The sequence below is a fragment of the Bidens hawaiensis genome, unplaced genomic scaffold, assembly GCF_021521415.1.
Source record: "Bidens hawaiensis isolate Kalapana, Puna unplaced genomic scaffold, B.hawaiensis_p1.1 tig00005851_1, whole genome shotgun sequence".
NCBI classification, from domain to species: Eukaryota; Viridiplantae; Streptophyta; class Magnoliopsida; order Asterales; family Asteraceae; genus Bidens; species Bidens hawaiensis.
The window spans coordinates 1,284,191-1,345,397 of NW_027491385.1; the positions used below are offsets into that span (position 1 = coordinate 1,284,191).

The 61,207-nt window shown below is 37.1% G+C and overlaps 5 protein-coding genes and 1 pseudogene across 5 annotated transcripts; 4 read left to right on the top strand and 2 right to left on the bottom strand.

Annotated features, from left to right (window-relative positions):
- Positions 1-231: 231 nt before the first annotated feature.
- Positions 232-1,114, top strand: LOC143630927 (gamma conglutin 1-like). Its single transcript, XM_077099811.1, has 2 exons — positions 232-999; positions 1,097-1,114. Exons 1-2 carry the CDS (start codon positions 232-234, stop codon positions 1,112-1,114), a joined length of 786 nt encoding a protein of 261 aa, XP_076955926.1.
- A 17,136-nt stretch (positions 1,115-18,250) lies between these two features.
- Positions 18,251-19,592, top strand: LOC143630874 (chitinase CLP-like). The gene has a single exon (XM_077099770.1). The coding sequence runs from the start codon at positions 18,276-18,278 to the stop codon at positions 19,590-19,592; it is 1,317 nt and encodes a 438-aa protein (XP_076955885.1). The 5' UTR covers positions 18,251-18,275.
- A 6,803-nt stretch (positions 19,593-26,395) lies between these two features.
- Positions 26,396-27,925, bottom strand: LOC143630875 (chitinase CLP-like). The gene has a single exon (XM_077099771.1). The coding sequence runs from the start codon at positions 27,856-27,858 to the stop codon at positions 26,548-26,550; it is 1,311 nt and encodes a 436-aa protein (XP_076955886.1). The 5' UTR covers positions 27,859-27,925; the 3' UTR covers positions 26,396-26,547.
- A 7,527-nt stretch (positions 27,926-35,452) lies between these two features.
- On the bottom strand, positions 35,453-36,226 carry LOC143630928 (phospholipase A1-II 1-like; annotated as a pseudogene).
- Positions 36,227-40,941: 4,715 nt separating this feature from the next.
- LOC143630876 (putative aspartic proteinase GIP2) lies at positions 40,942-44,890 on the top strand. The gene is made up of 2 exons (XM_077099772.1): positions 40,942-40,960; positions 43,617-44,890. Exons 1-2 carry the CDS (start codon positions 40,942-40,944, stop codon positions 44,885-44,887), a joined length of 1,290 nt encoding a protein of 429 aa, XP_076955887.1. The 3' UTR covers positions 44,888-44,890.
- A 7,852-nt stretch (positions 44,891-52,742) lies between these two features.
- On the top strand, positions 52,743-57,116 carry LOC143630878 (gamma conglutin 1-like). The gene is made up of 2 exons (XM_077099774.1): positions 52,743-52,761; positions 55,837-57,116. Exons 1-2 carry the CDS (start codon positions 52,743-52,745, stop codon positions 57,111-57,113), a joined length of 1,296 nt encoding a protein of 431 aa, XP_076955889.1. The 3' UTR covers positions 57,114-57,116.
- Positions 57,117-61,207: the final 4,091 nt, after the last annotated feature.

Here is a 61,207-nt window from a genome sequence, read left to right on the forward strand (position 1 = left end):
AATATATTTATCTGTCCTTCCAAAATATATTATACATAATACAACTATAATATGGTAATTAGTTAATTAAGTTTATTCTTTGCAAATGATTTTAATTACTAATGCTTTATGTATTTGTTTTCTTTAAAGTATAAACGCAAAAATGAAAACCTAAAATAATATGGCAAGCACTTCCAAGTCTTCCTATATAAATATGTTGGATGCTCTTTCAAAACCTACAAAGATCCAAATATGCTTTTTCTTCTACAATTACTCATTATCATTCTAGCCATCATCTCGCATGAACATGAAGTTATTGCTGTTTATGTTCCACCATATATTTCTGTAGTTAACAAACATACGGATGCTGCTAAGCCTCTATATACTGTTCCAGTCGTGACATCCTATGTAGACATGCAATTCTTGCAAGAAAACTTCCTTATAGATATCGATGCTCCCTTCACCTGGCATGACTGCATCGTGCAATGGAACATATACCCATGCAGTTGTCCCCCGAACAAGATTTGTGTATCTCCTGTTTCCTGTAAAGAATTTGAATGCACGCAAGTGCGAGCTTCGTACTCCTATAAGAACCCGTCTTGCTCTCCAGAAACCAACAGTTCGACGTTACCTGGTTGGGGATTCTGTACATGCCCGGTCAATGTGGTAAACCCCATGACTAGTTCGTGTGATCAAGCCCTTCTCAACTATGACATTTTTTCATCCCCTATTTCGGCATGTGCTCCTTCTTCATCATTTGCATCGTTTCCTGTGAATGTTTCTGGTGTCATGGCATTTTCGTCCTCGATTTATGCCTTTCCAGCTTTCTTAGAACCAATTAAAAACACATTAGCTCTATGTTTACCTAGCAAGTCGTCCGCCCCTGGGGTTCTATTCAATGGAAATGGTCCTTATTACCTTCCACCGCAATCAAACGTCGATATCAGGAGTTACCTTTCTTATACTCCGTTGTTAAAGCATCAAGATTCTTTTGGATACTTTATCGAGGTCAATAGCATTGTAATAAAAAAGAGATCTTTCAATGTCCCAGCGAATACTATTATCAAATGGAATTCAAAAATTGTTTTTATTTTCTTGTGTTTGTTATGTTTACAAGGAAAAAGATACAAAATAAATACACAGACAAATCATATAATAATGGAAATACAATAAAAAAAGGTTGTGGATTCCTTAATCTTGGGCTGCAACGGTCCTTTGTTTGATGTCAAAAGGGTGTGATATCTCTTAATCAAGGAAATGATTATTATAACTTTATTTATTTTTTCTAACACTCCCCCTCAAGTTGAGTAGTAGGGTTTCCAATACTCACCTTGCCAAGACAATTACTAAATATTCTTCCATTGACAGCCTTTGTTAATATATCTGCTAATTGATCTTCTGATCGGACAAACAGTAACTGTATAATTCCACCTTCAATTTTTTCTTTGATAATGTTCCGGTTAACCTCTATGTGTTTTGTACGATCATGTTGGACATGATTCTCTAAAACTTGTATTGCAGCTTTGTTGTCACACATAATCTTACTTGCTTCGGTCGAAGGGAACCTGATCTCAGTCAAAAGTTTACGGATCCATATGACTTCTGCCACGCCTCGTGCAATCCCTCTGAATTCAGCTTCAGCGCTGGACAAAGCTACTACTTTTTGCTTTTTGCTTCTCCAAGTCACCAGGTTGTCACCAACCAGAGTGAAGTATCCTGATGTAGATCTTGAGTCGTCTTTATCTCCCGCCCAGTCTGCATCAGTATATAACTGGACCTTCAGATGTTTGTTTTGTTGAAAGAGAACTCCATAGCCTACTGTTCCTTTGAGGTATCTGATGATCCTCATTACTGCTTCCATGTGTGCTACTTGAGGTTGGTGCATAAACTTGCTAACCACTCCAACTGCATAAGCAATATCAGGACGAGTATGTGAAAGGTATATTAGTTTACCTACCAGGCGTTGGTATCTTTCTTTTTTTGTTAACCCAACTTCCTCTTCCATATGGAGTTTATGGTTCACCCTTATTGGTGTATCGGCGGGCTTGCAATCAATCATTCCTATCTCAGCAAGCAGGTCAAGAATGTATTTCTTCTGGCATATAAAGATACCTCGTTTTGATCTAAGTACCTCGATTCCAAGAAAGTATTTAAGCCTTCCCAAATCCTTCATTTCAAACTCTGTGAACAAGTTTGCTTTCAATTTCTTCATTTCTTCTTCATCGTTACCTGTAATGATCATATCATCAACATATATAATTAAACAAGTCACAAGTTTACCTTTTCGTTTGAGGAATAGCGTATGATCGGAGTTGCTTTGTTGGTATCCATATTTTGTCATTGCTCGAGTAAATCTCCCAAACCAAGCTCGAGGAGATTGTTTAAGTCCGTAAAGGGACTTCTTTAACCGACATACTTCTTTTTCTTTGAAATTTCCCGTGAATCCGGGTGGAGCTTCCATATAGACTTCTTCTTTTAAATCTCCATGTAGGAAGGCATTCTTAACATCAAATTGATGAAGAGGCCATCCTTCATTTGTGGCGATTGAGAAAAGGACTCGGATTGTGTCAAACTTGGCAACAGGGGAGAATGTTTCAGAGTAGTCAATCCCGTACGTTTGAGTGTAACCTTTAGCCACCAACCGTGCTTTATATCTTTCAATAGTCCCGTCTGGTTTGTGTTTAATTGTAAATAACCAGCGACATCCGACTGGTTTCTTTCCTTGAGGAAGATTACATTTTTCCCATGTGTTTTTTTTTATTAACACTTTCATTTCAGCATCCATTGCATCCTTCCAGTTATTTGATTTCAGGGCTTCCTCCATAGAAGTTGGAATTTGTTTAATGTAAAGGGAAGAGGTAAAGGCCTTGGCTTCTTTGGATAAGTTTCCTTCGGCTATGTTTGCAATGGGGTATTTGGAGGTTTTAGATTGTTTTTCTGGAGAGTATCGTTTTGCTGGAATTCCTCTGTTGACTCTTGAAGGGAGGACATATCTCTTGGTCGTCTCTTCTTGTCTTATTTCTTCTTGTATTGATTCCTCTTGTTCATCTTGCACTATTTGTTCCACATCTACCTCATGATCAATATTTTCTTGGTTTTCATGAGTTTCTTTAACGGCTATATTTTCAGATATCGAATTACTTACTTCGGGTGCTAGATCATGAGCATTTAGGTCTGGAATATTGATTGATATCCCACCGGATTGTTGTGAGGTCGGTGACTCATCTTGGGTATTATGATTAATTTCTTCGGACGATGACGCCCATTTTGGAACTCATTTTAACCAACTTAGTGTATCATGCTCTCTCTCCCCCTCACCACTGTGTTGGGAGGTGTAAAAGAATTCAGTTTCAAGGAAGTCACAATTCATGGTAGTGTATATGTGACGTTTTGTTGGGTTATAACACCGGTATCCCTTCTGGTTGTGTAACATCCTAAAATTTATAATGTTAAATAAAGAAAGTTACGTAGTGATTTCGCGTTATTAATTAATGTCGAGTAAAGAACGGATCATGGACTTAGATTAATTAAGATGGGTTAAATGAGAATGGGCCTTAGGTCCATGGGCTTTAAGGGATATAAATATCCCCTAAACCAACCTAAAACCCTAAACCCTCATTTCATTTCCATCTTATTCTCTAGCACACACCCAAAACACACACGACCCGAACCAAGATCCAAAGGCGAGGACCCGAGCTTGTTGGTGCTAAATCGTCGTGACGAACCAAAGCAACATCAAGACCAGCTCGTGTTCGTAGTTCGACTCGTTTACGGTACGTTTATATCGAGAACTTGTTCGTTTAGGTTTGGATTAGTATAGAAATGATAGATCTGTGTTTGTATGGTAAAAACGAATCCAACACAGCTAAACTTACTGAAAATGGTTATGATTTGATGGGTTAATCGATTGATAAAAAGAACCCGTAACCTATATGCCTAAATCGCACCCCTTAAACATCGATGTTAGGCCGATTTGATGGTTGGGGTTTGTAGGCGCTGGTCAGACGATTACGTGGATACCTAAATCGAGTTATTTGGTTAAGAAACGAAGATGATTAAGGACGAACAGTAGCTGCAGCCGACAACTTCGCCTGCAAGCTAAGTTCGCCTGATGAACTTCGCCTGCAAAGCTAAGTTCGCCTGATGACAACTTCGCTTAAAGCTAAGTTCGCCTAAGGTTTAACTTCGCTTAAAGCTAAGTTCGCCTGATGACAACTTCGCTTAAAGCTAAGTTCACCTAAGGTTTAACTTCGCTTAAAGCTAAGTTCGCCTGATAACAACTTCGCTTAAAGCTAAGTTTGCCTAAGGTTTAACTTCGCCTAAAGCTAAGTTCGCCTGATGACAACTTCGCCTAAAGCTAAGTTCGCCTGATGACAACTTCGCCTAAAGCTAAGTTCGCCTGATGACAACTTCACCTAAAGCTAAGTTCGCCTGAGGTTTAACTTCGCCTAAAGCTAAGTTCGCCTGATGACAACTTCGCCTAAAGCTAAGTTCGTCTGATGACAACTTCGCCTAAAGCTAAGTTCGCCTGATGACAACTTCGCCTAAAGCTAAGTTCGCCTGATGACAACTTCGCCTAAAGCTAAGTTCGCCTAAGGTTTAACTTCGCCTAAAGCCAAGTTCGAGTAGAAAATAGATTAAAAACGATAAGTAAAAGTAAGCTAATACTAGGCCACCAGATTAGATCAGGCGAGTATTGATACGTGTAACTTATACAGTCAGCCGAGCTCAGTTAAAGAAGGGATTTACAACTATCGGAGGAAGAAGCAGAGTTCAGGTGAGTTTCTAGCCCCATTCTTTGTTATGTTTTCGGGGCTGTGTGCATACTCGATGTGTTGTTAATACATTTATCCTAAGTGATAAGTGTATGCCATATGTGATATAAGTGATGGATATGAATGATTGCTTGTCGGTACGCGAACGATCTTCGGATATTGCGCGTACTGTCAGGTTAAAAATAACGGTACGAATATTATATATCGAAGACGTATGAACATTACAAATGAATACTTGTCGGGGCGTGAACGATCTTCGGATATTGCACGTATCGACAAGGGGTATGGTTGTTAAATGAATGATGTAAAGAACGCCTAGAGTGTTCTTATGCTATAATGTAATTATTGTATATGTGAAGTATGTGTATACAGGTACACGAATGGTATGTGAGTTCTACGTTCGACATAGTAAGTTAGGATGGCAAATCCCTATAGCTTCTGTCGGACATAGACTCGGCTGGTGGTAGCGTAGTTAAGGACTGCGGGCCTTATACGTAACGTAGATGATAGATGTAAACGTAGATAGGGACGGTGGGCCTTATACGTGTTACAGATAATAGACGACAACGTAGTTAAAGACTGCGGACCTTATACGTGTTATAGATAGGCATCAGCATAGGAAAGGACTGTGGACCTTATACGTGCTGTATTTGTAGCATAGGGGAGGATTGCGGACCTCGTACGTGCTATGAATTAGGTTGCAACATAGGGAAGGACTGTGGACCTTGGACGTGTTGTGGATGTAGGATGGTATAGGGAAGGACTGCGGACCTTGCACGTGCCATGAATGGTGAACATAGGTAAGGACTGCGGACCTTTTACGTGTTCACGACCTTGAGTACAGGTATAGACGGCGGACTATGAACGTACTCTCGGTGGACTGAGGTTAGGGATTGTAGATATGTATGTATGGTAGTAAGTATGTATGTAGAACAGAAGGGTAACTAGTTAAGTATGGATATATATCTTCGGATATGTATGTATGTGTATGTATTGTATGGCGTCCGATTAACTAGAACTCACTCAGCGTAGCTGACTTTTAGCATGCACGCAGGTGATCAGACCAAAGGACTAGCATGAGGATGGCACATGGCATGGATTGAACGGCTGGCATCTTAAGATGGAAGAAAAGATGTTTTAAATATAATGATTTGTTTTATAATATCAAAGAAGAGATTGAATGTTTTGTAACGAATGCTTCAAGTAAACGTTTCCGCGAAAGTTTTAATGAACTCTGATTTGTAAGAACTGTGTTTATGATTAAATCCGACGCTAAAGTAAGGCTACCGGGTTCGGGGCCTTACAGGTTGATACCATAGCCTACAAACACACATTTTTCTGTACATGGGTCAAGTTTGCTCCGATTGATTTTAGGTATGTGGACGAAAACAGAGCACCCAAATATACGTGGTTGTAATGTAAGGGGTGGTGGTAGTTTGGTGAATTCTGAAATGGTTTGAAGAGGAGTTTTTAGGTCAAGAGCTTTTGTTGGTAGCCGATTGATAAGGTATGTGGCGGTAGCAAGAGCTTCGGGCCAAAAGGATTTTGGAACTTGGGATTCGATCAAGAGGGCTCGAGTGAATTCTAAGAGAATACGATTTTTTCGTTCAACAGTGCCGTTTTGTTCGGGAGTGTGGGAACATGATGTTTGGTGAATTATTCCTTTTGTTTGACAAAACTGTCTCATGGAATCGTTTACAAATTCCCCACCATTATCTGATCGAAGAACTTGAATATCAATTTTAAATTGTGTTTGTATCATGGTATAAAACATTGAAAACTTATCAAAAACTTCATATTTATGTTTTAGAAAATAAATCCATGACATACGGGTGCAATCATCAACAAATATGACAAAAAAAAAACGAAAGTTTTGCCCTCCAATAACTTTTGATGGTCCCCATACGTCTGAGTGGATAAGTGAAAAAGGTGAATTAACTCTTGTGTTATTTGGTTTAAAAGTATGTCTATGGCTTTTGGCCAAGACACAAGTTTCACAATTTAATGTTTCATTTAAAGGAAATAATTTCGGAAACAAAATATGCAAATAGCTAAAAGATGGGTGTCCCAATCTCCTATGCATAACCAGGCTTCTCTATTTATGGTCCCATGGGCCAGCATCAGAGTACTATGACGTGTCACTTCTTCCACATAGTACAATCTCTGACGTTCAGTTCCACGCCCAATAATCGCTCCCGTCCTAATATCTTGTAAGATACAGAAGGTCGGGTACATTAATACTGTGCAGTTTAATTCTTTTGTCACATGGCTAATGGATAAAAGTTTATGTGACAAGGAAGGGACGTAAAAACAATTTGAAAATTTTAACGTGGGCAATATTTCAATAGTTCCCCCTCCTTTAACGGGAACTATTCCCCCATTGACAGTTTTAATATGATTAATTTTGGGCTTAGATTTTGAAATTATGTCAGACAGTTCAAAAGTCATGGTGTCGGTAGCACCACAGTCAAATATCCAAGATGTATCTAAATTTTCACATGTACTAGCCATATTAACTTGCCCAACGGGTTCTACTATTTCTTTTTCGGTTCTATGCCACCCCATATTATTATCATTTTTGTTACTATTTAGAAAAATAAAATCTGATGTTTTATGTTCAAAATTTTTTGAAGAAACAGATTCTTTATTTTTGAAACATTTATATGCATCTGATGTTTTAAAACTTTTATTAAAAGAAACAAAGTCTTTATAAACTTGGTTATTATCAAACTTGATTGGTTTTTGTGGGGGTTTATTCAAAACTTCTAGAACATGGGGGTCTAAAAAATTAGGATTGCAAAGTGAAGGGTTTGAGCTTAATAAGTCCTCAAAACTGTTACCTTTACCAATTGCAGAATGTTGGTCGGTGCAATCATCTTCTCCACCAGATGCAATTCCACCAAATCTGCCTCTTCTTTCTACTTTGTCCGGTCGGTCAAGTGTCCGAAGGCGGCATCCGCCTTTCCCTTGTTCTTGTTACCCTTTTTGTGGTCGCCATTCCACCATTCCGGAAGCATCGTTCCTTTGTGTGGTTTGGCATCCCGACTTATCTACCCGGGATGATGACCCAATCGTGGTCTGACCAACGATTTCGTTTTAATATTAACCCTAATCCTTCAGATTTGCTTGGTCCGGCCTCCATGCTCTGTGAATATGATTTAATTCAGTTGGGTTGAGACCACCTTTTAGGAGGTTTGCAATTTGGATCGCACTTGAATCGTCGTCGTTAGACATGACGATTTAGGTTTGGTAATGAACAGAAATTGGTAGATGATGGGTAACACGAACAATGAACAGATCCTTAGAATCGTTCACTGCTTTGATACCATATTATCAAATGGAATTCAAAAATTGTTTTTATTTTCTTGTGTTTGTTATGTTTACAAGGAAAAAGATACAAAATAAATACACAGACAAATCATCTAATAATGGAAATACAATAAAAAAAGGTTGTGGATTTCTTAATCTTGGGCTGCAACGGTCCTTTGTTTGATATCAAAAGGCTGTGATATCTCATAATCAAGGAAATGATTATTATAACTTTATTTATTTTTTCTAACAAATACTGCTACGAAGCTTAGTACACTAGACCCTTACACCACTTTTAGAACAGACATTTATCATGGTGTAATTAGGAGGTTTTCCATGGTTACAAAACATTACGTCCTGCGAAGCCAGTTGCCCCCTTTGGCCTTTGTTACAACGCCTCCGCCGCTGGTTTAAAAGTTTCCGTTATCATTTTCAACCTCCCCGATGGGAAAAGTGGATTGTAACTCCATTAAGCAAATAACAAATGACGTGGCGTGTCTAGCATTTGTTGACGGTGGTGCAACGAGTGAACCTGCAATCGTGATCGGGACGTTTCAGTTCGAGGACAACTTTCTAGAATTTAATTTAGAGAATTCGACCTTTGGGTCCAGTTCATCGTTGCTAAGTAAGCAAACTTCTTGTGCAAACTTCAACTTTACGCTTACCAAGAGTCCTTAAAGCTATAGGCAAATGTATTGCATAAGAATATGCTTTCTGCATAAAGAACTTTTTTTTAGATGTGATATCTGTGAATTCAATTAGTATTATAAGTTCTTGTTATATTTAATTACTATTGATGATAGAATTTTAGTAGCTAAGTTCTTAGTATACATATAAATATTAAAGGGAAAAATACCGAAATAGACGGTTTGAACAAAAAATGTTCCATACCGACATGATGTTATCTCTTAACCAGAATAGGTTATAAGGTATAACCAATCACGCCTTGACACATAAGTTGCTTGAGCATCACTAGGCATGAAGAAAGCCCATGCATAACATCATGTAATTTATGGCATATAACCCTTGAATCGAATTCTCCATGATGCACACATTTGGTTTCTTTTTGTCTTACTTTGCAATTATCAATTAATAAATGTGCATAAATTCTTGTTTAATTCCATTGATATAGACTTTTTTTTTCTCTTTTTAAGTTATTTTTTGCTAACTCGCACACCCTGTAAATTACCTCATAATTCAAAACGTTTATCTAGAACGGGACTAGGACACTAGCCACCACTTATGGAGGAACACCTCATTTTATATTTGTCTATTAATGTGACATTTAAATTCTTCACTTCCATAAATCTCTTCACCAGTTAACCGTCGCCTTGACTTCACATTCCCATCTAGTTTAAGTGTTGTCTTCTCTTATACCCTCCTATCATACAAACACGACTAATGACATGAGCTTCTTTGTCATCTTCGTTCTCTTCAAAATTGATGCATCTATTTTAAAGTATAAAACAAAGTTGTTGTGCTAATTAATTTCACCACAAACAATTTTTTGAGCATATTGTCATCGAGTTATTTATTTAACTAGCGTGGGGGATTAGATATGTCATCTAAGTAAGCCTTTGACCTAACAAAGTTGCGGTTCACAAGCAAACATGTGTGGAATTACTAAAGAGAAGGAAACGTTACTAGAAAATGAACCTTTAATGACACGCTTTTAATGACACGCCATGAATAAATGACGTGCAAAAAATGTGTGTCATAAAATAATGTTATCTATTAAAAAAGGTTTAGAAATAATGACATTTATTGTTGGCTGTCGTTAAATAATGTCATAAAAAGTTTAAAAAGGAGACACGGAAGACACTTTGATTTTGTATGTCATCTTCAGCTGTCACTTTATAATTTTTTTCGCGTTACTCATTAATAAACACAACAGTACATACTACAAACACACGGGTTTGAAGCGAAAACCCTAGAGATCTGATTGAAGTGAAGAACCCTAGAGATATGATCGAAGCGAAGATCCAATCGATTACGAGTTCAAAGCACGAAGAACAAGCTCTGATTCCTCGATTACTGCTCTCGATTATGAATTGAAGCTCTGATTCCTTTGGTTACTTCTCTCAAACGCCCAAAACACGAACAAAACTTACTTCAACGGAGCCTTCGATTCTGAAGACGCTGAATTCTGGAGAAAACAACGGCGTTAGATGCGTTAGCTTACCGATTTCTTTCTTCTTCCTCCTCTCTACTTGCCGACTCATCAAACAGCCATTCGTCGTCATCAGCACGTTTTTCTTCATTCGCTTTGATTAATCAATCAATCAGCTATTCAATTGTTAGTTTGTTACAGTTTTAGGTTTAATTTTTGTTATTTTTAATATACTTTAGGTGTTTCTAGTATTACAGCTTCTGCTAAGATGAAGGTTTGTGATATGATATTCATTAGCCACATGATCATCGTGTTTGTACTTGCTAATTAGGTTTGCTTGTGCGTTGTTATTAAGTTTTGGAATGTGAATTTTCTGATTGATTGTTAAATTATGTGTTTTTAGTACAATAGTGAGGTTTCTAATTGAGTTTTCAAGTGCTGGTCATTAGACTATTGTTAAATGTGTAAATATAATTAGTGTTCTGTTTGATGATTAAGGTTATGCTTTAGCATATTACTGTTATAGTTCATTTGAGCTTGATGCTTGTGTCGAATCATGAAATGAATCTTACCTGATCCATGACGATGTTTCCACGGATTTTGAGATGAACGAACCACGTCTTAATCTTCTTCTTCAGCTGCGCCTGTGACCTGCAATGGTTTTCGGGGGAGTGGAGGTGAATGCTAAGATATCCCGAGGATTTCTTGTTCACAGACACAAAAAGTGGTGGTGGCTCTTATTGAGCATGACCCCTTGATAAGGAGGTGGAGACCTCCTTATATAGAGTCTCATGGCCACCATCATGGTACCCTAATGGGCTTAGCCCAGTTAGGGTTACCTCCACAAAACCCCCTCAGCCCAATAACATTGTATTAGTCCATGTAATGAAATAAGCCAAACATAATAGATTTAGGGTCGTAGAACCGAGTTTTAGTACCATACCCCTACAAGCCCCCCAAGTCCAGTGTTGCTCCTGGGCGCGCAAGCGTCTAGGTGGAGCGCTGGACTTTATAAGGTGTGAGGCGGTTTTTTCCCTTTTCTTTGGCCTTGTCTTTATTGTCTGAGTTTTGGGAGGTTTTCCCCATGATGGTGACAAGCTGTAAAAATAATGAAGCCTGCGCGTGAGGCGGCTTACGAGCTATAATAATAGAGCCTGCGCGAGAGGCGATCTGCGAGCTATGAGAATAATAATGCCTGCGCGCGAGAGGCGACTTACGAGCTAAGAATAATAAAGCCTGCGCTCGAGAGGCGTCTTACGAGCTGAGAATGATATAGCCTGCGCGTGAGGCGCCTTACGAGCTATGAGAATAGTAAAGCTTGCGCGCGAGAGGCGTCTTATGAGCTTTGAGAATAATAATTAAGCTGGCGCGCGGGGCGACTTACGAGCTGAGAATAATAAATCCTGGCGCGAGGGGCGTCTTATGAGCTGTAGCATAATAAAGCCTGCGCGTGAGGCGTCTTACGAGCTAAGAATAATAAAGCCTGCGCGCGAGAGGCGTCTTATGAGCTTTGAGAATAATAATGCCTGCGCGCGAGAGGCGACTTACGAGCTAAGAATAATAAAGCCTGCGCGCGAAGGGCGTCTTACGAGCTGTAGCATAATAAAGCCTGCGCATGAGGCGTCTTACGAGCTAAGAATAATAAAGCCTGCGCGCGAGAGGCGTCTTATGAGCTTTGAGAATAATAATGCCTGCGCGCGAGAGGCGACTTACGAGCTAAGAATAATAAAGCCTGCGCGCGAGAGGCGTCTTACGAGCTGTAGCATAATAAAGCCTGCGCGTGAGGCGTCTTACGAGCTAAGAATAATAAAGCCTGCGCGCGAGAGGCGCCTTATGAGCTTTGAGAATAATAATTAAGCTGGCGCGCGGGGCGACTTATGAGCTGAGAATAATAAAGCCTGCGCGCGAAGGACGTCTTACGAGCTGTAATAATAGTGGAGCTTGCGCGTGAGGCGGCTTACGAGCTACTTTATGTCCCGCGCCACGTGCAGATGTTGCATGCGCGTGCGCGTAGACTTTGGTTTTGTGTTATGCGCCACGCGCAGGTGTTGCATGCACGTGCGCGTAGACAGTGATGTGTGAGTATGTGATGCGTAAGCATGTGTAATATGCGTGAGCATATGTGGTGCATGAGCATGTGCAATATACGTGAGCATATGTGATGCGTGAGCATATGGTATGAGGATTCCCGACCCTTAAGTTTGGCGCGTAGCCATATGGGATATTATGAGGATTCCCAACCTTGAAGTTTGGCGCGTAGCCATATGGGATATTATGAGGATTCCCATCCTTGGCGCGTAGCCATATGGGATATTATGAGGATTCCCAACCTTGGCGCGTAGCCATATGGGATATTATGAGGATTCCCATCCTTGGCGCGTAGCCATATGGGATATTATGAGGATTCCCAACCTTGGCGCGTAGCCATATCGGATATTATGAGGATTCCCAACCTTGGCGCGTAGCCATATGGGATATTATGAGGATTCCCATCCTTGGCGCCTAGCCATATGGGATATTATGAGGATTCCCAACCTTGGCGCGTAGCCATATGGAATATTATGAGGATTCCCAACCTTGAAGTTTGGCGCGTAGCCATATGGGATATTATGAGGATTCCCAACCTTGAAGTTTGGCGCGTAGCCATATGGGATATTATGAGGATTCCCATCCTTGGCGCGTGGCCATATGGGATATTATGAGGATTCCCATCCTTGGCGCGTGGCCATATGGGATATTATGAGGATTCCCATCCTTGGCGCGTAGCCATATGGGATATTATGAGGATTCCCAACCTTGGCGCTTGGCGCGAGGCCTGATGCGCACATGCACGGCGATGGAGTGGTGACTCGTTTGTGCTCGTGCATGGCGGAGGTCTCTTGCGCAAAGCCCAGATGATGGTTTCCGAGGCGGCACATGCACGGCTGTAGAGTGAGAATCCGCGGGCGCGCGTACATGGCGGCGGAAGTCTGGTACTTTCTGGATCTGCAATTTTAGAGTCAGATCTGCAACTTTAGACCTAAAATCCAGGTCTGTAATCTAGACCTAGATCTGTAAATCGGATCTGGACAGATTTGAAGCCCGGAGCAGATTTAAAACCATCAAAGACCCGGAGACCTGATCATTTGAATCAGGCCGTTTCTTCTTGCCCAGATCTGGAAGCCTCTTTTTGGATCTATGGATCTTTTTGAGCTTTAATAGAACAAGCCTTGAAGCCTTTTTCTGTAAACTTCCAGATCTGGGTTTTTCCTGAGAGAGATCCGACAGCCGAGATGAAGATCGAAGGGCAGTTCGTTGCCGTCCCACGGATGGCGCCAATGTCGAATCATGAAATGAATCTTACCTGATCCATGACGATGTTTCCACGGATTTTGAGATGAACGAACCACGTCTTAATCTTCTTCTTCAGCTGCGCCTGTGACCTGCAATGGTTTTTGGGGGAGTGGAGGTGACTGCTAAGATATCCCGAGGATTTCTTGTTCACAGACACAAAAAGTGGTGGTGGCTCTTATTGAGCATGACCCCTTGATAAGGAGGTGGAGACCTCCTTATATAGAGTCTCATGGCCACCATCATGGTACCCTAATGGGCTTAGCCCAGTTAGGGTTACCTCCACAAAACCCCCTCAGCCCAATAACATTGTATTAGTCCATGTAATGAAATAAGCCAAACATAATAGATTTAGGGTCGTAGAACCGGGTTTTAGTACCATACCCCTACAGCTTGGTTGTTATGTAGTTACAATTTTCTTTAAAAGCGAAAGTTGTTTAATCTATCTCATGGTTATAATTTTGAAACACGGTTTTTAAATTCAGTAATTTGAAGAGGAATGATAACCGCTAGTTCCATTAAAGGTGTTACCGAGTCTGTTAAGCAATTCAGGCCCTAATCAGTTTGTAACTATAAATGCTTTAAAACATTTTTAGTAAGGAGGGTTGAGTATTGGTGTGCTTTCTTAACTGACTCGTGCTACTCTTTATAGATACATAAGTTATATTGTTTCTTTATAGATACATAAGTTATATTGTTTAGGTATTTTGATCAAGTTATGCATGGATTTTCTTCTGTAAATTGTACTCACTTTATGTTCTACAGGATTTTATGGAAGGTCGAATTCAAGATCTTCCCAACAGTAGGAAACTCGAGAGTGGTATTTTTCATATACTTATTATTAAGTTTGCTGCTTTTGTTTTCAGTTTCTAGCATATATTACATTTCATTAATTGTTTTCTTAACTGACTCGTGCTACTCTTTATAGATACATAAGTTATATTGTTTCTTTATAGATACATAAGTTATATTGTTTAGGTATTTTGATCAAGTTATGCATGGATTTTCTTCTGTAAATTGTACTCACTTTATGTTCTACAGGATTTTATGGAAGGTCGAATTCAAGATCTTCCCAACAGTAGGAAACTCGAGAGTGGTATTTTTCATATACTTATTATTAAGTTTGCTGCTTTTGTTTTCAGTTTCTAGCATATATTACATTTCATTAATTGTTTTCTTAACTGACTCGTGCTACTCTTTATAGATACATAAGTTATATTGTTTCTTTATAGATACATAAGTTATATTGTTTAGGTATTTTGATCAAGTTATGCATGGATTTTCTTCTGTAAATTGTACTCACTTTATGTTCTACAGGATTTTATGGAAGGTCGAATTCAAGATCTTCCCAACAGTAGGAAACTCGAGAGTGGTATTTTTCATATACTTATTATTAAGTTTGCTGCTTTTGTTTTCAGTTTCTAGCATATATTACATTTCATTAATTGTTTTAAAATTTGTTATAACTGCCTATTCAGCTCCAAGGTTGCATCTTCTGTATGAAGCACAACTAGTAGCTGGGAAGTCTCATAATATTGGACCAATTATATGTCAGGAGCAATGAGATACTCCTGTTGAACTTTCTAGAATCAATTTTAGTAGGCAAAAACATGAGGCAGAATTGAAGAATGTTGAACTTTCTAGAATCTAGAATCAATTTTAGTAGGCAAAAACATGAGGCAGAATTGAAGAATCCTCAGAGAATACAAAGGCTGCTAGCAACACTAAGGTACCAAAACATATATAAAATTTTTATATTTTTATATGAATTATAAATTAGTTAACAGATATGGTGTTAACTTTTTTCATAAATCTTTTCGTGTTGCTTATAATCTCTTCATTAATGTTACTATCTAGGTCTAGAAAGACACGGCTGCCTCATACGCGTTACAACACAGGTCCCTGTCTCATCTTCAAGCTAGGGTTGTAATTTTCTAACTCAGCATGTACCTTACATAGAATTAATTGTTTGAGCTTTGTCTATCTGGTTTGGTTCAGTTTCAAATCGAACCCACAAACACATTTATTCTAAACAGGTCAGATCCGAGTTGTCATGTTTAGTTATATAATTACTAGTTTTTTTTAACGAGTTTTATGCCATAAATTAACGCTGACTTAGTATTATTTGCTAATAGTTTATATTATAAAAGAGAAATGTGAATCAAGTTTTATAGTTTAAATGTTTTAGATATGTTTGTAATTTTGGTTGTCTATTTGAAATTTGTAGGGCACTAATATGCAAAAAAAAGAAAAAAAAGAAAAAAAAAGAAAGAGAAGAAATAAAATCAGTTTAAACAGGTTGTGTTCATGTCACTCACTAAAATTCTTGTCGAGTTTGGGCGTGTGTTGGATTTGACCCGCAAACACGACCCGTTAACATCCCCTAATCATGTTGTGATCACAGTGGTTGATTTATTCAATTTTTTATTTATTTTTTATTTTTTGAAGTTGTTAACTAAATACTTGCTTGCTTTATTCATGCAGCCTCCTACTAACATGGAAGAAGGAAATGAGAAAGTTGTTTATGTAGACATAGAGAGAACTAACACCAAAAATAAAGACTGCATCTTTTGAGGTACAGTTTCATGCTTTTTGGTGTAGAATGAAATGGTTTGTTCAAAAAATTTGAACTTTTACCACCTAAACTACAACCTGTATAAGATCCAACTTGATAAACCCATTGTAGGCCAATACATAATCCAACCCATTTAGAATTCAAAATTTATCTGAACATCATCTTATGCGAGAATATGGGCCAATATGCATGTGTGCAGTTACATTTGTCAGTAGCTAAGCCGAATAGATAGACATTGTTTCAATGTTTATGTTAATTGGTTTGAACAATATTTGTCTGAATATATCTTGTGGATTTGTGGCTTAAAAATTAAATTAAAGTATTTTAGTTGCAATTAGGTTTTATTCATTTCTAGTCTAATCACTCTCATTGTCCAATTTTTTTTTCTCAGATTAAGGAAGGAAAGATGAATACACGAATCCTGATATTGATAGGAATTCGTGAAGAATGGTCGACTTTTGTGACAACCTTTATTTTCCGGTGTAATTTTGTATCGACATTAACGGAATGTTTGTAATTAGTATTTTATGAAATGTTGTATGAAATGGATTGTATTGCTATATATTTATTTTGTTTTGTATTATTAGACGTTAATTGTCATTTAACGTGAAAATTAGTAATTCTACAAAAAAAATGTTTTTTAAAACATCCAAAACCATGACACGCAAATGCGTGTCAAAATTGCATGTCATGAATGCGTGTTATAGATTGATGACACACAAATATGCGTCATCCTCATTTATGAGATGGCATTCCTTGACGCGCTTCTACGTGTCATCTACCCCCTTTGATGACACGCATTGTGCATCATTAAAGGTGTATTTTCTAGCAGTGAAATCAGGGGATTATGAAAAATGTTAGAAATTGGTTGTCTGTTCTTCTCATTTCTCATTTTCTCTTTCTTTGAATCTGTTTCTCATCTCCTTCTATGTTATTGTTTTGATTTCTCTTTGTAATCATTCCATTGAATCAATCGAATCACATAGTTACTTTATAGTTGATTATCTTTTCGTTGTGTCAATTTGAATACACAACAATTTCTGTTGAAACTCGGCCGCTAAGGTTGCTAAATTCATGATGCCGCAAAATTCGCTCTGAATTTCGCACTATGTAGTGAATTTATTTGTGAGATCCTGCATGTAATTTGATCGTAAGTTTCAAGTTATGTGACGCTAGTCATTTGCAGCCTGTGTATCAGCAACATCATTCTCATATTAAAAAATGAAATCCATTACAATATACCTGAATTAAATAATTTAGTCAATTAAATTAAAAATGACTAGTTGTAACTAAACAAAAAAAAAAGTTCCACCTTAAGTAACGGTGGCGATATACCAAGAACCATTTATTAAGCCGGTGCATATGGTCATGTTCGAAAGCCTACAAATCAAGAGTGGGTCATGTTCCATGGGTCGATGACTTTTATGATAAATTCATTGTTACAAGACTTCATGGTAATTAACACCTAAAACAAACTACTGAGCTTTCTATCTTGACAAAAGTGTCCCACCTTGACCACGTCTTGCAATATGAGAGATATATATACAATTGTCTCTGTCGTCTACAATAATGCCAAAAAAACTATTTGCGGTTTCAAAATTTGTTATACTAGCTTTTATCCCTCGTATTACGGGGTTTTTTTACATTATTCGTTTATAATATTTATATATTTTTTTGGATTTTAGTTTTATTTATTATAAGAAAGTTAATAATATACTTAAGATTTGATGATGAAAGGGTTTCACAAATAACCGAGATATTATAACCCGGTATAAAGAGTATCTGGATTTGATGAGACCCATGACCCGCTTATTTTTTTTTATTATAAAATTGTTTCTTAAATATTATCTTTTTTTTAAATATATATATCCTTATTTTATAGGATTTTCATGTCAAATATTTGGTGAGATTAATTCTTAATTTAATGAGATCGATGTTATAACTCGTTTAAGGGCTATTTGGGTTTGGTGAGACCAATACCCGTGAATTCGGGTCTAATGCATGAAAAACCTCTATTTACAAATAAAGCAATCTTAAATATATTTATATATATAACTCGTTTGCATATATTTAATTTAAGATACAATAAAACTATAATATAGTAAAATTAAGTTTATATTTTGCAATGTTCTTTATTAACTAGTTGACAACATTAATATATGGGCGTGCCTATATAAATATATTGCATGCTCTTTCAATGACTACATATCGAAAAATGCTTTTTCTTCTACAACTACTCGTTATCGTTCTAGCCATCATCTCACAAGAACATGAAGCTACTGCGGTTTATGTTCGACCATACACTTCCGTAGTAGCTGCTGTTAACAAACATACGGATGCTTTTAAGCCGGTGTATAGTGTTCAGATCATGACATCCTATGTAAACATGCAATACTGGCCTTCAAGCTTCCTTATAGACATCGATGCTCCCTTCACATGGTACGATTGCATCATGCAATGGAACATATATCCCGGCAGTTGCCCGTCCAACAAGCTTTGCAGAGGTCCTGCTTCCTGTGAAGAGTTTGAATGCACACAAGTGCGAGCTTCGTACTCCTATAAGAACCCATCCTGCTCTCCAGAAACCAATAGTTCGACGTTACCTGGTTGGGGGTTTTGTACATGCCCAGTCAATGTAGTAAGCCCCATTACCGGTTCGTGTGACCAAGCGCTTCTCAACTACGACGACTTCACAGTGATTACAAGCGACGGTAGACATCCTTTTGAAAGTTACTTAGGCGCATACCCTTTTGCGGCATGTGCTCCTTCTTCATCACTTGCATCATTTCCCGCAAATGTTTCTGGTGTCATGGCATTTTCTTCGTCGATTTACGCCTATCCGGCTTTCTTTGAACCTCTTAAAAACACATTAGCTCTATGTATTCCAAGTAAACCGTCCGACACTGGGGTTCTGTTCATTGGATCCGGTCCTTATTACTTGCTTCCCCAATCCAACGTCAATGTTAGGAGCTATCTTTCTTATACTCCGTTGTTAAAGCATAAAGACTCTTTCGGATACTTTATCAAGGTCAATAGCATTGTAATTAAAAAGAAATCTATCAACGCTCCAGCGAATACCACTACGAAGCTTAGTACAATGGACCCGTACACCACTCTTAGAACGGACATTTATAACGGTGTGGTTAGGAGGTTTTCAATGGTTACAAAACGATTACGTCCTGCAAAGCCAGTTGCCCCATTTAGTCTTTGTTTCAGAACCATCACCTCTGGTTTAGAAGTTCCTGATATCGATTTCAGCCTACCCGATGGGAAGAAGTGGACTGTAACCACAACTAATTCCATTAAGCAAGTAACAAAGGATGTGGCATGTCTAGCATTTGTTGACGGTGGTGCAAGGAGTGAACCTGCAATCGTGATTGGGACGTTTCAGTTCGAGGACAACTTTTTAGAATTTAATTTAGAGAATTCAACTTTTGGGTTCAGTTCATCGTTGCTAAGTAAGCAGACTTCTTGTGCAAACTTCAACTTTACTCTTACCCCGAGCCCTTACTAGCTATAACGAAATGTATTGCATAACAGTCTGCTTTCGGAATAAAGAATTCTTGTTTAGATGTGAAGTCTATGAATTCTAAAAACAAATAATCCTCCTTTTTACATTTGTTCTCTATGTATCTTATTTTGCTTGTATCAACTAAAGGTTATGTAAGTTCTTGTTTATTAAATTGCAATTGATGATAGAACAATTTTTAGGAGCCTTTGCCACAATTGTCCTGAGTCAATGAGCTTCGACCACGACCTAAGTGGTGTTTATTGCTTCCGCCTTTGTTGCGAGCCTGCCAGTCAGTTTGAGTTAACAATCTCGGTTAATTCAATTACCAAATCCCTTGTGTAGGGCCAATATTCTATATTGTTTTTAGGATTGTATATGTCGTTTTAGTTTGCTTTTAGTCGGTGTAGTACGTACTCGGTACGTTTAGTTTGTACGTTTATTTTGTAAGTTTTGGATAAATTGGGACCCTATAAAATGGCCACTTAACCCATTTATCCAACAAACTCCAACCCCTTTTCACAACTCTTGGAAATAAAGAAGTTTCTTTCTCTCATCCACTTCTCTCCTTTTCTCTCTTTCAAGCAAATAAACCAAACAAACTAAGATCCGAGATCCGAGTGTCGTTGGTGATTTCCGCTAACCAACAACACGGATTGATCCGAGTCAAGTCTTGAGATCCATCTAGAGGACCTATAGGTGGTATCAGAGCTTTCGGCTCGACTTTTTGTGGTTTTCGGGTCAAACTTTTCGGGTTTTGATCTTAGTTTTTGTTGGATTTGAGGTTGATTTCGTGTTACTCATCTCTTTTGGAGTCCCTTACACCTTGGAAATACACGAGAATCACTAAATCCAAGTTTTTAGTATTTTAAGTTTTTGTGTCTGAGCTCAGATTCGGCTTAAAACTTAGATCTTGGCCGATTTATTGATTTTTATACTAAAGTCTTTTTGACTTTTTGGAAGTTTGGGTGCTATATTCTTAAAAAATAAATAAATAAATAAATAAAACGCATCGGGTACTGTAGCAGTCGTTTCCGAGGTACTGTAGCAATCGCGCGCGCGCGCGGGGGGGGGGGGGGTACTGTAGCAAATCATTTCGCTTCGCAGGGGGGTACTGTAGCAACCGCTTCGCTTAGCACGGGTACTGTAGCAATCGCTTCGCATCGGGGGGGGGGGGGGGTACTGTAGCAACTCGTGCGAAACACTGTAGCGACTCGGTACTATAGCAACTTATGCGAAACACTGCAGCAACTCATGCGAAACACTGTAGCGACTCGGTACTGTAGCGACTCAGTACTGTAGCAAAAAAAAAATCTAATCGAGTTAAAAAAAATGTCTTACGAACCTAAGCTTGGAGGAAATCTGGATATGGGAGAAAGCCCAAAGGAAATATTGAAAAGAGAATTCGACATGTTTACACATATTAAAGGAGAAACGATTTCCTCTCTCATCAACAGATTTGAGTCACTCGTCACCAAAATGAGAAGTGTTGGTATCATCAATGGTTTGTTTCAGATCAACATGAAGCTGTTGAGTTCACTACTTTATACATGGAGCATCAATGTGGTTACCATCAAAAGAACCACAAATCTGTATACCATGACACTCTCAGAGTTGGCTTCTACCATCAAGTCTTTTGAAATAATGGAAGATAAGTTCCAAATGAACAAGCAGTTCAAAGAAAATAAAGTTGGGACAAGTAATAAAGTTGGGACAGGTGCTGCCGGTAAAAGTAGTCATGCATGTCCTATCATTCCCGACACATCACCAGCTGATGAGGTAAATCACAATCTTTGTTCTCAAGCATGCATCAACAAAGTCACATACTATAGATATTATCAAGACGAAGTTTTGAAACAAAATGCAAAACTTCGTCAATTAAATGCTGAATATGTAAAAGCTGACAAGATCTACGTTGAAAAGATTAAAACTCATCACGATGATGTAGCTAATCTTAGACTTGAAATTTTTCGAGAAAAACATAATGTCATTTATTATAAAGACATAATTAATGATTTAAAAGAAGAAATTAAGAAATTAAAACTCGAAGTTTCTGATAAGAAAGAAAAGGAAAAACAAGTCGAAAGATTTGAGGCATCATCTGAGAAGTTAGATGATCTTATTGGAGCCCAGAGAAGTACTAATGTTAAAGAGGGGTTGGGGTACGATTACACTGCCGTACCACCACCATTCAATGATAACTAAACCAGTTTGCCCCACTTTAGCTATAATACTTTTCCAAATGAAGAAATGGAATACGGGGTTAGTAGAATACCAACGCCTGTGAAATTTGTTCCTGCTGCCTCTCAAACTGCTGCTCCAGTCCCATCATCTGATAAATCTGACATCAATATGTCTTGTGTAGCAGCTGGTGATGTAAATGGTGGTGAATGTGGGACGGCTAACTTGGGTCGTAAGCTAAAAAGAAAGTTAGAACCACGTTTTGAATCATGTGTGATTCTAACCAAAACTATTAACAATCCAGTTTGTAATAAAGTTTGTGAATCCATGTTGGGATGTTTGATGTCGGAATCAAAAACTGTATTTTGCGAAACCACTAGTGAAGACAGTTGTAATGATGTACGTAATGAAAGTGAATGTTCTTCTTCTGACTCAGATTATGAAACCGTTTGTGATGAAACTTTTGTTGAAAAATGTGTCAACGAAAGTAGGCCTGTTGAGGTGAACATATCAAGTTGTTCATCATTAAGTTGTGAGACTGAGGATAATTCATGTAAAAGCAAAGTTTTTGAAAATGAAAAGACAAGTACGTCGTGTAAATATGTTCCACCAAATAAACGATCATTTTCTCAAACAACCAATCAATCAAGAAACCCTCATTCATACAACTTCTGTGATAACAACTACTATGGTCATTATCAACAAAATTTTGTTGATCCATATTATACAAATGTGTTTTATAATCATGTTCCTTTCCATGGATCACCTTTCCCACCACACCAACCACATTACAGTTCAGATGAGTTATTTGGTACTCCCAGGAGAAAGTGTTGTTTTGTGTGTGGTCACTCTTCTCACCTTGCAAGACATTGCAAGCACTGGTTCAAGCAACAGTTTGATATTCAAAGGCGGCTTAGTCAGTCCCCAAAAAGAGCTTTTAGTAGCCCTGATTCAAGGACTGATCAAGCTGATAGTGAACCTAGTGAAATGGATGTGAGATCCAAAGTAAATAAATTAAAACACAAAAAGAAACCTTTTTGGAAAACCAAGAAGGATAAAATTAAAAAGGATCCAAAGACTGTAAAGTCTGAGGATTTACCAAAAACAGTTTCAAAAGCAAGAAAAGAGAAGTCCAAAATTGCCAAAACCAAGGAACAAGTTTTTGCTTGGATTCCTAAGGACCGCTCTTCATCAAGTGAGGCTAATAAGAAATAAATGGTTTTCGGGAAATAAAATCAAGTTTGGTCGATTTACGGTTGACCTTCCCGGAACAAAAGTATCCCGGGAACCCATGTCTATTTGAAAGCTTAGTGCATGCAGGGTCAATCAAGGAGGACTATCAATAGTATTAGGTACTTAGATAGTGATTGCACCCGGCATATGATGGGAGACGAACTCTTGCTATTTGATGTTAAACCATTTGATGGCGGATTCGAGTCTTTCATAAGAGACATGGGAGGACAAACTTCATGGAAGGGAAGCCTTGTTTAAATGGTTCAACAACAACTTTTCGAGCGTTTCTCAAACCAACCTCGTCCAACTGCTTCTCTCAAGTGATGGATCCAACATCAGCTGTTGGATCTCGGTTTGAATCTCTTCAACTTTGTCATACAATGTGATAGTGCATGCTCAAGATAGTCCATCTGACAACAACTTTGCTGACCTTTTCACTAAAACCATCGATCATGCTCGATTTGAATTTCGATTCGAATAGATCGGCATGATCAATTTTGATTAAAACAAACTATCTATCTTTTTGTATATAAAATTGTAAAAATTTTTCAAATATATCACAATTTTAGAAGGAGAAAATTGAGTTAAGTTTAACTCAAAAAAAAGATTTTCAGTTTGCTTTCAAGAAAAACAAAAATGAGTCATTTGACTTAACAAAAATATTTTGCTCCTATTAAAGAAAATTTCAAAAATTCAAAAAGTATTATCCCGCTTAGAGGGAGCTCCTGCTTAGAGAGAGTCGGATATTTAAAATTTTTAAAATTTTGAGAAATTGATCTGACCATTGGAAAATGATAAGAAATTATCTCTAACGATTCTAGCACATGAAAAGAGTAGATCAAAAGCCAACAAGATCATTGCTTGATGTGTAGATAGGCTTGACAAATGAGTAAGTGTCATAGTGATATAAACTTAAATATCTGCCTATGCTAGTGGTTACACGTTATGAAGCGGTTGCCGACCCTAACTAAAGTCATATTAATAAAGGCTGAAATGCAATTAAACATGTCATACCCAAGCCTCTCTTTACCTTATCATAGTTGTCTTATGAAAAATCAGTGTCGTTTTTAATTTTTATTGAGTCAAGAAAAGAGTCAAGTAAAGCGTCAAGAAAAGCAAGAAAAAGAAAAACAAAAGAGTCAGAAAAGAAAAAGAAAAATCAAGAAAAAGAGTCAGAAAAAGAGTCAGTTCTAAGAATTTTAACTTCTGCATTATTTCTTCATTTATTTTGATTCAAGCATTGGACTTTCTCCTGCGCGATAATATGGTATTATCCGACCTGATTGTTAAGGCCCTGAATCTTCTGCTTTGTTTTATTTTCTTTCTTTTGTTCAAGCCTTGGACTTTCTCTGCGCGATAATATGGTATTATCCGACCTGATTGTTATGGCCTGAACTTCTGCTTTATTTTAATCTTTCTAGATCGAGTTAAGTGCACAAAGTCAAAGTGTCAAGTGTGTTAATAAGATTACTGTGATCAACTAAGAAAGGTTTAAGTCAAGTTGAGGTGACATGTGAAAGCAAATTAAGCCCGAGATATGATGGAGTCTGTAATTTGTCGGATTAAATGGGGACCACACAAGCATTGTGCCTAATTGTACCTTAACGTATCATGTTGACATCAAAATACTTGTTAAGTTTAAAGTGGACAAATAATATCTACAATCGACTTTGGGTTCTTGGCATAATAATGTCCAAATAGAAGTGTGATCTAGAACGTTAACAGATAATGTGATTCCATGTTGTAATCTTTCTCACAAAAATATTAAAATCGTTAGAAAATTCTGTAAATATTATTGATATATAATATTAATTTCATATTTACTCCTATCTTTTATTGTTTATTTGGATTTTGTTTTATTTTAGTTTTAACTTCAAAATGATATGTATATATTTTCGTTATATTTAAAATATATGAAAATGCCAAAAAGATTTTAAGTTTTTATTATGTTTGTACATATTTTGTTGAACTTTGTTTCATTCAAAATCATGTGTTTTGTTGTCAAGGTCGTTCATGCAAAGTTCGTTGGAAATCTGGGACTTAAAGAAATCATTTACAAGTTGAGGGATTGAAATTGGGAAGGCCTATGAACGATTTCTTCTTGACCCTCGAGAGGGTCTGTGAGCGAATCTTATCGTTCTAAGTTTTGTGCAGTTATACATGGACAGGTAGATCAAGATCAAGTCTGCTTGGAGTTGCAGATGTTGAAGCACTTAAAAGAAAACGAGAACGTGAAAGTTGGTGGTTGAACCTAAAAAGGAACTGATTGTATCTGAAGACAAGGAAAGAAACCAGTCGGCTCAAGAAAGTCAACAAGAGAAAATTAGATGTCGAGCCTCCCGCATCTGATGTTTCTAAAATTTGCTGTTGCCGATCCTTCCCAGAAAATAAGATTGAAGTTCAAGTTTATAAGACTGGAAAATAAAGAACTGTTCAAGATCCAATCTGGTTCAAGATCCTGGATCAAGACAAGTACTAAGTTTCAAGAAATAAAGACGAAGCAAAGAAGTTGACGAAGGTTTCTCGACATACTCAATCCTAGAGGGAGATTGTAGGGCCAATATTCTATATTGTTTTTAGGATCGTATATGTCGTTTTAGTTTGCTTATAGTCGGTGTAGTACGTACTCGGTACGTTTAGTTTGTACGTTTATTTTGTAAGTTTTGGTTAAATGGGGACCCTATAAAAGGGCCACTTAACCCATTTATCCAACGAACTCCAACCCCTTTTCACAACTTTTGGAAATAAAGAAGTTTCTTTCTCTCATCCACTTCTCTCCTTTTCTCTCTTTCAAGCAAATAAACTAAACAAACTAAGATCCGAGATCCGAGTGTCGTTGGTGATTTCCGCTAACCAACAACACGGATTGATCCGAGTCAAGTCTTGAGATCCATCTAGAGGACCTACACCTTGATTGAATTGTTTCTTCTTGTGGCTTTAATCTTCCAATAGCCTCTTCAAAAGCCATGGAATCTATGCCCTAAGCATGTTCGATCGATGCCACAAGCTGGAAAAACTTGTCCGGTACTAAGTAATTCCCTTGCCAAAGTAGCATTGTCGATGTAGAGGCGAGGCTTTAGCTCTTGAAACCATACCACTTAACTTCCTTGCAAAGTCATTAATTGTATCAATGTTATTCATCCGTAACACTTCAAACTTGCTCCTTGGAGATTAGAGACGAGCTTTTCGTACTCGATATCATGACACCTTTCTGTTAATCATAAAACTCACACACAATAATAAGTTTACAATAACCTAATATTTATACTAGACTAGTTTAATTTGAAATTTAAATTTTTAAGCTAATCTTTTTGGATTTGAAACCAACTAGTCTATCAGGTGCTTCAAAATAAAATTGTGTGCTTTCAGAAGAAGAAAGGAATAGAACAAAGGATCATTAACATCTTGAATTTACATACATGGAAATAAATGGACCGGCCAGTTCGTTTACTTGGCAAACAACGAACACGAAACTTTTATTAGGAAAACAAACTATTGAGGAATAAATATATCCATTTTAACTTCAGTTTAACTTCTTGAAGTAGCTTCAAGGGCTGTTGATAAGCGTAAAGTTGAAATTTGAGCAAGAAGTCTGCTTGCGTAACAACGAAGAACTGAACCCAAAAGTCGAGTTCTCTAAATCGAAGACCAGAAAGTTATCTTCAAACTGAAACGTCCCAATCACGATTGCAGGTTCACTTGTTGCACCACTGTCAACAAAAGCAAGACAAGCCACATCTTTCGTTACTTGCTTGATCGAGTTAGCCGTGGATATACTCCACTTCTTCCCATCCTGCATAACAAAATCAATGTCCGGAACCTTTATACCAACTTGAGTACCATTGATGGAGGTGTTGTAACAAAGACCAAAAGGCGCCACTGGCATTGCTGGAGGGATCCGTTGTGTAACCTTAAAAAACCTCCGAACGACACCATTATAAATGTCGGATCTAAGAGTGGTGTATGGTTCAATTGTACTAAGCTTTGTAGTGGTGTTCATGGGAATGCCAATAGATCTTGATTTAATTACAATGGAACCAACATTAATAAAGTATCCGAAAGAATCCGGATGCTTTATTAATGGAGTATAAGAAAGTACACTCGTTACATCAATGTCTGAGTGCGGAAGAAGGTTATAAGGACCGGTTCCATATAATAGAACCCCTGGAGCAGACAAGTTACTAGGCAAACATAAAGCCACAATTCTTTTGAGTGGATCGTATAAATAAGCCGGTAACGCATAAGGTGAAGAGGAAAGTGCCATGACACCAGTAACATTTGTCGGGAATGATTGAAATGAGGACGAAGGAGCACACGCCGCATTAGGATATGCACCGTATAAACCAGTTAAAACATTTCTACCGTCACTCGTATTAACCGTGAACTCGTCATAGTTAAGCAGGGCTTGGCTGCAGGATCCAGTAATGGGATTAACCACATTAACCAGGCACGTGCAGTATCCCCAATCCGGGATTGTTGAATCGTTGGTTACTGGAGGACAGGTAGGATTATGGTATGAATACATCATTCGGACATCTGTGCATTGATATTCCTCGCATGATGCCGGATATGTGCAAAGCGTGTTGGCAGGACAGCTACCTTCGAATGTGTTCCATTGCAGTATGCATTCGTGCCATATTAAGGGAGCGTCGAGGTCGATAAGGAAGTTTGTGTGCGTGTATTGTGAGTTTACATATGCTGTCATGATCTGGACGCTGTAAAGAGGCTTAGCCACGTCGATATGTTTGTTTACTGGAACTACTACGGAGGAATAAAGCGGTACAAAGGCAGCATTGGCTTGGTGTTCATGAGAAATGAAGGCTAGAAGGATGAAGATTATGTGAAAAAGAAGATGCATTTTTGCATGTTTGTATATTCTCAAGTGTAGTTTGGAAAAGGTATCAAGAAGGTTTATATAGATATTTGTAGGGCCATTGTCTTTGGTTCTCTTGTATGTTTTGACACATTTTATTTAAAGCCTTGATAATAGAAAGAGTAGAAATACCTTCTTTCAGAGTGTTTTTGGGTTATATGAATAATATTTCTTTTATAAACTTTTATGTCAACTATATACAGAATGTAATTATATAACATTGCATGATATTTTAAAAGTATAATAGCCCGCCACGTGTTACAACACGGGCGGAAATCACCCATAAATTTAAAACACAGACGGATCGGACGGTCTTTAAACCGTTCGTGTGTCTTAGGGGTGTGAAAAAACCGAAAAAAACAAACCGAAACCAAAAAATCCAAAACGAAAAACCAAACCGAAACAAAAACCGACGGTTTGGTTTATGTTTTTGTAAAAACCAAACTTATGTTTCGGTTTTGATTCTGCATGTAATAAAAACCGTAAAAACCGAACTCCACCGAATTTATAAATTTTTATATTTATTTTTTTATTTTAACTAATTTATAAGAATTTAATAAATATATAACTCAATAATTTTTTGTCAAATATATAATAGTCACTTAGTCAATAACTAACAAAACTATTTATACCTAATAAATTCATTATTTTCGGCCTAAATTTTTCAAGATCAAATGACAAAAAACCGGAAAAAACTGAAACAGAACGGTTTTAAAAATCCAAAAACCGAAGTTTCGGTTTTTTGTTTGGTTTTAGCCCAAACCGTACCGAACCGCTCCTTACACATCCCTAGTGTGTCTTGCGGACCCGCCGGTCTTACAGTTGGTAAAAATTGGTCCGGACCATATGTTCTAGCTAGGAGATAGCTAGGGTATACCCGAAGAAAGAATCATCTCATGTTCTATGGCTTAAAAAGGCATATACGCAATGCGTTGTAGCTTGGCAAAAGATTACGTATTTGAATATAAGAATGTACATTATTTAAATTTATAATACACGGTAATTAATATCATTCATATTCAGTCACCAAAAGCGAAGCACAAGGTACTATATTTTAATTCAAAAAGAATATAATGATAAAATAAAGAAATCTTGCTGTGTAACCTATTCAACATGGCCATATGCATTAGTTAAATGCATGGTTCTACACATTAATTGCAAAACTTTTTTTTTCTTAAATCATGTGAACCCTTTATTTAAATACTTACGGAAGACGTCAATGCTTTGCCAACCAATGAGTTCTGGTTAATAACAGTCAATGCTTTGCTAACCAGTGAGTTCTGGTTAATAACATACTAACGTATTAATAAAAGAAAATTTAGAACCTGAAAACACCAGGTATTGAAGGATATAAATTTCCAAGTTATCTCTGATAAAGAAAATTTAACCCATCTATTTGCTAGGTTTATGAGTTATTTTCTTTTAAAACTCTTTAATTTTACTTATATATTTATACTTCATTTCTTCATAAATAATAACCTTATTTACTTGTATCTAACTATACTATTATAAGAGACTATATTGTCATTGTTGGGTCATGACTTGAAAAATAAAATCGACGTTCATATAAATTTGACTTCTTTACATATGGTTATTATAGTATATCGTAATGACCATTGAAACGACAAGAGATTATCAAAATACAATAATACTTTGATCAATAGGGTTAGGTTATAATAGGAAGTATAGTTTTTATAGAAAGGATAAAAAGTAATCTTGTCTATTGATTTTGAATATGAAGGGTTGAGATTAGTTTATATGGAAATCAAGTGTGAACATAAGGGAAAGAGCATAAAAGGAATAACACATTTGTTGACTTTCTCTCTCCATATGTAAAGCACATGCCAAATTTTCCCATCATTTTAAAACGTCCATAACTTTTTTTACGACGTTTTTATTGAAAAACAAATTCACCATAATAACGAGTGTCTTTTTATCTTTTATATGAGTACCATATTGTAATATAAAAATTAAAAAAAATTTAGTAGGTTTTATACAAATTGTGTTTTACTAAATTGTGTTTTACAAAATTGTGTTATACAATAGTATTTTTTCATTGTGTTTTTTCCATTGTATTTTTTACATTGTGTAATACAATTGTGTTTTTTATTATGTTTTTATTTCATAGTGTTTTTTTCCATTGTGTTTTTTACATTGTGTTTTTCATAGTGTTTTCCATTGTGTTTTTTCGGATTTTTCCAGCAAGGTGGTGGCGGTGGGTGACGGTTGTGGTGACAGTGGGCGGTGGGTTGGTGGTGGTCGTAGGAGATGAGTAAAGATGTAAGTGGGTTTTATGTAAGTGGCTTTTTGAAATGAATGTAAGTGGGTGTTGAGATTAAAGTAAGTGGGTTTTTATATTAAAATGTTATACTAAAATACCCTCCTTCCTAACTTTCTTAGAAAAATTAAACTTTTTATTTGAGCCTAACCCTTGATTAATAATACATAAAGAAACAAAATGACTAAATAAAAAGAAATTAATTTATTATTCGTTGTTAAAATGAAACAATTGCTACACATCATTTATTGGTGCAATCAAAATTAACAATTTAAAATTTACATACCTGAATAATATACAAATGGAAACATACAATATCATACATCAAATATTAAGGCATTTTATTCAATCACAACGATAACTATGTTTTCAGTATGATCGGTTTTGCTATTCAAAAGTGAGTAGCAGCGCAGCTTGTTACCCGCTTACCTGCCTCTCTAGGATCCTTTTATTTGTCAATAATGAAATATCATTGCCGCCTTTGTCACCACCACCGCTGCTAGTACCAACACCATAACCTTCATGATCAATTAATAACCATACCCTGTCGTCAAATCGGACCATACGCTGAACTTAGTAGGCACATGACAATCATCATCAGACCATTTTAATAGATTTATATTATTTGTAAAACATTATTTAGAATTATCAAATCTTTGTAAATCTAATCTCTAAATATGAGATAATCATTGTAATTATTATATAAAGGGAGATAATGAATGAGAGGAATTCAAGAAAAACAATTATCTTTTATGGTATCAATAGCCTAAAGATCCTCTCTCCCCTCTCTTCTTTCCTAACCCTAGCCGATCATCATCTAACCGCCGCCTCTTCTCCCTGCCCTCCTCTCTTTCGTAACACACTCTGTCTCACTCCCCGAATCGAACATGGAGGCGAAACACCATCCCGCAATCACCGTGTCTAACATCAAAAACTTCATCCCCATAACCCTGGACAACGAGAGTGCCCAGTATGTCACATGGTCAGAATTATTCAAGATCCATTGCACCGCTTACCTAGTTGCCGACCACTTTGAACCACGGGGTGAATCCTCCTCTTCTGCTGCACCACCAGCTTCGGCTGACAAAGACAAAGGTCTGGCAGCCCCTCCACCCGAAGAGTTATGGAAACGACTCGATGCAATTGTCTCGACCTTCTCCAAACCGTTGTGAAGAAAAACACGACGGCCTACGACGCGTGGATCGCGTTGGAAAACCTTTTTCAGGATAACAAGAGTTCTCAGGCTCTTCATCTTCAGACAAAACTCAATAAGACACGCCTCGAAAACTTCAAAGATGTGTCTGCATATTGCCAAGAGGTAAAAATATTAGCCGATCAATTATATAACGTTGATGTGCCTTTGTCCCAAACTCGATTAGTATTGAAAGTGCTCGGTGGGTTAACCGAACAATACCGGACCATCGCAACAGTGATCCGTTCAGCCACTCCTCTACCGGATTTTAATGAAACCCGGTCTCGGTTATGCCAAGAAGAAATAGAGATGAACAGCCAAGCCCTTCATGTGGCTCAAACAGCCAGCTCTGCCCTACAGGCCTCGGCCTCACAACCTGTTCAGCAACAGTCAGAGACAACCACCCAGAACCGGTCAGACTCGTCTTTTGGTGGCAACCGTGGCCGCAGACGCGGACGAGGTCATTGCAGGACTTCTTCAGGCAAGGGACGATTAGGTCCATACAACCAACAACAATATGCACCTTGGACTCCGTTTCTTGGGTACTGGCCCAACATGGGTCCGGCCCAATCTCAATGGAAACAATTGGCTACTTCACCTCCCTGCCCATATCCCACATCAAGCAGACGACAAACCTCAGGTCAAGGCATACTTGGACCGAAGCCTGGGGCAAGCGTATCCTATGGGCTACTCACCAACCGATATCGAACAGCACTCCACACAATGGCTCTCAACCCACCTGAGCAACCATGGTATATGGACACTAGGGCCATGAATCACATGACAAATCACCCAGGTAATTTCTCGTCTTTTTTTAATACCGGTATTTTACACAACATTATTGTAGGCGACGGTAATACTATTCCCGTGATCGGACAAGGCAACCAAACCCTTTAACCACCTTTTCCACAACTTAAATTGAACAATGTTCTTTTTGCACCTAGCATTATTAAAAACTTATCGTCGGTTCGTCGCCTAGTAACCGACAACCAAGTTTCAATTAAATTTGACCCGTATGGTTTTCTTGTGAAGGATCTCAAGACCAAGGCTCGTATCTTCTGCAGCAATAGCTCTGGAGATCTTTACAATCTCACACCAGAAATTCTTTCCAAGATTTGCTCAGCCTCCTCCTTTACTGCTCTTTCACAAGAAGTGTGGCATCAACGGTTGGGCCACCCGGGATCAAACTTAATTAAATTTCTTTATAAGTCTAGTTCTATTCAATGCAATAAATTTAATTCTAAACTTTGTCAATCATGTGTTTTTGGTAAAAGTACTAGACTTCCGTTTGTTGCTTCTAATAATCCTACTTTTATGCCGTTTGATTTGATACATAGTGATCTATGGACATCCCCGGTTATAAGCACCGGTGGTCACCGTTATTATATTTTGTTTGTTGTCGATTTCACAAACTTCCTTTGGACTTACCCCTTAAGCCATAAATCACAAGTTTACACCATATTTAAACAATTCTACACACTCATTCAAACGCAATTTGAAAGAAGCATTAAACAATTTCAATGTGACAATGGAAAAGAGTATTCCAACAACTCTTTTCAAACTTTTTGCCATCAACACGGCATGACATTCCGTTTCTCATGCCCATATACATCATCGCAAAACGGAAAAGCGGAACGCAAAATCCACTCAATAAACAATATCATCTGCACCCTCCTTGCCCATGCCAACCTACCCAACACCTTCTGGCATCATGCATTAGAAGTTGCCACGTATTTAATAAACATATTACCTAACCAAACCTTTAACCTTAAAACCCCCCACACACCTACTCTACAATCGATCTCCGACTTACGACCACCTTCGAGTGTCGGATGCCTTTGCTATCCACACATTCCCCACACTTCCATACATAAACTTCAACACCGTTCGACACCTTGTATATTTCTCGGCTACCCCACCCAACACCGCGGATACAAGTGCCTAGACTTATCTACTCACAAAATCATAATCTGCCGACATGTTCGGTTTGATGAAACCAGTTTCCCATTCAAAAATCTCTTCCAACCATCGCTCCAAAACTACCAATTCCTTACAGACACTATCCATCCATCATTCTGGAACCACATTGACCATTCTAAACACCCAGCCCAATCTCCACCCGCACCCTCACCAGCCCACTCCGACCTAGTTCACTCATCTACCCAACCCAATGCTACACCCATTGTCTATTCTCGTAGGCCCAGAACCAATCAGCCCAATTCAACACACTACCCACCCTCCTCACACCAATAACAATACCACTTCCACCTCCCAACATAATTAATCACCACCCGTCAACCCTCATAATCCTAATCCCGTTTCTCAGCCGGACCCAACTGTAAACCAACAGACCATTCGTACTAGATCCATGGATGGCATTGTTAAACCCAAACAACTTTTCAACCTCAATACCTCCTCTATTGCAACCATTCCTCGTAATCCTAATGTTGCCTTGTCCACACCCGAATGGCGCCAAGCAATGCAGGTTGAGTTTAATGCCCTTATTAAAAATGAGACGTGGGAATTGGTTCCACGAACAACGGACATGAATGTAATCCGTAGTATGTGGCTTTTTCGACACAAATTCAAATCAGATGGGTCTTTGGAAAGGTATAAGGCCAGACTTGTATGTGATGGTCGAAATCAAAAGTTGGGCGTGGATTGTGGAGAGACTTTCAGTCCTGTTGTAAAACCGGCAACCATTCGTACCGTCTTATCCTTGGCATTAACCCACTCATGGTCGGTTCACTAGTTGGATGTCACCAACGCGTTTCTACATGGGTCTCTTAAAGAAACAGTTTATATGTATCAACCAATGGGGTTTCGACATAGCAACTACCCGGACCATGTGTGCCGCCTAAAGAAATCGCTTTACGGTCTTAAACAAGCTCCTCAGGCATGGTACCAACGGTTCACAGATTACGTCACCACCCTCGGGTTCATTCAAAGCCAGTGTGACAACTCTCTGTTTGTTTACAAACGCGGTGCAGACATGGCGTATTTGCTTATATATGTCGATGACATCATTCTCACCACTTCATCCGATGGTTTGCGGGTTACTCTCATGGCCAAACTTGCCTCTGAATTCGCAATGAAAGACCTCGGCCCCTTAAGCTATTTTCTTGGAATCTCAGTTAAAAGGGACGGTAACACTATGTTTTTATCTCAGAAGTCTTATGTGGCCGATATATTGGAACAAGCAGCCATGTCCTCATGTAAATCGGTCCCGACTCCCGTTAACACAAAACCAAAATTAAGTTCGAACGACGGAACAGATTTCGAAGATCCAACTTTGTTCAGAAGTTTGGCCGAGGCTCTTCAATACCTTACGTTCACACGTCTAGACATATCGTATGCGGTACAGCAAGTGTGTATGCACATGCATTCACCTAAACTGTCTCATTGGAACGCCTTATTACAGATTCTTGGATATCTCCGGAGGTATTCGGATTTTGGTCTCACGCTAGGCCATGCTCGTACCCAGAATCTACGAGCATACACTGATGCCGACTGGGCGGCTTGCCCAGACACTCGACGTTCTACATCAGGCTATTGCGTCTACTTTGGTGATAATCTCTTAGCTTGGTCTTCTAAACGACAAGCCACTGTCTCCAGATCCAGCGCCGAAGCAGAATACAGAGGAGTTGCCAACGTGGTAGCGGAAATTTGCTGGTTACGGAATCTTTTGTTGGAATTGCATCGTCCGTTATCTGTCGCTACATTGGTTTACTGTGACAACATTAGTGCTATCTACCTCTCAAGCAATCCAGTTCAACACCAACGTACCAAACACATCGAGGTTGACATCCATTTTGTTCGTGAACAATTTCAGAGGGGTCACGTGCGCATTCAACATGTACAAACCCGCTACCAGATAACCGACATTTTTACCAAAGGTCTCCCGAAGATACTGTTTGACAACTTCCGATCCGGTCTCAGCATCCGTCCTCCTCTCGCTTCGACTGCGGGGGTGTAATAGATTTATATTATTTGTAAAATATTATTTAGAATTATCAAGATCTTTGTAAATCTTATCTCTAAATATGAGATAACCATTGTAATTATTATATAAAGGGAGATAATGAATGAGAGGAATTCAAAGAAAACAATTATCTTTCACATTTGTTGTCTAAATACTTGTTTACTAGAGCAATTGAGCGTGTAACAACCAAATCAAACTTCCCTTCTTCCCCTTGTGTACCCGCGACTCCATGTAAATAAGTCTCTATATCATGCCATATGTGTATATCTCCGGGTTGTTTCAAGTAAGGAGACTTGTATCAATCAACCCTCAAAACTTTCCCAACATGCGAGTACCCTATATTTATGGGGAACACATCACTTGCAGTTTCAACGGGTAATGTGGGACCACATCATTTGCATTTTCAACCCGTAACACACGAATATTATCTCCAAGCGAAGAAAATAAATTTTTGAAATTCGAGTAATCCACCCAAAGGCTAGCGAAAACAAAAGCAGTCACTAGAAAGGCCTCGATATCAACTGCATTGATCGAGCGTTGCAAGTGCCACACCCATACTGTGGTCAACTATTGTCAGACTTACTTCCTCATTCTTGTGTAACTTTACTAATCGCCTCACCTTTTCAAGAGCCTGTCAAATGTTATGTTGCACAAAGTTGTCCATCGCGGACGTACCATACAAATATTTTGTGACTTCATATTTATAAGGGTTCCCTTGCTCTATTTGGAATTTAGAAAGTAGATGACTCGGTTAGTATAGGCAGTCTCTCGCGTGTTTGGATACTTTCTTTGAGTTAAACGCATCACGCGCTGCCTGAGCCATCTCGCCATAGTGGATGATGTATTGCCGGAGATCGTTGTTGACTGGATCTAATAGGTTAGACCATTCGTCTTCCCCCATTTAGTCTCTTCCAATTGCTGCCCATTTTGTCTTTGCTACCAAATTAGTTGATTTTTGTGTGTTTAGTTGTAGTGATTTAGATGTTATAATGTAGTATTTGGTGTTTATCATATAATGAACATATAATTAACTGATTGTGATAACCATTGCTCTTAAATTATTGTCGTGACTTTGTCAAGACAGTATTTCATAAGTAATAAATTAACTTTAGTTGTAAACAAATATTAAAAACAACAATAATAATAATAAAGAAAATGTGTTCACACAAGTTTGCTTTAGGGAGAGGCTATAATATAACTTCCTCATCGTGTTAAGAATTTTTATTATATATGTTGGAATCAGGTGGGTTAAAGCTAAAACATATGTCACACGGTTCCGCTTAATTTTGGAAATAAGTAATCTTATTAAACTTGAAGATTGGTGATGTACAGCTGTTAAGTAATTTCTGTTTCGTTCGAATAGATACCAGGGCTATATATACACACACACACCTAGACTAACGAATGTATTACCAACATATACACTTATCACTACGAACATAATGTCGGTAGAGATGGCAATCCCGATCCCAAGTGCTGAACAACATGATCAGGAAAGACCGGTGGTGGCTAAAGAGAAAAAGTTATGGGTCCCAGAGCTATCCGAGAAGCAAATGATGATTTGGTTCTTTGCTCTCTTTTGCTCATCATGGCTAGTCCGCAGTGAGAATCCGTTTGCCGACTTCATCTTCGTTTTCTCTGTTGGTTCTAGTTTCATTGGGCTTGGACTAACATTTCTTAACAAAATATGTCCATGCGGGCACGTCGACGGATATTGTGTTTGTAGTGATTAATATATATGGCAATGTTAGTCCGTCAGCGTGCCTGCATATATACTGATCACTGATCAATACAAACATAATACGTCGATGGACTAACATTGCCATATATACTATAAATACTGATCACTACAAACATAATGTCCGTAGACGTGACTGCGTGGACATATATTGTTAACAAATATTAGTCCAAGCCCAATGAAACTAGAACCAACAGATAAAACGAAGATGAAGTCGACAAACGGATTCTCAGTGCGGACTAGCCATGATGGGCAAAAGAGAGCAAAGAACCAAATCATCATTTGCTTCTCAGATAGCTATAGGACCCATAACTTCCTCTCTTTAGCCACCACCGGTCTTTCCTGATCATGTTGTTCAGCACTCGGGATCGGGATTGCTATCTCTACCGACATTATGTTCGTAATGATAAGTGTATATGTTGGTAATGCATTCGTAAGTTTAGGTGTGTGTGTGTGTGTGTAGCCCTGGTATCTATTCGAACGGAAATAAAATTACTTTAACAGCTGTACATCACCCATCTTCAAGTTTAATAAGATACTTATTTCCAAAATTAAGCGGAACCGTGTGACATATGTTTTAGCTTTAACCCTCCTGATTCCAACATATATAGTAAAAATTCTTAACACGATGAGGAAGTTATATTATAGCCTCTCCCTAAAGCAAACTTGTGTGAACACATTTTCTTTATTATTATTGTTGTTTTTTATATGTGTTTACAACTAAAGTTAATTTACTACTTATGAAATACTATCTTGACAAAGTCACAACAATAATTTAAGAGCAATGTTTATCACGATCAGTTAACTATATGTTCATTATATGATAATAAACACCAAATACTACATTACCACATTATAACATCTAAATCACTACAACTAAACACACAAAAATCAATTAATTTGGTACCAAAGACAAAACGGGCAGCAATTGGAAGAAACTAAGTGGGGAAGACGAATGGTCTAACCTATTAGATCCACTCAACAACGATCTCCTGCAATACATCATCCACTATGGCGAGATGGCTCATGCAGCACGTGATGCGTTTAACTCAGAGAAAGTATCCAAACACGCGGGAGACTGCCTATACTAACCGAGTCATCTACTTTCTAAATTATAAAACCATAATTAATCTTACTCGCTATTGGCAGCACAAAATATGACAGCACAAAAATATGACAACCGTAACGCCATTAAATAAATGAATCCATTTCCTCCGTTCATTTCTCTGGCCTCCAACATCATAAAGTCTATATACTTCACCACTTTTTTTGTTTTCCCAAGTAGGGCTACATCATCATCGTACTCGGTAAATCCCACCAATAGCAAAGCTATGGTAGGGTCTGAGGAGGGTAAGATGTAGACAGCCTTACCTCACCCGTAGAAATAGAGGTTGCTTCCGGTGAGACCCGCGGCTCGATAGCAGTTTTGCATCAAGCCTTGGACAAAAGTCGCATAACACTCAACCATTCAGACACCAGCTCACCAGCTGATTGGTGCATGTACCTTTGTCTTTCGGCCATCAACGCCACCACATGATGCCTGATTAACCTTCCACCACTTTTAATGTTATTTTCATAAAATTAGTGAAATAACGTCAAAACTAATGCAATTTCACTTTTGACTACCCAAGGGTTCACACATATACACATTATATGTGCGCACCGTTACCAGGGCGTGATTAATTTGAGTAAATAAGAACATAATTTCCAAATGCACCTAACCACCCGTCCTAACTAGACCAAAATTAGAATGCCCAGGCATCTTGTTTACAACGTCAAACTAGGTCAGGAATCAGAATCAACTTAAGGTTATGGGGTGTGGTTAAGGGAAGATGGCAAATGATGTCCTACATGGACAAAAATGATGGACCCCCCCCCCCCCTCTCCTTCACTTCACTAGTGGCGTGATGAGGATGAGGACCCTCACGTGGCTCACGGAGACTCTCCCTTCTTTTTGCTCAATCCACTCTTTTCTTTTTTTTTTCTCATTCAAATAATATAAATAAATGGAATGGTGAAGAATGATGGACAATGACGTATAACATGGGTTGAATGATGTGGTTGAGTGATAGAGAAAAAAATGATGTGACGAATGCTGGAAAATGAGGGAAGTGAACCATACTGCATAGCCTAACCTAGCATGCCCTAACTGAACACAATACGCATATCAACGTCTAATTCTCAGGTTAACAGTTTCAAACTAAATCAATAATCACAATCAACTAAACCTAACAGCAACAGCATGATTAATAGTTTCAACTTTGAGTAAATAAAGAACACAATCAAACTAATTTGAGTAAATGAAGACCTAATTTCAAAATGTACCTAACTGCAAGCCTAAATCACCACAATAAGCATATCATCATCTGATTGTCGAATTAACAGTTTCAAACTGAATAATAAACCACAATCAACTAAACCTAAACAAATTTCAGATCTAACTAACTAACCGTCAGACTATTGATCATCATTCTCAAGAGTGCGAACAAACATATCAATAACGCTCTCCTCCTAAATTAGAAATCACAGTCAACTAAACATAGCAGCAAGAGCATGATTAATTTGAGTAAATAATCACTTATTTTCTGAATGTACCTACTTACCTGTCCTAATTAGCTCAAAGTTTAGAAATATCTGATCATCTAATCTGCAATTAACTAAACCTAACAGCAATAGCATGACTAATTTGAGTAAACAAAAACCAAACTTCAAAATGTACCTAACTGCAAGAACACAATAACCACATAATCTTCATCTAATTCTCAAATAAACAGTTTCAAACTAAATCAGAAATCAAAATCAGATCTAACTAATTAACTAACCGTCAGACTGTTGATCATCATCATCATTCTCGTTCTCGTTAAACTCCTTCTGAAGCGCACGATCGAGCATATCAGCAACGCTTTCGTCCTTTGATGATCCAGTAACCGTCACGTTAACAGCGTCAATGTCGTTGTCATTTAAAATAATGGAATCAGTAGCGGTAATTAAGCATGCAAAGCAGAGGAGATGGATGACGGTAGTCAACAGGAGGAGTTGATGGAGAACTGGTTTTTGTGGTAACATTTTGCGGTTTAGGAGGATAGATGATAACGTGCGCCGGAGTGTTGTTTTAGTTACAGTGCTTGCTGCCGTTAGTTGGGGTGAAGTCCCCAGCAGGGCTGCATATGAAGAGAATATAGATGCGACCCACATATTGCAGAATCGGGAAAATGTGAAAATATGTAAACAAATGGAAGCTAATCATAAAAAAAATGATAAAATTTATAACATTTACAAAGTTTACCTGAACTGGATTTCTACTACAACTGCTTCAAATTCGGATCTAAGTTTTCTGGTGGATAATCTTCTTCAGGAGTGTTGTATAGCCTTCTCCTTTTCAAGTACATCAGTTGAAACAGTCTGAAGTAGGCTGCATTTTTTAAAAATGTCCATCAAACAATAAAAAAAGGATCACAAATCAATTTATTTTCTCAATTGCATAATTTAAAAATAAAATACAGACCTGTTTAACGCATTAACAGCTATGCCAATGTTTGACTTCATTGACTTAACTGAAGCTCCGGGCTCATGTCTTGGTGCTTAATAAAGAAGCAACACAAACAAGAAAACCCAGTTCGTTTAGCTAGCTATCCATGTTCGATTGTTCGTTCAATAGTTAACGTTAAACAAACATCAACAAAATCATAAATTAACAATTTTATGGAAAGAAATCTATTGAATACCTGACGGTGGTGAGAACGGAGATTTACGTACCAAAAAAAATTTCATGAACAATAGTGACCTTGTTATGCAAATACTGACCATATAATGCCCTACCAAAACAAACTAATGTATTCGGTAAGTTTGTCCTTTTGGCATACTAATAGTAATGGCTAATGGCACAACATCTCATAAATCAAACGGAAGAAAACTCAACTAACAATCAAATCCAACCTGACTCAAAACGTTGAAGGAAACCACAAAACACGAATGAAAATATCAACAAAACAGTGGTTTGTACAAGACTCAATCCACAAAAAGAAGTTATTTGGTTTGATACTTTGATATGTTAACATGTAAAGGTGAAATTGCTTAATGGTGTGTATTGGTTACTCTATACAATCTGTCGGACCCACCCACATTGCTTTTGGAAGAATCATACTATAAGTAATTTCTTCCTTTTTTATATATAATTTTTGTTTAATTTGCATATTGTTTTAGAAAAAATACTTAAAATTCTACCTTTTTTAATTTTAAAGCACAGATATGGTGGTGGACGTATGAGTTCAGCCAAGGTTTGGTTTTTGGTTTGCTTTCAATTTTTTCTTAAAACACTTTTTTATGGTTCATGGTTTAGTATTTGCTATAATCTATACAATCTATCATTATAGCAGAGATGGCAAAAACATTGAATTCTGAGGCTAAAGGAGATGGAAGTTAAAGATATCCCCCATCGAGGATGGAGAGACAATTTGATGTTGTCGATAGGGGCGCTGTAATTATTCCTCATTTGGCAAGCCCCGTCCTCCGGTCACCGACTCAATCTTCCACTTGACCAGTACCTAATATGGCTTCCTGTTTTATGTTAGGTGTAATAAATTAAAGAATACAAAATGTTTAGATAAATAAATAAATGTACAAAAGACTTTCATGAACAACACAATGACATATACAAACGAACATGAGCAAACGTTCACGAACACATTACCGATGAGGGCTCTATTCATGTTCGTTTGTTTAACTAATTAAACGGAATTTTTTGTTTATGTTCGTTCATTTATTAAACGAATAAACTTCACGCCAAACACTTCACGAAGTGTTTACTAAACATATGATACGTTTACAGCCCTATGTATACATGCATGGTATGTATGTATACCTATGCGTGAGGATGTATGGTATAAGTATGTGTGTGTAACTGTGTATGCATCTGCCAACCCATGTAGAAGACATGGGGGTTTATCGTCTGACGTTCACTGTCGGCCTCGCAATGATGTTGTCGCCACTTTTGCCCTTGCACTACCTAATTAAATCTTATCAAAACGAATTAAATAGATTTTACTTCAAATATAAGGATTACATATTTTTCCTTCCTAAACTATGTAAATTACATATTTCTTCAAAATACAAGTTTTTAATGCAAAATATACAATGTTCTTTAAGCATGGTTTGGGAAAATATGTAATTTCAAAGTTTAGGAAGGGGAAATATGCAAAAGCCCCTTAAATATATGATTGATTATTTGATAGCTAGAAAATTTGATTAGGTTATTAGCTATTTGCTAAATTGTATTAATTTTGTTAGATAATTATTTTATGGATTATGATTTTCATTGTAACTTATATATATAAATTAATGTGCGTGTTTTAAATTTTAACTTAGGTACTTGTTTTATTTTTTATTCATATTGCAACTAACTTAAATATTATGGATATTGGATAAGAACAAACCTTTTAAATTTGGTAATATTTAAATATTGCGGGTCTATTACGTATGTGGGATAGCTAGAATTAGTATAATATACAATATACATCACATAAAAAATGAATTAAAATTGAATAAATAATTGGTATGAATAAAACTTACCCACACCTGTGACCTCGTGGAACTTCCAAATATAGGAGGTGATATTGCACCGCGTACACCAATAATGTACTTATCATATAGTACAAAATTTGATTTAGTTTAAAAAAACAAACAATTAATTTAGTATATATATGTAGGTATTATATCATTACCGTAAGTCTGTAATGATACCGTCCGAATTCCCGCCACATATTATCTCTGTCAAGTTAAGACCCTAGGAATTTGGTTGAGTTTTACTAGTTTATCGATTAATAATTCGTAACGTAAGAAAGCTAAATTAAGAATTGTATGCAAGTTTTAGTTTTCTTTTAAGATGGTATATTAAAAGTTTAATAAATTATATAAGGCTGCCTCTATAACAGAAATTTTCTCGAACATATCCAACTTCCACTCGCCGACTTTATAAATAGACATATATGACGATGCTTCACATTTATATCGCTTATGCAAATGAAAAGCTAACAATAGTTCTTAATAAAAGTTTATAGATTTCTGAATTAATAAAACTATTACACGAGATATATACCATTTTATAGATATAGTTTTCTAAATTTGAAGCATCTGTTAATTTTTCGAAACTACAAACTGATCGACTCATAACTCTTGAAGTTAAAATATAAATAAACACGTAAATTATGCTGACTGATTTATCATTTATGTGTTTTCGACTTAAAAACACACCATAGAAAATTGAACGATATTAAAAATTATGAAATTGAAGACAAATGAAAAAAATGGGTCTAACATCTAGGCCAAACCGCTATATAGCATTTGCCAGATCATTCGGCTTGTCGAAACATTCCCGTCTGCTGATTATGAAACTCGTAACTCCACTCCTAACCCAAATTATCATATTTTGAAGTTTGTGTCCTTTTTGCCCTTTTCACTATCTCAGTTCATGGGCTTATAAATACACTTGAACCCTATCCACATAACCTACAGTTGAGAATACACAACCATTCAAAAATGTTTTTGCTTATACAACTAGTCCTTACGGTTCTAGTCTTCATCTCTCAAGAACATAAAGCTATAGCTGCCTATGTTCCACCATACACTTCCGTAGTAGCTCCGGTTAACAAACACACCGACGCCGCTAAGCCTCTCTATAGCGTTCAAATCATGACATCATACATAAACACGCAATACAACCATGCAAATTTCCTAATAGACATCGATGCACCTTTCATATGGCACGATTGCATCCTTCAATGGAACATCGGAAGTTGTCCTAGCAACACGCTTTGCACCTATCCTGTCTCTTGCGAAGAATATCAATGCACCGACGTGCGAACTACTTATTCATACAAGAATCCATCTTGCCCACCAGTAACCAACAGTTCGACGTTACCTGGTTGGGGATATTGTACGTGCCCGGTCAATGTTGTGAACCCAATTGTAGGATCGTGCGGTCAAGCCCTTCTCAACTACGACGATTTCACAATGAACACATGTGACGGTAGAAATGTTTTTAATGGCTATTATGGTGCAAACCCTAACGCGGCATGTGCTCCTTCTTCGTCATTTGCGTCATTCCCTTCAAGTGTTACCGGTGTTATGGCATTTTCGTCCTCGCCTTATGCGTTACTCGCTTATTTATACCAACCGCTTAAAAGATCACTAGCTCTATGTTTTCCTCGCACAACATCCACTCCGGGAGTTTTATTCGTCGGTTCTGGCCCTTATTACTTTCTTCCACAATCAAATGTTGACATAAAGAGTTTACTCTCTTATACTCCTTTGCTAAAGCATCCGGATTCGTTCGGATACTTTATAGGAGTCAATTCCATTGTAATTAAACAAAGATCTATAGAGATTCCTATGAATGCAACTACCAAACTTAGTACAACTGAACCTTACACCACTCTTAAATCCGACATTTACAACCGCGTGATTTGGTTGTTTTCGATCTATACAATAGGAATCCCTCGTGCATGGCCAGTAGCACCGTTCGGTCTGTGTTTCAGGACCTTTAGGCAAATTGTTTTAAAGGTTCCTGATATTGAATTGGTCATGTCTAATGGGGAGAAGTGGACTATATCCGCAGCTAACTCCATGACACAAGTAACAAAAGATGTGGCATGCCTAGCGTTTATTGACGGCGGTGTGGCACCTGAACATGCAATCGTGATTGGGACGTTTGAGGATAATTTTCTGGAGTTCGATTTGGAGAATATGACCTTCGGGTTTAGTAATTCGCTGTTACGCAGGCAGACTAGTTGTGCAAACTTCAACTTTACACTCACAAACAGCCCTTGAAGCTGTTCCATACATAATAAACTTCAACGTGTTCTATATATGTTTCCCGAGTAATTGAATAATTAGCAACTTAATTTCGTGGTGTTAAAATAGTAGATTTTAGTTTACCACTTTACCCTAGTAATATGAACTTCTTTAACATAATCTTTTTTATTTTTCTTTCTTCTTTAGAGGCATAAAAATAACAAGAGTAGTTATAATAAAACAAGCACCGTTATGACTATATTAAGAAACTAGATAAACTGTTAAAAATTTGGTGAAAATTGTGGAAAATTTAGTTTTCACTAACTTTAGACAATACTAATTATATTTAGCAAGAACCTTCATCCTTAAATTAAGTAGTTTTACAAAGCTGGTGATATTCATGCGGTCATCTGGTACAACCACTGCGGAGAGAGGTGAGCACGCTGAGTCTAGTGGGACTGGAATTCGGCTACTATCTTTGTATCTTGGCCTCGACAAGCCACAAAATAGACCCTAGGTAATTCTATCAAGATTTGAAACATATATACTAATTACATAAATATTAGTTTATTTGTCACATATAACATGATAACAATATATAGAACTAATATATCTAAGATATCCTAAGTTTATTTTTAAAGTCCAATACTCATTTGGTTTAACACAGTAGGCTTATCAACGCATATATATTGCATTATAATGGACTATATGTGAGCCTTGAACTTAGTCTCTATGTACTAGGCTACTAGCCACTCGGCTGACATAACAATCTGGTTGGGCCGACGGTTTTTGCAAAGGACAAATTTCAGCTAAACTGATAAACAATCGCTCTGATGTAAACACTTTGAAATGCCATAGGTCCTACTGTTTATAGGTGCCGAAATATCTTGTTTGTGTTTTTTAAGAATCTTCAGTTTTTTTTTTTTTTTTTTGGTAGATCAGTTGGACCGCCGTTTTATTAGGACAGATGGCTCGATGACGAACAGTCTGGCGGACGGCTTTTGGATAGATATTTTGGGTATTTTGGGTAAAGAAGTGTCACACCCCGTTGAGCGATTTGCGGAAGCGTAAAAATGGAAATGTAACAGACACCTCTGGTATCAACCACATTGTTTATAAAGAACAATATAAACTAGTTTACAATATTTTACATCGATCTAACTTTGTTTACAACTAGGTGATACAAACTAAATCCAACGCGTTAAGCGACTTTACTTCTTACTAGCACACTTGCATCAATTCATCGAGCATTGATCGCAAGTCAAACACGTAGCACTTTGACTTTCTAGTCCAAGTCTGGTATACCTGAAAAACATGTTAAAACGGGTCAACTACAAATAGTTGGTGAGTTTCACGAGTTTCAAGAAATCAGTTGTGCGTACACAATCACAATTTGTAAATACGCAAGTATATATGTATGTACGTTCACAAGTACGTTTGTTTGTATGTTTATGATGTAATTATGCTAAGCTACAGTGAAGCCTTGACTGTCTGTGCTGCCTGCATCCATTTCCCACGGCCAATCAACCACTGTGGCTTCCCTTCCGCCCACAACATGCCCCGGTAGCTATGTCTAACACTACATAGCATGTTTGTATAAGTATAGTCATGTGCAAACGGCGCTATGTGACACGGCAACCAGGCCGATTCCGTTTGGGTTTGTCAAACCAATAGTACTATTCACAAGCCACCGGCTCGAAGTTAATCACTGTGTTCGTGGGAACTTTCGTGTTCTAGCACTTAGATAATTCCCATCATCAAACAGTTCAGAGTATATATAGATATGTATCAACATGTTTTTCACCCCGAAAGTTCGTAAAAGCAGTTTAAAAGTGAGGTCATGAAATTCACTGTTTAGTAGATAATCAGTACTGAGTCAGCTCGTGGTTCGCTTGATTCGCTAACACTAGTTCCTATAATCAATATTATAATAATATTAATATTTTAATATTATTATAATCTCAATACTAAACCGGGCTGTATAACTAATCTGAGTATAGCTGGAACGTCCAGAAAGTGTTAATAGGCTTAGGTTGTGATGTTGTTCAATGTCTAATACTTAAAACCGAACTTGGCACAGTTTCCCCGTTTCCCAGCTGGGCCAAGTTGTTCGTTTATGCGTTCAGAAAACAGTTATGGGGAAGTAAGCTTGGGTGATTGTGTTGGTCGATAAAATGATTAAGTTATAAAGAAAGATCACACATTGGGGTTCCGGATTCGCTACGGAGCCCGTTTCTGTTTATTCAGTTTGATTTGAGGAGAAATGCGCACAATATATCCAGATTGTCCAGGTTTCTCATAAAAAGGTTCATTTTTACTTAATTAATCCAAGAATATGATTTTTGATCACTCTTGATGTTCCGATATTCCCGCAGGTTCGTTAATCACGAACTTGCCGGTTTTTATCAGAATTGAATTTGTTTAATTTTCAAATTAGCATAATTAATTAACCGTTAATCATAAATTATGAAAATTTAGCCACTTATCAAATAAAATATGTATATTTTTATAAAAATATTTCTGGAATTATTTACTAGTTTATTAATTTATAAAAATTCATTTAACCTGCTATATTTAGCCTGAAAATCGTCCGTTTATCCCAAACGATTTCCAAAAATTCCACAAAAATTCCTGGATGCTCAAATTATATCCCAAAACCATCTGTATCAATTTTAGAATGTAACAACCTTTTTCAATATTTTTTTCGGACCAAATTCGGCTATAAAAACTCATACGAACGCATATGCACAAAACACACTTATACTTTTCCAATTGCTCCCAAATTTCGTGTGATCAATACCAAATTTGAGTTCCCCACAAAATTTAATAATTTTTTAAGCATTTTAACTATTTTTCCCAATTAAACGTCCCAATTCGGTAATAAATTCGTCAAATATTCTCGGATGGTCGGAAAATTACCAAATTTGGACAAGGACTCAATGATATGGTCCCTGATGTCCCTGAAAAATTTCAAAACCTAACAATATGCACATCACAACCTTAACCTAAACAGCCCGTAATCGGGTGTTTCGGTATTACCTTAGCGGGTTTGGCTCGTTTTCGCCTTTCTAATCAAGGTTTCAAGCTCTTGTGCTTCTATACAGGCTAGATACAAATCCTATATCACAAACCAAGCAAGTTTCATCAACAAAACAGCCCCTTAACTTAGGGTTTCGGTTAGGGTATAAAATCGAACTTTTGAACCGTAAAAACGCCGTTTAAACCCTCTAATCCATGTTTATCGCCAAAAAAACTATCAAATCAGGTTTCTTACCATGTGTATGATCAAAACATGTTTATTGACCATTTTTAGGATTTTTACATGGTTAGGAATGATTTTTGGCAATTAAACCATGTTTATATGGTATTAAACCTCCTTAAAATTGGTTAAAAATGATGAGTTTAGTAAACTTACTTAGGGTTTTTGGGGCTAGGCTGAAGAACAGCAGATAACTTGTTGTTTTTCTGGAAAATTCTGATCATAAAATATCTAGGGTTTATTATATATTAAATTTTCTAAATAACAATAATATAAAGTGTTTTTAGTCCACTTTGGTGGGCTTGGGCTTGTTGGGCCCAATTTTGGCCCAATAGTCTCGTTTTGCGTGTCCAAATACGAAATCCCGATTTCATGTTTATTTCATGTTCGGTTTTTGGCGCGAAAAATATATCAGGTATGACAAACAGCACGAAAACGAGTGTTTTTCGGCCATTTTTGTGTAAATTTATAAAAACATAGTATTCATTTGTAAAAATCGAAAATATTTTCACGGATTGCTTAAAACATTCCCACTAAGTGTTTTGTAAATATTTTCCGCCTTAACGGATGATACAATGCTTGGTTTGTAACTGTCTTTCGCGTTTAAATCTATAGCGGGTAGTTAAACGAGCATGTTTTCGTTTAACTTGTTTGCTATCGAACTAAGGCCATAATACTAATATATTAGCTTATATTAAACGTATATCACTTATAGATGGCCCCCCGGGATATCTATGCGGTACAGCAAGTGTGTATGCACATGCATTCACCTAAACTGTCTCATTGGAACGCCTTATTACAGATTCTTGGATATCTCCGGAGGTATTCGGATTTTGGTCTCACGCTAGGCCATGCTCGTACCCAGAATCTACGAGCATACACTGATGCCAACTGGGCGTGCCTGCGTGGACATATATTGTTAACAAATATTAGTCCAAGCCCAATGAAACTAGAACCAACAGATAAAACGAAGATGAAGTCGACAAACGGATTCTCACTGCGGACTAGCCATGATGGGCAAAAGAGAGCAAAGAACCAAATCATCATTTGCTTCTCAGATAGCTATAGGACCCATAACTTCCTCTCTTTAGCCACCACCGGTCTTTCCTGATCATGTTGTTCAGCACTCGGGATCGGGATTGCTATCTCTACCGACATTATGTTCGTAGTGATAAGTGTATATGTTGGTAATGCATTCGTAAGTTTAGGTGTGTGTGTGTGTGTAGCCCTGGTATCTATTCGAACGGAAATAAAATTACTTTAACAGCTGTACATCACCCATCTTCAAGTTTAATAAGATACTTATTTCCAAAATTAAGCGGAACCGTGTGACATATGTTTTAGCTTTAACCCTCCTGATTCCAACATATATAGTAAAAATTCTTAACACGATGAGGAAGTTATATTATAGCCTCTCCCTAAAGCAAACTTGTGTGAACACATTTTCTTTATTATTATTATTATTGTTGTTTTTAATATTTGTTTACAACTAAAGTTAATTTATTACTTATGAAATACTGTCTTGACAAAGTCACGACAATAATTTAAGAGCAATGGTTATCACAATCAGTTAATTATATGTTCATTATATGATAAACACCAAATACTACATTATAACATCTAAATCACTACAACTAAACACACAAAAATCAACTAATTTGGTAGCAAACACAAAATGGGCAGCAATTGGAAGAGACTAAATGGGGGAAGACGAATGGTCTAACCTATTAGATCCACTCAACAACGATCTCCTGCAATACATCATCCACTATGGCGAGATGGCTCATGCAGCACGTGATGCGTTTAACTCAGAGAAAGTATCCAAACACGCGGGAGACTGCCTATACCAACCGAGTCATCTACTTTCTAAATTATAAAACCATAATTAATCTTACTCGCTATTGGCAGCACAAAATATGACAGCACAAAAATATGACAACCGTAACGCCATTAAATAAATGAATCCATTTCCTCCGTTCATTTCTCTGGCCTCCAACATCATAAAGTCTATATACTTCACCACTTTTTTTGTTTTCCCAAGTAGGGCTACATCATCATCGTACTCGGTAAATCCCACCAATAGCAAAGCTGGTAGGGTCTGAGGAGGGTAAGATGTAGACAGCCTTACCTCACCCGTAGAAATAGAGGTTGCTTCCGGTGAGACCCGCGGCTCGATAGCAGTTTTGCATCAAGCCTTGGACAAAAGTCGCATAACACTCAACCATTCAGACACCAGCTCACCAGCTGATTGGTGCATGTACCTTTGTCTTTCGGCCATCAACGCCACCACATGATGCATGATTAACCTTCCACCACTTTTAATGTTATTTTCATAAAATTAGTGAAATAACGTCAAAACTAATGCAATTTCACTTTTGACTACCCAAGGATTCACACATATACACATTATATGTGCGCACCGTTACCAGGGCGTGATTAATTTTAGTAAATAAGAACATAATTTCCAAATGCACCTAACTACCCGTCCTAACTAGACCAAAATTAGAATGCCCAGGCATCTTGTTTACAACGTCAAACTAGGTCAGGAATCAGAATCAACTTAAGGTTATGGGGTGTGGTTAAGGGAAGATGGCAAATGATGTCCTACATGGACAAAAATGATGGGACCCCCCCCCCCCTCTCCTTCACTTCACTAGTGGCGTGATGAGGATGAGGACCCTCACGTGGCTCACAGAGACTCTCCCTTCTTTTTGCTCAATCCACTCTTTTCTTTTTTTTTCTCATTCAAATAATATAAATAAATGGAATTGTGAAGAATGATGGACAATGACGTATAACATGGGTTGAATGATGTGGTTGAGTGATAGAGAAAAAATTGATGTGACGAATGCTGGAAAATGAGGGAAGTGAACCATACTGCATAGCCTAACCTAGCATGGCCAAATGAACACAATACGCATATCAACGTCTAATTCTCAGGTTAACAGTTTTAACTAAATCAATAATCACAATCAACTAAACCTAACAGCAACAGCATGATTAATAGTTTCAACTTTGAGTAAATAAAGAACACAATCAAACTAATTTGAGTAAATGAAGACCTAATTTCAAAATGTACCTAACTGCAAGCCTAAATCACCACAATAAGCATATCATCATCTGATTGTCGAATTAACAGTTTCAAACTGAATCATAAACCACAATCAACTAAACCTAAACAAATTTCAGATCTAACTAACTAACCGTCAGACTATTGATCATCATTCTCAAGAGTGCGAACAAACATATCAATAACGCTCTCCTCCTAAATTAGAAATCACAGTCAACTAAACATAGCAGCAAGAGCATGATTAATTTGAGTAAATAATCACTTATTTTCTGAATGTACCTACTTACCTGTCCTAATTAGCTCAAAGTTTAGAAATATCTGATCATCTAATCTGCAATTAACTAAACCTAACAGCAATAGCATGACTAATTTGAGTAAACAAAAACCAAACTTCAAAATGTGCCTAACTGCAAGAACACAATAACCACATAATCTTCATCTAATTCTCAAATAAACAGTTTCAAACTAAATCAGAAATCAAAATCAGATCTAACTAATTAACTAACCGTCAGACTGTTGATCATCATCATCATTCTCGTTCTCGTTAAACTCCTTCTGAAGCGCACGATCGAGCATATCAGCAACGCTTTCGTCCTTTGATGATCCAGTAACCGTCACGTTAACAGCGTCAATGTCGTTGTCATTTAAAATAATGGAATCAGTAGCGGTAATTAAGCATGCAAAGCAGAGGAGATGGATGACGGTAGTCAACAGGAGGAGTTGATGGAGAACTGGTTTTTGTGGTAACATTTTGCGGTTTAGGAGGATAGATGATAACGTGCGCCGGAGTGTTGTTTTAGTTACAGTGCTTGCTGCCGTTAGTTGGGGTGAAGTCCCCAGCAGGGCTGCATATGAAGAGAATATAGATGCGACCCACATATTGCAGAATCGGGAAAATGTGAAAATATGTAAACAAATGGAAGCTAATCATAAAAAAAATGATAAAATTTATAACATTTACAAAGTTTACCTGAACTGGATTTCTACTACAACTGCTTCAAATTCGGATCTAAGTTTTCTGGTGGATAATCTTCTTCAGGAGTGTTGTATAGCCTTCTCCTTTTCAAGTACATCAGTTGAAACAGTCTGAAGTAGGCTGCATTTTTTAAAAATGTCCATCAAACAATAAAAAAAGGATCACAAATCAATTTATTTTCTCAATTGCATAATTTAAAAATAAAATACAGACCTGTTTAACGCATTAACAGCTATGCCAATGTTTGACTTCATTGACTTAACTGAAGCTCCGGGCTCATGTCTTGGTGCTTAATAAAGAAGCAACACAAACAAGAAAACCCAGTTCGTTTAGCTAGCTATCCATGTTCGATTGTTCGTTCAATAGTTAACGTTAAACAAACATCAACAAAATCATAAATTAACAATTTTATGGAAAGAAATCTATTGAATACCTGACGGTGGTGAGAACGGAGATTTACGTACCAAAAAAAATTTCATGAACAATAGTGACCTTGTTATGCAAATACTGACCATATAATGCCCTACCAAAACAAACTAATGTATTCGGTAAGTTTGTCCTTTTGGCATACTAATAGTAATGGCTAATGGCACAACATCTCATAAATCAAACGGAAGAAAACTCAACTAACAATCAAATCCAACCTGACTCAAAACGTTGAAGGAAACCACAAAACACGAATGAAAATATCAACAAAACAGTGGTTTGTACAAGACTCAATCCACAAAAAGAAGTTATTTGGTTTGATACTTTGATATGTTAACATGTAAAGGTGAAATTGCTTAATGGTGTGTATTGGTTACTCTATACAATCTGTCGGACCCACCCACATTGCTTTTGGAAGAATCATACTATAAGTAATTTCTTCCTTTTTTATATATAATTTTTGTTTAATTTGCATATTGTTTTAGAAAAAATACTTAAAATTCTACCTTTTTTAATTTTAAAGCACAGATATGGTGGTGGACGTATGAGTTCAGCCAAGGTTTGGTTTTTGGTTTGCTTTCAATTTTTTCTTAAAACACTTTTTTATGGTTCATGGTTTAGTATTTGCTATAATCTATACAATCTATCATTATAGCAGAGATGGCAAAAACATTGAATTCTGAGGCTAAAGGAGATGGAAGTTAAAGATATCCCCCATCGAGGATGGAGAGACAATTTGATGTTGTCGATAGGGGCGCTGTAATTATTCCTCATTTGGCAAGCCCCGTCCTCCGACTCAATCTTCCACTTGACCAGTACCTAATATGGCTTCCTGTTTTATGTTAGGTGTAATAAATTAAAGAATACAAAATGTTTAGATAAATAAATAAATGTACAAAAGACTTTCATGAACAACACAATGACATATACAAACGAACATGAGCAAACGTTCACGAACACATTACCGACGAGGGCTCTATTCATGTTCGTTTGTTTAACTAATTAAACGGAATTTTTTGTTTATGTTCGTTCATTTATTAAACGAATAAACTTCACGCCAAACACTTCACGAAGTGTTTACTAAACATATGATACGTTTACAGCCCTATGTATACATGCATGGTATGTATGTATACCTATGCGTGAGGATGTATGGTATAAGTATGTGTGTGTAACTGTGTATGCATCTGCCAACCCATGTAGAAGACATGGGGGTTTACCGTCTGACGTTCACTGTCGGCCTCGCAATGATGTTGTCGCCACTTTTGCCCTTGCACTACCTAATTAAATCTTATCAAAACGAATTAAATAGATTTTACTTCAAATATAGGGATTTTTACATATTTTTCCTTCCTAAACTATGTAAATTACATATTTCTTCAAAATACAAGTTTTTAATGCAAAATATACAATGTTCTTTAAGCATGGTTTGGGAAAATATGTAATTTCAAAGTTTAGGAAGAGGAAATATGCAAAAGCCCCTTAAATATATGATTGATTATTTGATAGCTAGAAAATTTGATTAGGTTATTAGCTATTTGCTAAATTGTATTAATTTTGTTAGATAATTATTTTATGGATTATGATTTTCATTGTAACTTATATATATAAATTAATGTGCGTGTTTTAAATTTTAACTTAGGTACTTATTTTATTTTTTATTCATATTGCAACTAACTTAAATATTATGGATATTGGATAAGAACAAACCTTTTAAATTTGGTAATATTTAAATATTGCGGGTCTATTACGTATGTGGGATAGCTAGAATTAGTATAATATACAATATACATCACATAAAAAATGAATTAAAATTGAATAAATAATTGGTATGAATAAAACTTACCCACACCTGTGACCTCGTGGAACTTCCAAATATAGGAGGTGATATTTCACCGCGTACACCAATAATGTACTTATCATATAGTACTAAATTTGATTTAGTTTAAAAAAACAAACAATTAATTTAGTATATATATGTAGGTATTATATCATTACCGTAAGTCTGTAATGATACCGTCCGAATTCCCGCCACATATTATCTCTGTCAAGTTAAGACCCTAGGAATTTGGTTGAGTTTTACTAGTTTATCGATTAATAATTCGTAACGTAAGAAAGCTAAATTAAGAATTGTATGCAAGTTTTAGTTTTCTTTTAAGATGGTATATTAAAAGTTTAATAAATTATATAAGGCTGCCTCTATAACAGAAATTTTCTCGAACATATCCAACTTCCACTCGCCGACTTTATAAATAGACATATATGACGATGCTTCACATTTATATCGCTTATGCAAATGAAAAGCTAACAATAGTTCTTAATAAAAGTTTATAGATTTCTGAATTAATAAAACTATTACACGAGATATATACCATTTTATAGATATAGTTTTCTAAATTTGAAGCATCTGTTAATTTTTCGAAACTACAAACTGATCGACTCATAACTCTTGAAGTTAAAATATAAATAAACACGTAAATTATGCTGACTGATTTATCATTTATGTGTTTTCGACTTAAAATAGCCCTGCTTGCGGTGCGCACATATGATGTATATATGTGTGAACCCTCGGGTGGGCAAAAGTGAAATTGCACTAATTTTGACGTTATTTTACTAATCTCGTGAAAATAACGTTAAAAGTGACGGACGGTTAATCAGGCATCATGTAGTGGCGTTGATAGCTGAAAGATAAGGGTACATGCACCGATCAGCCGGTGTCCCGATGATTGAGTGCTATGTGCCTTATGTCCAAGGCTTGATGCAAAATTACTATCGAGCCGGGGGTCTCACCGGAAGCAGCCTCTCTATCCCTATGGGGTAGAGGTAAGGTTGCCTACATCTTACCCTCCTCAGACCCTACCATAGCTTTGCTATTGATGGAATATACTGAGTACGATGATGATGATGATGATGATGATGATGATGATGTGTTTTCGACTTAAAAACACACCATAGAAAATTGAACGATATTAAAAATTATGAAATTGAAGACAAATGAAAAAATTGGGTCTAACATCTAGGCCAAACCGCTATATAGCATTTGCCAGATCATTCGGCTTGTCGAAACATTCCCGTCTGCTGATTATGAAACTCGTAACTCCACTCCTAACCCAAATTATCATATTTTGAAGTTTGTGTCCTTTTTGCCCTTTTCACTATCTCAGTTCATGGGCTTATAAATACACTTGAACCCTATCCACATAACCTACAGTTGAGAATACACAACCATTCAAAAATGTTTTTGCTTATACAACTAGTCCTTACGGTTCTAGTCTTCATCTCTCAAGAACATAAAGCTATAGCTGCCTATGTTCCACCATACACTTCCGTAGTAGCTCCGGTTAACAAACACACCGACGCCGCTAAGCCTCTCTATAGCGTTCAAATCATGACATCATACATAAACACGCAATACAACCATGCAAATTTCCTAATAGACATCGATGCACCTTTCATATGGCACGATTGCATCCTTCAATGGAACATCGGAAGTTGTCCTAGCAACACGCTTTGCACCTATCCTGTCTCTTGCGAAGAATATCAATGCACCGACGTGCGAACTACTTATTCATACAAGAATCCATCTTGCCCACCAGTAACCAACAGTTCGACGTTACCTGGTTGGGGATATTGTACGTGCCCGGTCAATGTTGTGAACCCAATTGTAGGATCGTGCGGTCAAGCCCTTCTCAACTACGACGATTTCACAATGAACACATGTGACGGTAGAAATGTTTTTAATGGCTTTTATGGTGCAAACCCTAACGCGGCATGTGCTCCTTCTTCGTCATTTGCGTCATTCCCTTCAAGTGTTACCGGTGTTATGGCATTTTCGTCCTCGCCTTATGCGTTACTCGCTTATTTATACCAACCGCTTAAAAGATCACTAGCTCTATGTTTTCCTCGCACAACATCCACTCCAGGAGTTTTATTCGTCGGTTCTGGCCCTTATTACTTTCTTCCACAATCAAATGTTGACATAAAGAGTTTACTCTCTTATACTCCTTTGCTAAAGCATCTGGATTCGTTCGGATACTTTATAGGAGTCAATTCCATTGTAATTAAACAAAGATCTATAGAGATTCCTATGAATGCAACTACCAAACTTAGTACAACTGAACCTTACACCACTCTTAAATCCGACATTTACAACCGCGTGATTTGGTTGTTTTCGATCTATACAATAGGAATCCCTCGTGCAAGGCCAGTAGCACCGTTCGGTCTGTGTTTCAGGACCTTTAGGCAAATTGTTTTAAAGGTTCCTGATATTGAATTGGTCATGTCTAATGGGGAGAAGTGGACTATATCCGCAGCTAACTCCATGACACAAGTAACAAAAGATGTGGCATGCCTAGCGTTTATTGACGGCGGTGTGGCAACTGAACATGCAATCGTGATTGGGACGCTTCAGTTTGAGGATAATTTTCTGGAGTTTGATTTGGAGAATATGACCTTCGGGTTTAGTAATTCGCTGTTACGCAGGCAGACTAGTTGTGCAAACTTCAACTTTACACTCACAAACAGCCCTTGAAGCTGTTCCATACATAATAAACTTCAACGTGTTCTATATATGTTTCCCGAGTAATTGAATAATTAGCAACTTAATTTCGTGGTGTTAAAATAGTAGATTTTAGTTTACCACTTTACCCTAGTAATATGAACTTCTTTAACATAATCTTTTTTATTTATCTTTCTTCTTTAGAGGCATAAAAATAACAAGAGTAGTTATAATAAAACAAGCACCGTTATGACTATATTAAGAAACTAGATAAACTGTTAAAAATTTGGTGAAAATTGTGGAAAATTTAGTTTTCACTAACTTTAGACAATACTAATTATATTTAGCAAGAACCTTCATCCTTAAATTAAGTAGTTTTACAAAGCTGGTGATATTCATGCGGTCATCTGGTACAACCACTGCGGAGAGAGGTGAGCACGCTGAGTCTAGTGGGACTGGAATTCGGCTACTATCTTTGTATCTTGGCCTCGACAAGCCACAAAATAGACCCTAGGTAATTCTATCAAGATTTGAAACATATATACTAATTACATAAATATTAGTTTATTTGTCACATATAACATGATAACAATATATAGAACGAATATATCTAAGATATCCTAAGTTTATTTTTAAAGTCCAATACTCATTTGGTTTAACACAGTAGGCTTATCAACGCATATATATTGCATTATAATGGACTATATGTGAGCCTTGAACTTAGTCTCTATGTACTAGGCTACTAGCCACTCGGCTGACATAACAATCTGGTTGGGCCGACGGTTTTTGCAAAGGACAAATTTCAGCTAAACTGATAAACAATCGCTCTGATGTAAACACTTTGAAATGCCATAGGTCCTACTGTTTATAGGTGCCGAAATATCTTGTTTGTGTTTTTTAAGAATCGTCAGTTTTTTTTTTTTTTTTTTTGGGTAGATCAGTTGGACCGCCGTTTTATTAGGACAGATGGCTCGATGACGAACAGTCTGGCGGACGGCTTTTGGATAGATATTTTGGGTAAAGAAGTGTCACACCCCGTTGAGCGATTTGCGGAAGCGTAAAAATGGAAATGTAACAGACACCTCTGGTATCAACCACATTGTTTATAAAGAACAATATAAACTAGTTTACAATATTTTACATCGATCTAACTTTGTTTACAACTAGGTGATACAAACTAAATCCAACGCGTTAAGCGACTTTACTTCTTACTAGCACACTTGCATCAATTCATCGAGTATTGATTGCAAGTCAAACACGTAGCACATTGACTTTCTAGTCCAAGTCTGGTATACCTGAAAAACATGTTAAAACGGGTCAACTACAAATAGTTGGTGAGTTTCACGAGTTTCAAGAAATCAGTTGTGCGTACACAATCACAATTTGTAAATACGCAAGTATATATGTATGTACGTTCACAAGTACGTTTGTTTGTATGTTTATGATGTAATTATGCTAAGCTACAGTGAAGCCTTGACTGTCTGTGCTGCCTGCATCCATTTCCCACGGCCAATCAACCACTGTGGCTTCCCTTCCGCCCACAACATGCCCCGGTAGCTATGTCTAACACTACATAGCATGTTTGTATAAGTATGGTCATGTGCAAACGGCGCTATGTGACACGGCAACCAGGCCGATTCCGTTTGGGTTTGTCAAACCATAGTACTATTCACAAGCCACCGGCTCGAAGTTAATCACTGTGTTCGTGGGGACTTTCGTGTTCTAGCACTTAGATAATTCCCATCATCAAACAGTTCAGAGTATATATAGATATGTATCAACATGTTTTTCACCCCGAAAGTTTGTAAAAGCATTTTAAAAGTGAGGTCATGAAACTCACTGTTTAGTAGATAATCAGTACTGAGTCAGCTCGTGGTTCGCTTGATTCGCTAACACTAGTTCCTATAATCAATATTATAATAATATTAATATTTTAATATTATTATAATCTCAATACTAAACCGGGCTGTATAACTAATCTGAGTATAGCTGGAACGTCCAGAAAGTGTTAATAGGCTTAGGTTGTGTTCAATGTCTAATACTTAAAACCGAACTTGGCTCAGTTTCCCCGTTTCCCAGCTGGGCCAAGTTGTTCGTTTATGCGTTCAGAAAACAGTTATGGGGAAGTAAGCTTGGGTAATTGTGTTGGTCGATAAAATGATTAAGTTATAAAGAAAGATCACACATTGGGGTTCCGGATTCGCTACGGAGCCCGTTTCTGTTTATTCAGTTTGATTTGAGGAGAAATGCGCACAATCTATCCAGATTGTCCAGGTTTCTTATAAAAAGGTTCATTTTTACTTAATTAATCCAAGAATATGATTTTTGATCACTCTTGATGTTCCGATATTCCCGCAGGTTCGTTAATCACGAACTTGCCGGTTTTTATCAGAATTGAATTTGTTTAATTTTCAAATTAGCATAATTAATTAACTGTTAATCATAAATTATGAAAATTTAGCCACTTATCAAATAAAATATGTATATTTTTATAAAAATATTTCTGAAATTATTTACAAGTTTATTAATTTATAAAAATTCATTTAACCTGCTATATTTAGCCTGAAAATCGTCCGTTTATCCCAAACGATTTCCAAAAATTCCACAAAAATTCCTGGATGCTCAAATTATATCCCAAAACCATCTGTATCAATTTTAGAAGGTAACAACCTTTTTCAATATTTTTTTCGGACCAAATTCGGCTATAAAAACTCATACGAACGCATATGCACAAAACACACTTATACTTTTCCAATTGCTCCCAAATTTCATATGTGATCAATACCAAATTTGAGTTCCCCACAAAATTTAATAATTTTTCAAGCATTTTAACTATTTTTCCCAATTAAACGTCCCAATTCGGTAATAAATTCGTCAAATATTCTCGGATGGTCGGAAAATTACCAAATTTGGACAAGGACTCAATGATATGGTCCCTGATGTCCCTGAAAAATTTCAAAACCTAACAATATGCACATCACAACCTTAACCTAAACAGCCCGTAATCGGGTGTTTCGGTATTTCCTTAGCGGGTTTGGCTCGTTTTCGCCTTTCTAATCAAGGTTTCAAGCTCTTGTGCTTCTATACAGGCTAGATACAAATCCTATATCACAAACCAAGCAAGTTTCATCAACAAAACAGCCCCTTAACTTAGGGTTTCGGTTAGGGTATAAAACCGAACTTTTGAACCGTAAAAACGTCGTTTAAACCCTCTAATCCGTGTTTATCGCCAAAAAAACTATCAAATCAGGTTCCTTACCATGTGTATAATCAAAACATGTTTATGGACCATTTTTAGGATTTTTACATGGTTAGGAATGATTTTTGGCAATTAAACCATGTTTATATGGTATTAAACATCCTTAAAATTGGTTAAAAATGATGAGTTTAGTAAACTTACTTAGGGTTTTTGGGGCTAGTCTGAAGAACAGCAGATAACTTGTTGTTTTCTGGAAAATTCTGATCATAAAATATCTAGGGTTTATTATATATTAAATTTTCTAAATAACAATAATATAAAGTGTTTTTAGTCCACTTTGGTGGGCTTGGGCTTGTTGGGCCCAATTTTGGCCCATTAGTCTCGTTTTGCGTGTCCAAATATGAAATCCCGATTTCATGTTTATTTCATGTTCGGTTTTTGGCGCGAAAAATATATCAGGTATGACAAACAGCACGAAAACGAGTGTTTTTCGGCCATTTTTGTGTAAATTTATAAAAACATAGTATTCATTTGTAAAAATCGAAAATATTTTCACGGATTGCTTAAAACATTCCCACTAAGTGTTTTGTAAATATTTTCCGCCTTAACGGATGATACAATGCTTGGTTTGTAACTGTCTTTCGCGTTTAAATCTATAGCGGGTAGTTAAACGAGCATGTTTTCGTTTAACTTGTTTGCTATCGAACTAAGGCCATAATACTAATATATTAGCTTATATTAAACGTATATCACTTATAGATGGCCCCCCAGGATATCTGGGTCATAACCAGACCCGTTCGGTTATCCGTTCGTTCGTTATGCAATAAGCAGTTAAACGCGTATTCGATTGGTGAAAACTGAGGTGTATCCGGTTTTGTCACGATTGCCACAAGAAGAGTTAGTCTAGGAATGTGAGTGGTCAAAATGG

Excerpts from the sequence above, each read along its gene's own strand:
- LOC143630927 (XM_077099811.1), top strand. The coding sequence starts at position 232 with ATGCTTTTTCTTCTACAATTACTCATTATCATTCTAGCCATCATCTCG.
- LOC143630875 (XM_077099771.1), bottom strand. The coding sequence starts at position 27,858 with ATGCATCTTCTTTTTCACATAATCTTCATCCTTCTAGCCTTCATTTCT.
- LOC143630874 (XM_077099770.1), top strand. The coding sequence starts at position 18,276 with ATGACTACATATCGAAAAATGCTTTTTCTTCTACAACTACTCGTTATC.